Here is a 70,981-nt window from a genome sequence, read left to right as displayed (position 1 = left end):
ATAGCGATTATTAAAACAATAATTAATGGATGTAATAAAACATTTCCAACAACAGTCCCTGTAGAAGTTTTTGACCACATGTTTACAGATTTTGCCAATTTCCTCCACCAGGATTTACCCGACATGTCTGAATATTCATGTTCAATTTCCTTCAGTCTACCCTGTTCGTGTTGAAACATTACTTCTGCATCTTGTAATTGTTTTTGTAAACTATGTAATAAACCTTTATCTTCTTGGATTTGTCTTGCCCACTTTAACCAAGGAAATTCATTTGTTAAAGAAAGGTTAAATTTGATCGGATCTGCACTTACACTTGATTCTATAATTTGTGGAATATTAATTTGAGTCCCTTGGATATATATTCCTATTGGACCTTTATCTAGACAATATATCCCTCTGTCTAAATTACCAATCATTGTACAAGTTGGATACAATGCTTTAACCATTTCAGTTTTTCCCATAACTTGTAAACATACTTTCCTTTCTTCAAGTGGGGAAATCAATTCAAAAGGTGTCTTAATATTTCCAATTCTGACAGAGCATACTGAATATGGTATATCGGCTTAATTTGGTGTGGTAAACATAAAATTTTGGAATTAAAATGTAAGCATGTAGATAAATTGACTTGCTCAGGTTCTGTTGTTGTTGGATTAATAATAAAATCTTTATACTGTAAATTATAATACAATAATTGGGATTCACTAACAGGTACCCCTAGAACATTCATAGAGTACACTGGTAATTCCTTCCCACTAACAGGAATTAACGATGTTCCCAGACATTCTGATCCTTTGCATCCCATCCATTTGTTTACCCATAAGTCAGTATGATTCAATGCCACTGCATATTTTAAGGGTAAACTATTTTTTATTGCTAACGGAGTTATCCCACCTTGTAATGCTTGTGCAGTTACTTTGAAATCCGTTGAATACTCAGTTTGGATTTCAATACAAGCTCTAGACACTTGTGCATTATTTTCACTGTTTAGTAATCCTAGCGTAATATCTTGGAGGTGCAGGACAGACGGGCCTAATACTGAGGCTGTTTTTACAATCATATGATTTGATTCAATCCTCTTTGAACATGCATAGTTTTGCTATTCAACAGTCCAGCACTTTCTAAGTCTTTTTGTAAAGAACTTAGTCCCATACTGTTAGTTATAGTTCCTATAGTACCGACACCTCCAAGTATATTTCCCAAAATATCTCTTTTGGATCTTTTTAGGTCTAGATTTCTAAACCAATGTTCCATTCCTTGTTCCATGTTTAAAAGATATTTTTTGCATTGTGGGAATCTGGTTGATATTTTCCAATGTGAGATATTAAAATGCCACAATATTTTAACAAACTTACCATCTTTTAAAAGTGGTTTGGACTGGAAATGGTTGATTTGGAAAGGACTCGATGGGATAAAGGCATTGCCAACACAGCTAACATTGATGGGATGTGGATTGATGACAACATTTACTTGTTCACATAAGTTCTTATTTGTTGTAAATATGCAACATTGATAAATTCCTTGATCTTTTAGGGTTACATTATCTAGCCGGTAAGAAATATTTTGTTTGAACCAGTCTAAATTACCAATCATGCTTTTATGTATGATAATTTCAGAGCCATAGGTAATACTTCCTCTGGAATCTTTTCCCTTAAACCAGGATATTGTTGAGTTTAAAGGTAATTTTATCCTTGTTCCGCACGTTAAACAAATTGTTTGGCCTTCTTGAACATTTAAACTTTTAGGCCATACCGTAATTTCAGGAATTACCTTATCTACATCAACAAATATCATTTCAATGTTTACAGGAAGAGACTCTCTGCTTACTTGAATTTGCCATTCCTGGCTTACTTTGTGATCCTTTACAATATGCATGGATTGATCCTCTATCATCATATCTGGTTCAATATATTTCATCCAAGACCTCACATAATGTAACTTTAAAGGTACAAGGGTTCCCTGTTTGGTTAAGAATGTTTTCCCTAAATCAGGGTTACTAATCATTTTTATAGGTTTTTCTCCTACAATAAATAATGTCCAAAAAGCTTTTTCTTCTATATTGCATTCCCATGTTTCGGTGTAATTGTTATGTATGTATGAACCTTTCATCCATTTGTATGTATCTTTTGGTCCCAAGGAGGCATTGATATAAATATAATCTCCTTGCCCAAATAGGATTTTGATGCAACAATTAGTAACAGCATCTTTTTGGCTTCCGATACATAGTTCTCCTTCAATGTCGTTTGGCACTTCCACATCACTCGTTTTCTCTGGTGCATCCTGCATAATTGATAATTCTCTTTGTCTGTTGGCAATGTCTTCCTCCGCTGTCTTGTTATGTCCGAGTATTCCGTAGCATTGGATGACGAAAACCATTACTATTATGGATGAGATGTAAAGATTCATTCCTGTAAAACAAAATATGCAGAATCACTGGGTTGGTACATAAAGTTTGAATTGATCTGCATGAACCCAAAACACTTGCTGTCTGCGTTTGTTGTGTTTTGAATCTGGTGGTCTTTGTACTTGAACCATAACTTGACCCATTGTATTTAATATATTAAACGGTCCTTCCCAGTTCGATTGCCAGGACCCAATCTTCCTAAATGTTTTTATCATGACCATACCTCCCTTCTTGAATTTGGAAAAATCGGGAGGAGTCATCTTTTGCATTTTAGATGCAGCATGCGGTAATATGGTTTCAAGATTACTTTGTAATAATTGCAACCATTGAGACTTTGCAATGGCATCCTTCTGGGGTGTACTTAATTTTGGTTCTCCTGGAAATGTTAAACACATTTTCCTACCTGTCATTAACTCAAAAGGTGTATATTGGGTAGCTGACGAGGTTGTACCCCGAATACTCATTAAAACAGCTGGGAGCGCTTCTACCCAAGTATTTCCCTTATCCAGTAACATTTTTGAGATTCTGGACTTTAAGGTTCTGTTCATTCTTTCAACTATACCAGCTGATATTGGATGATACACAAAATGGAAGCGTTGTTTGATTCCCAGGATTGCACAGGTTGCTTGCATTACCTGTCCTGTGAAATGTGTACCCCTATCTGATTCTAAAATTTGAGGAAATCCCCATCTGGAAAAAATGTGTTCCCACAGAACTTTTGCAGTTGTTAATGCATCATCCCTCTTCACAGGAATAACTTCTACCCATTTAGAAAATATGTCCACTACTACCAGTGCATATTTTAAACCATACCTCCCAGATTGCAATGGTCCGATATAATCTATTTGTAGAGCGGACCAAGGACCATCTGCAGGAGCAAGATGTTGAAGAGGTACTTTTTGACCTTTAGGACATGGATTTACCTGAGCACAAATCAGACAAGAACTAACTACCTGTTCTACTGTATCTTTCATTTTTTTCCAATAAAATTTGTCTTGGAGGACTTCATAAAGCCTTTGCTGTCCTATGTGTCCTAAGCTTTCATGATTATATTTTGTAAATGGCACTTGTAAATGTTCTGGAACAACAGGACGCAACTTCCCATCTAGGTCATAACATAACACTCCGTTCTCATGAACAAATGGGAATGTTAGATTAACCCGAAGATCAACCAAATTTTGATCTTTAGCTTGCTCTTCAGAAAAAGATGGAAGCTGTGTGTCTGTCTTTCTCACAGGTAACATGATTTTGGCTTCTGATGGAATTACCATATCTCCAGTTAAGGCTGCTTCCTTAGCTAAAGCGTCCGCCATAGCATTTCCTGCACTAATTGGATCCTCACCTTTCCTGTGTGCAGGTACCTTAACTACAGCATGTAAAGCTGGAGTTTGTGTTGCCAAATCAAAAACTGCCTCTAATGTTTCTTTTTGTGTAAGAATCTTATTGGAGGCATCCACAAATCCTCGCCGTTGCCATACCACTAAATAATCTGTCAATGATCTTACTACATAAGAACTATCACTATAGATTACTAGTGGATGTTTTCTTTCGTTTCCCTCATTTGTCAGAACAGTTTTTACAGCTTCTATTTCTGCTCTTTGTGCTGAGTAATGTCCTGGAAGTTTATGTTTAACTGAAACATTCCTATTTGGGTACCAAATGGAGTATCCTGTATAGTACTTCCCTTCTGAAAAGAATCTGGATCCATCTACAAATACAGGTTCATCTAATTCATTTGCCTCTCTGCGAAAAAGAACAGGATAAGCATCTTCCACATTAACTTCACATTCATGAGAATGACCTTCATATTGCATTAGCTGTGGAAGTACATACTTTGCCTTTTGATCTATTTTAATAGGCTTTGTGGATAAGGTCACTAACCAATGTGAAAATCTTTGTGGGGAAACTCCTGAAATTCCTTTTTCTAGCAGCAACTTAAGTGGTGTGTGTGGTGTTTGCAAGCATATTTCGTTAAAACCCACTATGTGTTCTGAGGCAAGAACAGCGAAATGAACTCCTAACAGGTGTCTTGTACAAACATCAAATCCTTTCTCAACTGGTGACAAAACTTTTGAAAAATATCCCACTGGTCTCCATACACCACCTTGCAATTGCAGGAGCACTGCTGAAACAGCCGCTTCAGAAGTATGCACTTGAAGTGCAAAAGGTGCAGATTGGTCAATTGTTGCTAATGATGGAGCCATTTGAAGTTCCTTTTTTAGTGTTTCAAATGCCAATTGGTGATCTTGAGTCCAAGGACCGAATTCAGATTCACTTCCTTTGAGTAAATCATATAAAGGTCTGGCTTTCTCTGCAAAAGACTCTATAAAATCTCTAGAAAAATTTACAAATCCCAAAAATTTTCTTAAGGCCTTTTGGGTTGCTGGAACTGGAAGTACAGATATTGCTTTCATTCTCTCTTGTAGGGGTTTCCTATAACCTGGACCTATTTGAACCCCAAGATATTCTACCTCAGGCTTCAAAAATACAACTTTTCTTGTATTCATTTTAAACCCTGAGTTATATATCAGCTCAAATAGTTCAGCTAACAAAATCAAGTGTTCCTCCTCTGTGACTGTTTGAAGCAGTATGTCATCAACATATTGTAATAAACATTCTGGCCTTGAAAATGTTGCCAAAACGTCGGCCAAAGCTCTATGAAACCATGTTGGTGAGCTGTGCAGGCCTTGTGGTAGAACTAAAAATTTATATTGCTGATTTTGAAAGGTAAACGCAAATTTATATTGACATGATTCTGTTAAACCAATGCTAAAATATCCATTGGCAATGTCAATCTTTGAATAAAACTTTGCATTTGCCATTAACTTTGACATTATGTCTGGAATATCAGCAACTATTGGAGCTGAAGGAGGGGTATATTTGTTAAGCACCCTCAAATCAATTGTCAGTCTCCACGAGCCATCCTGCTTTTTCACTGGCCACAAAGGATTGTTACACTTGGAATTTGTTTTTCTTACAACGCCTGCTGCTTCCAAGTCAGAAATCACTTTAGCAATTGAATCCAATGATTCAGGGGGAAGTCTGTACTGCCTCTGTGGTGGAGGGTCTGGACCTTTTATGTCAACCAGAACATCTTTAAGTCTACCACATTCATTTTTCCCTTGTGCCCATAAACCCGGAAACCTCTGTACTAACTCTTTAAGTGCAAGATTGCTTCCAGTGTCTGGCCACATAAACTCATCTGCAGAAACATTCACTGGACAAATTGCTTTTACATGTTCAAAATCAGCGGGATCAATTAAAACAGGATTTTTACCTTTGGCATCTTTCCAAATGGCCCTATTTCCTAGATCCACTATCCATCCACGTTTTTCCATGACATCAGTCGCAAGTATACTATCCACTCCCTTACAATACCAGATATCAATTTTAGTTTTTAGAAACCCTGGTATTATTAATGGAATGTCAGATACCATTGTTGCAATGGACCTTCCTTCACCATTGAAACCTACAATGGTACAAGAAGGTGCTCCTGCTAGAATAGGAAGTTTTTTACTAGTAACACTTAATTGTGCTCCTGTATCAATTAAAAACTCAGTTTCAAAACCTCCAATTGTAGCATTAATAAAAGGTCAGCCAGAATCATCAAGATGTACATGTGATAAAAACTCTAATGTACGAGGTTTGGGTGTTTCTAGTCATTGGTCATTTGATACCTTTTTAGTTTCTGAGGTTGTACTGCCAGATGTGTAACCTGAATCAGTTACTAATTCCCTAATTTGTCTCAGAAGAGGTGCATAGGGTGATTCCTGTTTTGGAATTTGTGTCTCTGCAGGTGGCGCTGAAGCCTGCCTCACAAATCCATTTTCTCTACCTGATTCTTTGTGATCTACCTGTATGTCTTTCTCAGGTGTCCTGCAGTTCCTCTTTAGGTGACCCTTTTTATGGCACCTATAACATTTCAAATTCTGTATCCCTGGAAATGACCTATATTCTCCCTTTCCATTCCTATAATCTTGTGTTGTTCTATTATAGGTGGGTTTATTTCCTGGTCTAAAAATTTCTGATATTTTAGCTTTGGGAGCATTTGCCTTTAACTGTCTCCTGAATTTATCAATATAGGCAGCAGCTTCTTCAAGTGTATTTAGAGTGCAGGCAAATATCATTGCACCAGCATCTAAATATTTAAATTTCTTAACAAAAGCCTGTACCATCTGGGGAGGAACTTGATCATCTGCAATTCTCATAACCAGTCTATAAGCTGGTTCAAATATTACCAAGAAAGCAAATGGATCTTCATTTATTGAAGTTTTCAGATTATCAAGTACCTCATTAGTGGGTACACTTTCCCCAGTTGTAATTTGTATTAGCTGTTTAAGCCTATCTCTATTGTTGCCATGTGTTACGTCTCCATATCTGTCAAGTTTAGGGGCACTAACTGGAGGTGTTAGCCTTCTAGACATGTGAGTAGGCAGCCAAAATTTAAAAATCTTATTGATTTGATCCTCAGACAGATCATATCTGGATACATGTGCTTGAAACACGTCATTATTAAAAAATGCATCCTTAGAAATATTATATGGGGGCAGGGGGCTTTCACTATTTTCATCAGTTGATCATGTATCTTAATTTTAAGTCTGGCTGCTTTTGTCAGCAATTCTTTTTTCCATTTCTGTCTGCCTGACTCGTCCTCAACCCCCCTTACTGGTTCTTCTTCCTCCTCCTCCTCCTCTCCCTCAATGTGTGGGATTTCTGATGTATCTTTTTTCCCCGTGCAAATTTCCTTTGTGTGAAAGTTTTTCCTCAGTTGACATACCATTTCTGTCCTGACATCTATCTGATCCTCTAATTCTTGTATGTGTTGCATTAAAATGTCACAATTTGAGCAATCAGATTCATTAACTTCATTATCCCTTTCACTATCTCTGCTACTACCTTCTGTTTCATTGTTACTGACTTCTGTTTTTGTGGCCATGCAAACATTTTGTGTGGATTCTTTTCTGTAAATCATAGTATTAAAGACGTATACCATCTTTAAGATATTCATCAACTTCTTCTTATTTCTGTTTATACACAATACCTTTTTATCCAACAACTTGTTTGCATGTTCACATTGTTCATATAAACTATGCCATAAATCAGAGTCTGTTCTAGTACGTGTTAAATTCAAACATCACATTACTCTCATTTGCATACTTAGAAATTAACTCCATACTCACCTGATATGAAGTCTTCATAGTCCCTTTGCCTTTAAAATGTGCACTCTTTTAAGGAAGGATGCTACGCCTCCTGAATCTCTCCGTGGATCCAAGAAAAAATATGAAGATACAATGCGTCTTCCCGCTTTACCCAGTGGCCACTGATTTCTCTTCTTCCTTTCCTTGCCCAATGGACTGCTGACTCTAGGTTCTTTTACTTTGCCAAAAAATTCTTCGTCTCTTGAATATCCCTTTTGGATATTTCGATAACTCTCTGTGGTTATCTGAGCTTTCCCCCCTTTTTTAAGATTGAAACTGTAAGGTTTAATCTTAAAATACCTTCTTAACAGCAAAATTGGGGTTGGCTCCCAAGATTGAGAATTATGCAAAATCTGGCTGCTCGCCAAAACTGTTAGAAAAATAGTGTCTCTAACAAACTCCAGTCCAACCTTTTAGGCTTAATAAAGGAAGGATTTATTCAAGCTATGCAAGATATAACTGTAACAGACAGACACAGAGTTCTGAGATGCTGCAACAATGAGAGGTTTGAGAGAGAAATTCTTCCCTCCCCCAGTATTGGTAATTCAATACCTTTATCTTCCTGTGGTGGAATCTTCCTCTCCTAGTTTATATGTGAGCTCTGGATGTTCCAATCTTCTTGATGGTGGTAGAAGAAGAAGTCAAGATGAGTTGAGTCAAGTTGAGCTGAGCTACTATGAAACTTTTGGAGCAGTCTTTTATACAGTTTTAGTTCAGGAATTCCTTTGATGAACTTCTGAGCCAATAGAAAATTAGTCCTTTGTCTTTAAATGAGAAGATCCTTTGGTGTAACCACCACAAGGTGTCACTGTTGGATCACATATGACGTAGAACCAATATTCCCCTATCTTGCATATCTCTTTAAATATCCCAAACTTTACCATATTATTGAAACAATTTAAAGAAACATATACCCAATAATTAATTAACAATATAAAGTTAAATAGTCTTAAAACATATAATACAACGTATATAACAAACACATTATGGATTCAGTGGTAAAATGTATGTATAAAAACGTGATCTTTAACTCATGGAGGGTGCATAAATTCCTAAAATTTTACCCAACTTAACTTTGTTTTATCAGGTGTTGGGTCCCCTAACTCAGGTTCTGAGACCCCCTTTGTGTGTCATTATGTTATTTCATCTGGTTCTCCAAAATACCATATGGTCATCCCCATTCATACAAAGGCCTTATTACAACAGACCACAATTGTTAAGGACTCTTACCACCATTGGTTCCTTGGTCCCCTTCTATCCTTTCTTTGTGTTACAGACACTTCCCTACAATCTGTCCCTAGGTCTCCTTCTATTTCTTGTGGGATATATATATATATATATATGTAACTAAGTACAGGCCTGGTTTTATATGAAAGTTTCCATGATCTTGGACCAATATTCTTCATTCTCTCCCAACACTTCCTCTGCAGGCCTTCCTTCCTTTCACTTCCTCTCCCAGCACTTGCTCTGCAGGCCTTCCTTCTTGTCATATCCTCACCCAGCACTTGCTCTGCAGGCCTTCCTTCTTGTCATATCCTCACCCAGCACTTGCTCTGCAGGCCTTCCTTCTTGTCAAATCCTCTCCCAGTACTTCCTTTACAGGCCTTCCTACCTGTCATCTCCTCTCCCAGCACGTCCTCTGCAGGCCTTCCTTCCTTTCAGCTCTTCTCCCTGCACTTCCTCTGACGGCCTTCCTTCTGATCATCTCCTTTCCCAGCACTTCCTCTGCAGGCCTTCCTTCCTTTCAGCTCTTCTCCCAGCACTACCTCTGCAGGCATTTCTTCCTTTCAGCTCTTCTCCCAGCACTTCCTCTGCAGGCCTTCCTTTCTTTCAGTTCCTCTCCCAGCACTACCTCTGCAGGCCTTCCTTCCTTTCAGCTCCTCTCCATGCACTTGCTATGCAGGCCGTCCTTCCTTTCAGCTCCTCCCCCAGCACTTCCTCTGCAGGCCTTCTTTCCTGTCAGTTCCTTTCCCAGCACATCCTCTGCAGGCCTTTCTTCCTGTTAGCTCCTCTCCCAGTACTACCTCTGCAGGCCTTCCTTCCTTTCAGCTCCTTTCCCAGCACATCCTCTGCAGCCTTCCTTCCTGTCATCTTCTCTCCCAGCACATCCTCTGCAGGCCTTCCTTCCTGTTAGCTCCTCTCCCAGCACTTCCTCTGCAGGCCTTCCTTCCTTTCAGCTCCTCTCCCAGCACTTCCTTTGCAGGCCTTCCTTCCTTTCAGTTTCTCTCTCAGCACTTCCTCTGCAGCCCTTCCTTCCTTTCAGCTCCTCTCCCAGCACTTCCTTTGCAGGCCCTCCTTCCTTTCAGTTACTCTCACAGCACTACCTCTGCAGGCCTTCCTTCCTGTCAGCTTCTCTCCCAGCACTTACTCTTCTGGCCTTCCTTCCTGTCAGCTCCTTTCCCAGCACTTCCTCTGCAGGCCTTCCTTCCTTTAAGTTTCTCTCCCAGCACTTCCTCTGCAGGCCTTCCTTCCTGTCAGCTCCTTTCCCAGCACTTCCTCTGCAGACCTTCCTTTCTTTCAGTTCCTCTCCCAGCACATCCTCTTCTGGCCTTCCTTCCTGTCAGCTTCTCTCCAAGCACATCCTCTGAAAGCCTTCCTTCCTCTCAGTTCTTTTCCCAGCTATACCTCTGCAGGCCTTCCTTCCTGTCAGTTACTCTCCCAGCACTTCCTCTGCAGGCCTTCCTACTTGTCAGTTCCTCTACCACCACATCCTCTGCAGGCCTTCCTTTCTGTCAGTTCAACTCCCAGCAGTTCCTCTGTAGGGCTTCCTTCCTTTCAGCTCCTCTCCCAGCACATCCTCTGCAGGCCTTCCTTTCTGTCATCTTCTCTCCCAGCACATCCTCTGCAGGCCATCCTTCCAGTCAGCTCCACTCCCAGCACTTCCTCTGCAGGCCTTTTTTCTTGTCAGTTTCTCTCCCAGCACTTCATCTGCAGGCCTTATTTCCTTTCAGTTCCTTTCCCAGCACTTCCTCTGCAGGCCTTCCTTTGTTTCAGTTACTCTCCCAGCACTACCTCTTCAGGCCTTCCTTCCTGTCAGTTCCTCTCCCAGCACATCCTCTTCTGGCCTTCCTTCCTGTCAGCTTCTCTCCAAGCACATCCTCTGAAAGCCTTCCTTCCTCTCAGTTCTTTTCCCAGCTATACCTCTGCAGGCCTTCCTTCCTGTCAGTTACTCTCCCAGCAGTTCCTCTGCAGGGCTTCCTTCCTTTCAGCTCCTCTCCCAGCACTTCCTCTACAGGCTTTCCTTCTTGTCAGTTCCTCTCCCAGCACTTCCTCTTCAGTCCATCCTTCCTGCCAGCTTCTCTCCCTGCACTACCTCAGCAGGCCTTCCTTCCATTCAGTACCTCCCACAGCACTTCCTCTGCAGGCCTTCCTTTGTGTCATTTTTCCTACCTGCACTTCCCCTGCATGCCTTCCTTCCTGTCAGTTCCTCTCCCAGCACATCCTCTGCAGGCCTTTCTTCCTTTCAGCTTCTCTTCCTGTACTTCCTCTGCAGGCCTTCCTTCTTTTCAGCTCTCCTCCCAGCACTTCCTCTGCAGGCCATCTTTACTGTCAGTTCTTTTCCCAGCACTACTTCTTCAGGCCTTCCTTCCTGTCATCTCCTCTACCAGCACTACCTCTGAAAATCTTCCTTTCTGTCAGCTTCTCTCCCAACACTTCCTCTTCAGGCCTTCCTTCCTTTCACTTCCTCTCCCAGCACTTGCTCTGCAGGCCTTCCTTCTTGTCATATCCTCACCCAGCACTTGCTCTGCAGGCCTTCCTTCTTGTCATATCCTCTCCCAGTACTTCCTTTACAGGCCTTCCTTCCTGTCATCTCCACTCCCAGCACTTCCTCTGCAGGCCTTCCTTCCTTTCAGCTCTTCTCCCTGCACTTCCTCTGACGGCCTTCCTTCTGATCATCTCTTCTCCCAGCACTTCCTCTGCAGGCCTTCCTTCCTTTCAGCTCTTCTCCCAGCACTACCTCTGCAGGCATTTCTTCCTTTCAGCTCATCTCCCAGCACTTGCTATGCAGGCCATCCTTCCTTTCAGCTCCTCCCCCAGCACTTCCTCTGCAGGCCTTCTTTCCTGTCAGTTCCTTTCCCAGCACATCCTCTGCAGGTCTTTCTTCCTGTTAGCTCCTCTCCCAGTACTACCTCTGCAGGCCTTCCTTCCTTTCAGCTCCTTTCCCAGCACATCCTCTGCAGCCTTCCTTCCTGTCATCTTCTCTCCCAGCACATCCTCTGCAGGCCTTCCTTCCTGTTTGCTCCTCTCCCAGCACTTCCTCTGCAGGCCTTCCTTCCTTTCAGCTCCTCTCCCAGCACTTCCTTTGCAGGCCTTCTTTCCTTTCAGCTCCTCTCCCAGAACTTCCTTTGCAGGCCCTCCTTCCTTTGAGTTTCTCTCCCAGCACTTCCTCTGCAGGCCTTCCTTCCTTTCAGCTCCTCTCCCAGAACTTCCTTTGCAGGCCCTCCTTCCTTTCAGTTACTCTCACAGCACTACCTCTACAGGCCTTCCTTCCTGTCAGCTTCTCTCCCAGCACTTACTCTTCTGGCCTTCCTTCCTGTCAGCTCCTTTCCCAGCACTTCCTCTGCAGGCCTTCCTTCCTTTCAGTTTGTCTCCCAGCACTTCCTCTGCAGGCCTTCCTTTCTTTCAGTTCCTCTCCAAGCACATCCTCTTCTGGCCTTCCTTCCTGTCAGCTTCTCTCCAAGCACATCCTCTGAAAGCCTTCTTTCCTCTCAGTTCTTTTCCCAGCTATACTTCTGCAGGCCTTCCTTCCTGTCATCTCCTCTACCAGCACTACCTCTGAAAATCTTCCTTTCTGTCAGCTTCTCTCCCAACACTTCCTCTGCAGGCCTTCCTTCCTTTCACTTCCTCTCCCAGCACTTGCTCTGTAGGCCTTCCTTCTTGTCATATCCTCTCCCAGCACTTCCTCTGCAGGCCATCCTTCCTTTCAGCTCTTCTCCCTGCACTTCCTCTGCAGGCCTTCCTTCTGATCATCTGCTCTCCCAGCACTTCCTCTGCAGGCCTTCCTTCCTTTCAGCTCTTCTCCCAGCACTTCCTCTGCAGGCCTTCCTTCCTTTCAGCTCTTCTCCCTGTACTTCCTCTGCAGGCCTTCCTTCTGAGCATCTCCTCTCCCAGCACTTCCTCTGCAGGCCTTCCTTCCTTTCAGCTCTTCTCCCAGCACTACCTCTGCAGGCATTTCTTCCTTTCAGCTCTTCTCCCAGCACTTCCTCTGCAGGCCTTCCTTTCTGTCAGTTCCTCTCCCAGCACTACCTCTGCAGGCCTTCCTTCCTTTCAGCTCCTCTCCCAGCACTTGCTATGCAGGCCGTCCTTCCTTTCAGCTCCTCCCCCAGCACTTCCTCTGCAGGCCTTCTTTCCTGTCAGTTCCTTTCCCAGCACATCCTCTGCAGGCCTTTCTTCCTGTTAGCTCCTCTCCCAGTACTACCTCTGCAGGCCTTCCTTCCTTTCAGCTCCTTTCCCAGCACATCCTCTGCAGCCTTCCTTCCTGTCATCTTCTCTCCCAGCACATCCTCTGCAGGCCTTCCTTCCTGTTAGCTCCTCTCCCAGCACTTCCTCTGCAGGCCTTCCTTCCTTTCAGCTCCTCTCCCAGCACTTCCTTTGCAGGCCTTCCTTCCTTTCAGTTTCTCTCCCCGCACTTCCTCTGCAGGCCTTCCTTCCTTTCAGCTCCTCTCCCAGCACTTCCTTTGCAGGCCCTCCTTCCTTTCAGTTACTCTCACAGCACTACCTCTGCAGGCCTTCCTTCCTGTCAGCTTCTCTCCCAGCACTTACTCTTCTGGCCTTCCTTCCTGTCAGCTCCTTTCCCAGCACTTCCTCTGCAGGCCTTCCTTCCTTTCAGTTTCTCTCCCAGCACTTCCTCTGCAGGCCTTCCTTCCTGTCAGCTCCTTTCCCAGCACTTCCTCTGCAGACCTTCCTTTCTTTCAGTTCCTCTCCCAGCACATCCTCTTCTGGCCTTCCTTCCTGTCAGCTTCTCTCCAAGCACATCCTCTGAAAGCCTTCCTTCCTCTCAGTTCTATTCCCAGCTATACCTCTGCAGGCCTTCCTTCCTGCCAGCTTCTCTCCCTGCACTACCTCAGCAGGCCTTCCTTCCATTCAGTACCTCCCACAGCACTTCCTCTGCAGGCCTTCCTTTGTGTCATTTTTCCTACCTGCACTTCCCCTGCATGCCTTCCTTCCTGTCAGTTCCTCTCCCAGCACATCCTCTGCAGGCCTTCCTTCCTTTTACTTCCTCTCCTAGCACATCCTCTGCAGGCCTTTCTTCCTTTCAGCTTCTCTTCCTGTACTTCCTCTGCAGGCCTTCCTTCTTTTCAGCTGTCCTCCCAGCACTTCCTCTGCAGGCCATCTTTACTGTCAGTTCTTTTCCCAGCACTACTTCTTCAGGCCTTCCTTCCTGTCATCTCCTCTACCAGCACTACCTCTGAAAATCTTCCTTTCTGTCAGCTTCTCTCCCAACACTTCCTCTGCAGGCCTTCCTTCCTTTCACTTCCTCTCCCAGCACTTGCTCTGCAGGCCTTCCTTCTTGTCATATCCTCACCCAGCACTTGCTCTGCAGGCCTTCCTTCTTGTCATATCCTCTCCCAGTACTTCCTTTACAGGCCTTCCTTCCTGTCATCTCCTCTCCCAGCACTTCCTCTGCAGGCCTTCCTTCCTTTCAGCTCTTCTCCCTGCACTTCCTCTGCAGGCCTTCCTTCTGATCATCTCTTCTCCCAGCACTTCCTCTGCAGGCCTTCCTTCCTTTCAGCTCTTCTCCCAGCACTACCTCTGCAGGCATTTCTTCCTTTCAGCTCATCTCCCAGCACTTCCTCTGCAGGCCTTCCTTTCTTTCAGTTCCTCTCCCAGCACTACCTCTGCAGGCCTTCCTTCCTTTCAGCTCCTCTCCCAGCACTTGCTATGCAGGCCATCCTTCCTTTCAGCTCTTCCCCCAGCACTTCCTCTGCAGGCCTTCTTTCCTGTCAGTTCCTTTCCCAGCACATCCTCTGCAGGCCTTTCTTCCTGTTAGCTCCTCTCCCAGTACTACCTCTGCAGGCCTTCCTTCCTTTCAGCTCCTCTCCCAGAACTTCCTTTGCAGGCCCTCCTTCCTTTCAGTTACTCTCACAGCACTACCTCTGCAGGCCTTCCTTCCTGTCAGCTTCTCTCCCAGCACTTACTCTTCTGGCCTTCCTTCCTGTCAGCTCCTTTCCCAGCACTTCCTCTGCAGGCCTTCCTTCCTTTCAGTTTGTCTCCCAGCACTTCCTCTGCAGGCCTTCCTTTCTTTCAGTTCCTCTCCCAGCACATCCTCTTCTTGCCTTCCTTCCTGTCAGCTTCTCTCCAAGCACATCCTCTTAAAGCCTTCTTTCCTGCAGGCCTTCCTTCCTTTTACTTCCTCTCCCAGCACATCCTCTGCAGGCCTTTCTTCCTTTCAGCTTCTCTTCCTGTACTTCCTCTGCAGGCCTTCCTTCTTTTCAGCTCTCCTCCCAGCACTTCCTCTGCAGGCCATCTTTACTGTCAGTTCTTTTCCCAGCACTACTTCTTCAGGCCTTCCTTCCTGTCATCTCCTCTACCAGCACTACCTCTGAAAATCTTCCTTTCTGTCAGCTTCTCTCCCAACACTTCCTCTGCAGGCCTTCCTTCCTTTCACTTCCTCTCCCAGCACTTGCTCTGCAGGCCTTCCTTCTTGTCATATCCTCACCCAGCACTTGCTCTGCAGGCCTTCCTTCTTGTCATATCCTCTCCCAGAACTTCCTTTACAGGCCTTCCTTCCTGTCATCTCCTCTCCCAGCACTTCCTCTGCAGGCCTTCCTTCCTTTCAGCTCTTCTCCCTGCACTTCCTCTGCAGGCCTTCCTTCTGATCATCTCTTCTCCCAGCACTTCCTCTGCAGGTCTTCCTTCCTTTCAGCTCTTCTCCCAGCACTACCTCTGCAGGCATTTCTTCCTTTCAGCTCATCTCCCAGCACTTCCTCTGCAGGCCTTCCTTTCTTTCAGTTCCTCTCCCAGCACTACCTCTGCAGGCCTTCCTTCCTTTCAGCTCCTCTCCCAGCACTTGCTATGCAGGCCATCCTTCCTTTCAGCTCCTCCCCCAGCACTTCCTCTGCAGGCCTTCTTTCCTGTCAGTTCCTTTCCCAGCACATCCTCTGCAGGCCTTTCTTCCTGTTAGCTCCTCTCCCAGTACTACCTCTGCAGGCCTTCCTTCCTTTCAGCTCCTTTCCCAGCACATCCTCTGCAGCCTTCCTTCCTGTCATCTTCTCTCCCAGCACATCCTCTGCAGGCCTTCCTTCCTGTTTGCTCCTCTCCCAGCACTTCCTCTGCAGGCCTTCCTTCCTTTCAGCTCCTCTCCCAGCACTTCCTTTGCAGGCCTTCCTTCCTTTGAGTTTCTCTCCCAGCACTTCCTCTGCAGGCCTTCCTTCCTTTCAGCTCCTCTCCCAGAACTTCCTTTGCAGGCCCTCCTTCCTTTCAGTTACTCTCACAGCACTACCTCTGCAGGCCTTCCTTCCTGTCAGCTCCTTTCCCAGCACTTCCTCTGCAGGCCTTCCTTCCTTTCAGTTTGTCTCCCAGCACTTCCTCTGCAGGCCTTCCTTTCTTTCAGTTCCTCTCCCAGCACATCCTCTTCTGGCCTTGCTTCCTGTCAGCTTCTCTCCAAGCACATCCTCTGAAAGCCTTCTTTCCTCTCAGTTCTTTTCCCAGCTATACTTATGCAGGCCTTCCTTCCTGTCATCTCCTCTACCAGCACTACCTCTGAAAATCTTCCTTTCTGTCAGCTTCTCTCCCAACACTTCCTCTGCAGGCCTTCCTTCCTTTCACTTCCTCTCCCAGCACTTGCTCTGCAGGCCTTCCTTCTTGTCATATCCTCTCCCAGCACTTCCTCTGCAGGCCTTCCTTCCTTTCAGCTCTTCTCCCTGCACTTCCTCTGCAGGCCTTCCTTCCTTTCAGCTCTTCTCCCTGCACTTCCTCTGCAGGCCTTCCTTCTGATCATCTGCTCTCCCAGCACTTCCTCTGCAGGCCTTCCTTCCTTTCAGCTCTTCTCCCAGCACTTCCTCTGCAGGCCTTCCTTCCTTTCAGCTCTTCTCCCTGTACTTCCTCTGCAGGCCTTCCTTCTGATCATCTCCTCTCCCAGCACTTCCTCTGCAGGCCTTCCTTCCTTTCAGCTCTTCTCCCAGCACTACCTCTGCAGGCCTTCCTTCCTTTCAGCTCTTCTCCCAGCACTTCCTCTGCAGGCCTTCCTTCCTTTCAGCTCTTCTCCCTGTACTTCCTCTGCAGGCCTTCCTTCTGATCATCTCCTCTCCCAGCACTTCCTCTGCAGGCCTTCCTTCCTTTCAGCTCTTCTCCCAGCACTACCTCTGCAGGCATTTCTTCCTTTCAGCTCTTCTCCCAGCACTTCCTCTGCAGGCCTTCCTTTCTGTCAGTTCCTCTCCCAGCACTACCTCTGCAGGCCTTCCTTCCTTTCAGCTCCTCTCCCAGCACTTGCTATGCAGGCCATCCTTCCTTTCAGCTCCTCCCCCAGCACTTCCTCTGCAGGCCTTCTTTCCTGTCAGTTCCTTTCCCAGCACATCCTCTGCAGGCCTTCCTTCCTGTTAGCTCCTCTCCCAGCACTTGCTATGCAGGCCATCCTTCCTTTCAGCTCCTCCCCCAGCACTTCCTCTGCAGGCCTTCCTTCCTTTCAGCTCCTTTCCCAGCACATCCTCTGCAGCCTTTGTCACGGAGACGTCACTAACAGAGACGCGCCTGACAGCGGGACGGCGTACAAGGGGGTTACACCCAGTCACCTTTCACACAGGTTAGACTAACATCAAGCACCCCCAAACAAACCACCGCCCCAAATAGAACTATTCGCTGCCACCATCTATCATTAACAGGTGATAGAAACCCAATTACTGAAATATACCGCACACAAACTTTCTTACTGCTGTGAGGGATAGTTCTACTACTTCCACACACACACACCAACAGCCACGGTTAATTTACATACACACTGTCCTACTGACAGTCCACTAACTAATAGCATGCACACAACCAAACAATTAGTACACTTCTAGGCCTGAGCAGTCATACAAGGTACATGGGAATTGATATAGAGCCGAAGGACATAACTTATTAAATTTTTATATTTAATATTACAACAGTAAACAGTGCATTAAAAGAATATTACAAAAGAGACATGTACAAACAGTAAAAATAAAAGGGAATAAAAACACAGAGAAATCCTAAGTACGTTACCGAATATCCTGTGCTCTCTGAGTCAAGAGGTTGAAAGTCCTGAGCCCATCCCCCAACATTATATGCATAAGTTGCGGCCTCCAGAATGAGCTAAAGAATACCTGAGCATGCGTGCTTTTATTCCCCACTGGGCTCCTCCCTCATTACCGTATGCATGAGGAGGGAGTGCCCAGGAACTGGTCACATGGCCCCTTTGGGTGGTCCCCACCCACCCTCTTTAGAGAGCTGTACTTCTCATGCCAGTTTCTTTTCATATAATATTGGTACTTGCCAGTATTCAATATTATTATGAAAGTAGGGAATTGTTTTAACCTATATATGGGCGATCAAAATGATACCAAACATGAGGGGGGTCTCATGTCCCAGTCCCCCAGAACCCATTCCTGCTCAGAGAGGGGTATAGGCTGCCCTTTTTGGTATCATTGTGAAGCTTGCGGCTTCCTCATAAATCCTATGTGATTTATGAGGATGTGGACCCTAAAGCAGCAGAGATATGGATCCATTTCTATAATCCATATTTTCTGATAGCTGCACCCCCCCTGCTATTCTTGGGTCCACACTTTGCCTCTCTTTGATCAACAGATCAAATACCCCAGCTTCCTGCCCTAACGGGCTGGTCCCGCATTGTCTGATGAAGTTGTTTATGTTGTCACCTTCCACAGTCCTGTTTGTGTCTTTAGGGGATATTTGTGAATTACCCCCTACTGGGAAGGGTTTCCCTCAAATGTGGATTTCAACCAGACTGAAATTGAAAATTTAAAATCTATGGAGCCTTACTGCTCCAACATGACAGCCTTCCTTCCTGTCATCTTCTCTCCCAGCACATCCTCTGCAGGCCTTCCTTCCTGTCAGCTCCTCTCCCAGCACTTCCTCTGCAGGCCTTCCTTCCTTTTAGCTCCTCTCCCAGCACTTCCTTTGCAGGCCTTCCTTCCTGTCAGTTTCTCTACCAGCACTTCCTCTGCAGGCCTTCCTTCCTTTCAGCTCCTCTCCCAGCACTTCCTTTGCAGGCCCTCCTTCCTCTCAGCTTCTCTCCCAGCACTTACTCTTCTGGCCATCCTTCCTATCAGCTCCTTTCCCAGCACTTCCTCTGCAGGCCTTCCTTCCTTTCAGTTTCTCTCCCAGCACTTCCTCTGCAGGCCTTCCTTTCTTTCAGTTCCTCTCCCAGCACATCCTCTTCTGGCCTTCCTTCCTGTCAGCTTCTCTCCAAGCACATCCTCTGAAAGCCTTCCTTCCTCTCAGTTCTTTTCCCAGCTATACCTCTGCAGGCCTTCCTTCCTGTCAGTTACTCTCCCAGCACTTCCTCTGCAGGCCTTCCTTCTTGTCAGTTCCTCTACCACCACATCCTCTGCAGGCCTTCCTTTCTGTCAGTTCAAGTCCCAGCAGTTCCTCTGTAGGGCTTCCTTCCTTTCAGCTCCTCTCCCAGCACATCCTCTGCAGGCCTTCCTTTCTGTCATCTTCTCTCCCAGCACATCCTCTGCAGGCCATCCTTCCAGTCAGCTCCACTCCCAGCACTTCCTCTGAAGGCCTTTTTTCTTGTCAGTTTCTCTCCCAGCACTTCATCTGTAGGCCTTATTTCCTTTCAGTTCCTTTCCCAGCACTTCCTCTGCAGGCCTTCCTTTCTTTCAGTTACTCTCCCAGCACTACCTCTTCAGGCCTTCCTTCCTGTCAGTTCCTCTCCCAGCACATCCTCTTCTGGCCTTCCTTCCTGTCAGCTTCTCTCCAAGCACATCCTCTGAAACCCTTCCTTCCTCTCAGTTCTTTTCCCAGCTATACCTCTGCAGGCCTTCCTTCCTGTCAGTTACCCTCCCAGCAGTTCCTCTGCAGGGCTTCCTTCCTTTCAGCTCCTCTCCCAGCACTTCCTCTGCAGGCTTTCCTTCTTGTCAGTTCCTCTCCCAGCACTTCCTCTTCAGTCCTTCCTTCCTGCCAGCTTCGCTCCCTGCACTACCTCAGCAGGCCTTCCTTCCATTCAGTACCTCCCACAGCACTTCCTCTGCAGGCCTTCCTTCCTGTCAGTTCCACTCCCAGCACATCCTTTGCAGGCCTTCCTTCCTTTCAGCTCCTCTCCCAGCACTTCCTTTGCAGGCCCTCCTTCCTCTCAGCTTCTCTCCCAGCACTTACTCTTCTGGCCTTCCTTCCTATCAGCTCCTTTCCCAGCACTTCCTCTGCAGGCCTTCCTTCCTTTCAGTTTCTCTCCCAGCACTTCCTCTGCAGGCCTTCCTTTCTTTCAGTTCCTCTCCCAGCACATCCTCTTCTGGCCTTCCTTCCTGTCAGCTTCTCTCCAAGCACATCCTCTGAAAGCCTTCCTTCCTCTCAGTTCTTTTCCCAGCTATACCTCTGCAGGCCTTCCTTCCTGTCAGTTACTCTCCCAGCACTTCCTCTGCAGGCCTTCCTTCTTGTCAGTTCCTCTACCACCACATCCTCTGCAGGCCTTCCTTTCTGTCAGTTCAAGTCCCAGCAGTTCCTCTGTAGGGCTTCCTTCCTTTCAGCTCCTCTCCCAGCACATCCTCTGCAGGCCTTCCTTTCTGTCATCTTCTCTCCCAGCACATCCTCTGCAGGCCATCCTTCCAGTCAGCTCCACTCCCAGCACTTCCTCTGAAGGCCTTTTTTCTTGTCAGTTTCTCTCCCAGCACTTCATCTGTAGGCCTTATTTCCTTTCAGTACCTTTCCCAGCACTTCCTCTGCAGGCCTTCCTTTCTTTCAGTTACTCTCCCAGCACTACCTCTTCAGGCCTTCCTTCCTGTCAGTTCCTCTCCCAGCACATCCTCTTCTGGCCTTCCTTCCTGTCAGCTTCTCTCCAAGCACATCCTCTGAAACCCTTCCTTCCTCTCAGTTCTTTTCCCAGCTATACCTCTGCAGGCCTTCCTTCCTGTCAGTTACTCTCCCAGCAGTTCATCTGCAGGCCTTCCTTCCTGTCATCTCCTCTACCAGCACTACCTCTGAAGATCTTCCTTTCTGTCAGCTTTACTCCCAACACTTCCTCTGCCGGCCTTCCTTCCTTTCACTTCCTCTCCCAGCACTTGCTCTGCAGGCCTTCTTTCTTGTCATATAGTCACCCAGCACTTGCTCTGCAGGCCTTCCTTCTTGTCATATCCTCTCTCAGTACTTCCTTTACAGGCCTTCCTTCCTGTCATCTCCTCTCCCAGCACTTCCTCTGCAGGCCTTCCTTCCTTTCAGCTCTTCTCCCTGCACTTCCTCTGCAGGCCTTCCTTCTGATCATCGCCTCTCCCAGCACTTCCTCTGCAGGCCTTCCTTCCTTTCAGCTCTTCTCCAAGCACTACCTCTGCAGGCATTTCTTCCTTTCAGCTCTTCTCCCAGCACTTCCTCTGCAGGCCTTCCTTTCTGTCAGTTCCTCTCCCAGTACTACATCTGCAGGCCTTCCTTCCTTTCAGCTCCTCTCCCAGCACTTGCTATGCAGGCCGTCCTTCCTTTCAGCTTTTCCCCCAGCACTTCCTCTGCAGGCTTTCTTTCCTGTCAGTTCCTTTCCCAGCACATCCTCTGCAGGCCTTCCTTCCTGTTAGCTCCTCTCCCAGTACTACCTCTGCAGCCTTCCTTCCTGTCATCTTCTCTCCCAGCACATCCTCTGCAGGCCTTCCTTCCTGTCAGCTCCTCTCCCAGCACTTCCTCTGCAGGCCTTCCTTCCTTTCAGCTCCTCTCCCAGCACTTCCTTTGCAGGCCTTCCTTCCTTTCAGTTTCTCTCCCAGCACTTCCTCTGCAGGCTTTCCTTCCTTTCAGCTCCTCTCCCAGCACTTCCTTTGCAGGCCCTCCTTCCTTTCAGTTACTCTCACAGCACTACCTCTGCAGGCCTTCCTTCCTGTCAGCTTCTCTCCCAGCACTTACTCTGCAGACTTTCCTTCCTGTCAGTTCCTCTCCCAGCACTTCCTGTGCAGGCCTTTCTTTCTCTCAGCTCTTCTCCCAGCACAACCTCTGCAGGCCTTCCTTTGTGTCAGTTCCTCACCCAGCAGTACCTCTGCAGGCCTTTCTTCCTCTCAGGTCTTCTCCCAGCACTACCTCTGCAGGCCTTCTTTCCTGTCAGCTTCTTTCCCAGCACATCCTCTTCAGGCCTTCCTTCCTGTCAGTTCCTCTCCCAGCACATCCTCTGCAGGGCTTCCTTCCTGTCAGGTCCTCTCCCAGCACTTCCTCTGCACTTCCTCTGCAGGCCTTCCTTCTTGTCAGTTCCTCTCCCAGCAGTTCCTCTTCAGGCCTTCCTTCTTGTCAGCTTCTCTCCCAGCACTACCTCTGAAGGCCTTCCATCCTGTCAATTCTTTTCCCAGCACTACCTCTGAAGGCCTTCCTTCCTGTCAGTTCCTCTCCCAGCACTACCTCTGCAGGCCTTCCTTCCTGTCAGCTCCTCTCCCTGCACTACCTCTGCAGGCCTTCCTCCTTTTCAGCTCGCTTCCTAGCACTTCCTCTGCGGGCCTTCCTTCCTGTCAGTTCCTTTCCCAACACATCCTCTGTAGGCCATCCTTCCTTTCAGTTTCTCTCCCAGCACTACCTCTGCAGGCCTTCCTTCCTTTCAGCTCCTCTCCCAGCACTTGCTATGCAGGCCGTCCTTCCTTTCAGCTCCTCCCCCAGCACTTCCTCTGCAGGCCTTCTTTCCTGTCAGTTCCTTTCCTAGCACATCCTCTGCAGGCCTTCCTTCCTGTTAGCTCCTCTCCCAGTACTACCTCTGCAGGCCTTCCTTCCTTTCAGCTCCTTTCCCAGCACATCCTCTGCAGGCCTTCCTTCCTGTCAGTTCCTCTTCCAGCACTTCCTCTGCAGGCCTTCCTTGCTTTCAGCTCCTCTCCCAGCACTTCCTCTGCAGGCCTTCCTTCCTTTCAGTTTCTCTGCCAGCACTTCCTCTTCAGGCCTTCCTTCCTTTCAGCTCCTCTCCCAGCACTTCCTTTGCAGGCCCTCCTTCCTTTCAGTTACTCTCACAGCACTACCTCTGCAGGCCTTCCTTCCTGTCAGCTTCTCTCCCAGCACTTACTCTGCAGACTTTCCTTCCTGTCAGTTCCTCTCCCAGCACTTCCTGTGCAGGCCTTTCTTTCTCTCAGCTCTTCTCCCAGCACAACCTCTGCAGGCCTTCCTTTGTGTCAGTTCCTCACCCAGCACTACCTCTGTAGGCATTTTTTCCTCTCAGGTCTGCTCCCAGCACTACCTCTGCAGGCCTTCTTTCCTGTCAGCTTCTTTCCAAGCACATTCTCTTCAGGCCTTCCTTCCTGTCAGTTCCTCTCCCAGCACATCCTCTGTAGGGCTTCCTTTCCTTCAGCTCCTCTCCCAGCACTTCCTCTGCACTTCCTCTGCAGGCCTTCCTTCTTGTCAGTTCCTCTCCCAGCATTTCCTCTTCAGGCCTTCCTTCTTGTCAGCTTCTCTCCCAGCACATCCTCTGAAGGCCTTCCATCCTGTCAATTCTTTTCCCAGCACTACCTCTGAAGGCCTTCCTTCCTGTCAGTTCCTCTCCCAGCACTACCTCTGCAGGGCTTCCTCTTTTGCAGCTCGCTTCCCAGCACTTCCTCTGCGGGCCTTCCTTTCTTTCAGTTCCTCTCCCAGCACTTCCTCTTCAGGCCTTCTTTCCTGTCAGTTCCTCTCCCAACACATTCTCTGCAGGCCTTCCTTCCTTTTCAGTTTCTCTCCCAGCACTACCTCTGAAGGCCTTCCTTTCTGTCAGTTCCTCTCCCAGCACTACCTTTGCAGGTCTTCCTTCCTTTCAGCTCCTCTCCCAGCACTACCTCTGCAGGCCTTCCTCCTTTTCAGCTCGCTTCCCAGCACTTCCTCTGCAGGCCTTCCTTTCTGTCAATTCCTCTCCGAGCACTTCCTTTGCAGGCCTTCCTTCCTGTCATCTCCTCTCCCAGCACTACCTCTGAAGGTGTCCCTTCCTGTCAGCTCCTTTCCCAATACTTCCTCTGCAGGCCTTCCTTCCTGTCACTTCCTCTCCCAAAAATTGCTCTGCAGGCCTTCCTTCTTGTCATCTCCTCTCCCAGCACTACCTCGGCAGGCCTTCCTTCTTGTCATGTCCTCTTCCAGCACTTCCTCTGCAGGCCTTCCTTCCTTTCATCTCTTCTCCCAACACTTCCTCTGCAGGCCTTCCTTCCTTTCAGCTCTTCTCCCAACACTTCCTCTGCAGGCTTTCCTTCCTTTCAGCTCTTCTCCCAACACTTCCTCTGCAGGCTTTCCTTCCTGTCAGCTCCTCTCCCAGCACTTCCCCTGCAGGCATTTCTTCCTTTCAGCTTTTTTCCCAGCACTTCCTCTGCAGGCCTTCCTTCCTGTCAGCTCCTCTCCCAGCACTACCTCTGCAGGCCTTCCTTCCTTTTAGCTCTTTTCCAAGCAATTCCTCTGCAGGCCTTCCTTCCAGTCAGCTCCTCTCCCAGCACTTCCTCTGCAGGCCTTCCTTCCTGTCAGTTCCTCTTCCAGCACTACCTCTGCAGGCCTTCCTTCCTGTCAGCTCCTCTCCCAGCACTTCCTCTGCAGGCCTTCCTTCCTGTCAGTTCCTCTTCCAGCACTACCTCTGCAGGCCTTCCTTCCAGTCAGCTCCTCTCCCAGCACTTCCTCTGCAGGCCTTCCTTCCTGTCAGTTCCTCTTCCAGCACTACCTCTGCAGGTAGCTACTTTGTTAAAAATTAATGACCTGTATAGTAATTTATACTATGGAACTGGAACTATGGGAGGTGAGTGTAAGTGTGGTCTTTAAAGAGAGGACATATTCCTTTTCCTTTCTGGTGACCCAATAGCTGCTGGTCTGGGATCTTCTATTGCTGCTTTGCACTTTAAGCCACAAATAATGGGTAAGGGTAACTGGTGGAGATGTACCTGAGGGATGTCAGGAGCCACAAAGAAGATATTTGTTGGAAGTTTCATCGGACTGTTGTCAATTCTCTACTCGTTAGTCTCTTAGGTCCCACATGCAGCTATTGTTCTAAAGTTATTAGATACCCATTTCATTTGCTCCCATTAGGCGCAGGAACAAGGTTTCCCAGGTTTGCCTGATCACCAGCAGGTAGACACTATGGGCCTGATTCACTAAAGGGCGATAAAACGTGCGCTATTTTTATTGTGCGCTAAAATTTTTACCGCGTCTTAATTTTGGCGATTTTTCGCACGATTCACTATAAGCATACTCGCGCTTTTTTACGCGCGATATTGCATGCGTTATTTAACTCGCGAAAAGACTATTTCAATGCGGTATTTGCCGGTACATGCGCTAAATTACGCGAATAATCGCCGCATATGAATGGTAGCATAGAAATAGTGTATAAAAATTGTTGCCGCATATAAATGATGTATATAAATATTAGCCACATATAAATGGTAGCATATAAATGGCAGCATATAAATATTAGCCACATATAAATGGTATCATATAAATAGTAGATGCTTATAAATAGTAGCCACTAGTGATGAGCAAATGTGTTCTGGTTTCTTTAGTGAAAAATTAGCAAATCTTTAGAAAGATCCACGAAACGGCAAAAATGTTGTGCGGGCAAAAAAATTGTTGCTGTGACTATTATTTTTTGACACTTGTATCAATTTTTGCATGTGCGGTGAATTTTTGCGTAGCGAATTTTTTCATGCGTTTTGCCATTGGCGGATTGTTTTGCGAAACGCATGAAAAAATCCGCCGCGAAAAAATTCAACGCACGTCCAAAACTTCGCTGCGAATCCATGCCTGGCTAAACATTTCATCACTTGTAGCCAAATAGAAATAGTTGCGCAAATGAACGCACGCCATGTTAGCCATACACGCCATTACTTGCAGAAAATTACTGTATTAAGAATGAACATTTCGCTGCAAACTGGCGGCTGCGTCACTCTGGGGGAAACACAGACTGAATAAATAACACTGTAAGTCCATATTTTATTGCAAAAAATCATTTACTGTACTTTTGTATAATTTTTCGCCTGCCTGTAGTAGGTGTTAATTTTCGCATAGCCGAATGCGATATTTAGCGCGCAAAAGTTATAGTGAATCATGCGATCGTATTCTTTTCAGCGCGGAAATTAACGCAAAACGGTAAAACTAGTGCGAGAAATACCGCATGCGAAAATGGCGATTTTTCGCACGCGATAATACTATGGTGAATCGCGCGCAAATTATTTTGCGTTTTTTAACGCGAAAAAGCGTGCGATAATTTTTATCGCCCTTTAGTGAATCAGGCCCTATGTGTATTCTGTAGTGTTTTCAAGTTCTAGAAGAGCTCACCAGAAAAGTGTTACACTAGTATAGAATAATACCTGGCACAGTTAGTCTGGATAAGTATCCAGGGCATTTCTCTTGCATGTACTGAAATTGAGCAGGAGTATAGGGAGGGGAGTTTGGCTGATATTATGTCACACCTACTAATAACAGTTCTGCTCTCCGGATCATTGCCTGCTGCAACCTGCACCTCTCCTGTTGCACCGAATGGGAACCCAGGGATATACAGATACTTCCCATTGCTAATAGTGGCTACTGACTATATAAGATCAGCCAGTAAATACAGATATAAAATGGTGCCATGTTGTTTGTCGTTGTTCGAGGGCCGCTCCATTTGGGCTTTATTTCAATGTTTTCTGTATCTGAATTTGAAGAATCTCTTCTTGATAAAAAGGCCCTTTGGCTATACAAAGCAGACATTAGGATTTAAATTTGATCTCTACTGTAATCATTTTTTTGTCATTAGCATAGAAAATAGCAAACAATTATTAGTTGCAGAAAAAGCCAATGTTCCCCGGTGGCTGTGCCTATATTCATTCTACTGAGCAAATCCTCTCTCTGCTCTCTATAAAATGAGGGTTGGATGAGCTGGGCCCCTTACTCTGTTCTACACATGCAACCCTGTATCCCCTGTGTCTCTCTGTGCCACTGACTGCTGCTGGGAAACTTTCTGACCTTATGCTTAATATTGGGGTACATTGGGCTGTATGGGGGTACAATGCTGGGACCCACTGCTGTATGTTCTTCTGTGAAAGTGCTGATCTATCTGGCAATCCTGTGTGTAGGACCCTACAGATCTGGGGTTCATCCCCTGAATCCTGCCTGCCATCTGCAAATCATTAAAGCAGTGAAGGAATATGAATACATGAAGGAAGGAGACATCATGATCGGAGGGGTGATGACTTCACATTTCCATATGAAAAATGTTACATTTCCATGGAGCAAATCCACTAGATTACTCTGTGTTTCGTAAGTTTCAACTCTTAAAGGCACTAAAGAAAACAGGGGTAATAGTTACCAGTAACAGTGGCATAAGTGGAGAGTTTTTGGGGCCTCTCTGTAGAGGAACTTTTGGAAACCCCCTGCAGAGAAACTTTCGGTGCCTGACCCCCCAGTTATATTAGGCAATGACAAGGATGATATCGAACATTCTTTTTTTTCTCTTTAAAATAAGATTTACTCAAGTATGGAATTTTTGAAAAGAAAATTAGATAACGAAAAAACGTCCACCACTATAGAATATAAACTGGCACTTCCTTATGCCATCAGTCTTATGCCACCAGAACAATAGCCTTAACCTAGCGATCCTAGTTGGTGATAACCACAGTGCCCCAAACTGCCATGTCCATGTCTCAGACTATAAAAGTCAAAAGTTTAAGGTTACACTGTTACATTGAGAGTCAACATTTCAGTGAATTTTAATGGGACAATTGCCCCTTGTAGGTTTGTACAATTACAGTTGGCCAGCTGCAGCCTGTTGCCACCATCTTCTCTCACTGCTGCCTCTAAACTAACTGCCCAGACAAACGTGAATCACAAGGGCTCCCTCTTCACCTTCCTGTCCCCTTATCCCCATTTGTGGCGAGTCACTATGGCCACTTATTCCATGACTCTGGCCAGGCTGATGACATATCTTGATGGTGGTAGGTGGGAACCCTATGTACATACAGTAGATGACAAAGTTTTGCTTCTGTGCTAGAAACAACTGGTCTTCAAGGTTTGATGTACTTTAGGAACATTGCACATTAGGAATGTACTTTTAGTTCATTTACATCAGAAGTTGGTTTATCCAATCATATTTTGGTTTATTTATTTCACCATTATCCTTATTAGAAAGGTCTCCAGAGATCATTTTGGACCATGGCCTTATTCACAAATTAGTGTGCCTTTTGACATCAGCAATCTTCAAGGAAACTCACCACTCTAACTCACACTGGGTTTTGAGCTGAAAAAAAACTCTTCTATTTCTGCAATTTGCCACAAGCAAGTTTTTGAAAAACTTCAAAAAAGAAAAACTTCAGTATCATTAAAAAACAAGAAGTAGATGGTTTAAAAGTCTCATACATCTTACACATCTGCCAATGGACATTACCAGTGGTATCTTATCCTGCTTCACCCCACACAAAGCCATAGCATTCTCCATAAAGAAATGGGTTCCATGGTGACATTGACCCTCCTAAAAGGTTTGTTAAATGAAGCAAACCTTTTTCTGAATTCTGTTGAACAACAATGGAATCTTTTCATAGAACAGAACCAATCACATTTGATTAAGCTTTCAAGTAGATCATTTCTCATAGTTAATGATGTTTCATTTTACATTATTTGAGCTACATATAATGCCTGACAGCCTTCAGGCATATTAGATAATGGACTGTCTTCTTGTAAGCTTAGCACAAGCAGATGGATGCCATCTGGGACAATGCAGTAAAATACCAATAGAAAAGATTCTCAAACCAGAAAGCCCCTCTTTAGATTAGCAGTGGTCTCCAACCAGAAGCTTGTGAGCAACATATTGCTCCCCAACCCATTGGATGTTGCTCCCAGTGGCCTCAAAACAGGTTCTTATTTTTGTATTACCAGCTTGAAGGCAAGCTTTAGTTGCATCAAAACCAGATGTACTGCCAAGCAGAGCCTCCTATATTGTATTACCAGCTTGAAGGCAAGCTTTAGTTGCATCAAAACCAGATGTACTGCCAAACAGAGCCTCCTATAGGCTATGAGTTTGTATTGCTCTCCAACTCCTTTTATATTTTAATATTGCTCACAAGTAATAAAGGTTGGGTATCACTGAATTAGAGAAACAAAACTTTCATTTGAAGCAGCATAAGTGGTTCCTCATGGTGAGGGCAGTGAGGGGGTTGGGGAATGCCCTGCCAGGGGATGTTGGGTAGGGGGTTCCTCATGGTGAGGGCAGTGAGGTTGGAAAATGCCCTGCTGGGGGATGTTAGTTAGGGGGTTCCTCGCAGTGAGGGCAGTGAGGAGGTTAGGGAGCCCCGCCGGGGGATGTTGGGTAGGGGGTTCCTCATGGTGAAGGCAGTGAGGTTGCGGAATGCCCTGCCGGGGGGTGTTGGGTAGGGGGTTCCTCACGGTGAGGTCAGTGAGGGGGTTGGGGAATGCCCTGCCGGGGGATGTTGGGTAGGGGGTTCCTCACGGTGAGGGCAGTGAGGGGGTTGGGGAATGCCCTGCCGGGGGATGTTGGGTAGGGGGTTCCTCACGTTGAAGTCAGTGAGGGGGTTGGGGAATGCCCTGCCGGGGGATGTTGGGTAGGGGGTTACTCACGGTGAGGGCAGTGAGGGGGTTTGGGAATGCCCTGCCGGGGGATGTTGGGTAGGGGGTTCCTCACGGTGAGGGCAGTGAGGGGGTTGGGGAATGCCCTGCCGGGGGATGTTGGGTAGGGGGTTCCTCATGGTGAGGGCAGTGAGGTTGGGGAATGCCCTGCTGGGGGATGTTGGGTAGGGGGTTCCTCATGGTGAAGGCAGTGAGGGGGTTGGGGAATGCCCTGCCAGGGGATAATGGGTAGGGGGTTCCTCACGGTTAGGGCAGTGAGGTTGGGGAATGCCCTGCTGGGGGATGTTGGGTAGGGGGTTCCTCACGGTGAGGGCAGTGAGGTTGGGGAATGCCCTGCTGGGAGATGTTAGTTAGGGGGTTCCTCACGGTGAGGGCAGTGAGGAGGTTGGGGAGCCCTGCCGGGGGATGTTGGGTAGGGGGCTCCTCATAGTGAGGGAAGTGAGGTTGGGGAATGCCCTGCCGGGGGATATTGGGTAGGGGGTTCCTCACAGTGAGGGCAGTGAGGAGGTTGGGGAATGCCCTGCCGGGGGATGTTGGGTAGGGGGTTCCTCATGGTGAGGGCAGTGAGGGGGTTGGGGAATGCCCTGCTGGGAGATGTTAGTTAGGGGGTTCCTCATGGTGAGGGCAGTGAGGAGGTTGGGGAGCCCTGCCGGGGGATGTTGGGTAGGGGGTTCCTCATAGTGAGGGAAGTGAGGTTGGGGAATGCCCTGCCGGGGGATATTGGGTAGGGGGTTCCTCACAGTGAGGGCAGTGAGGAGGTTGGGGAATGCCCTGCCGGGGGATGTTGGGTAGGGGGTTCCTCATGGTGAGGGCAGTGAGGGGGTTGGGGAATGCCCTGCTGGGGGGTGTTGGGTAGGGGGTTCCTCATGGTGAGGGCAGTGAGGGGGTTGGGGAATGCCCTGCCGGGGGATGTTGGGTAGGGGGTTCCTCACGGTGAGGGGGTTGGGGAATGCCCTGCCGGGGGATGTTGGGTAGGGGGTTCCTCACGGTGAGGGCAGTGAGGGGGTTGGGGAATACCCTGCCGGGGGATGTTGTAATGGCAGATTTTGTTATTGCTTATAAGAGGGGTTTGGATGATTTCTTGAACAAGCATAATATAATCTCAATGTCAAAAAATCTCCAAATATTTGTATATATATTGGAGGGTTGAACTTGATGGAATTTGGTTTTTTTACAACCCATCATAACTATGTCATTATTTAATTGCACTTTAGACTTTATAAACCTATAATGATGATTATAAAATAATGATAATAATAATATAAGGTTATTATTTCAGTCCAAATCAACAGGGTTACCGCTACTTGGTGGATTTTCGCTATGCCGTTGAGCAAACTAACAAGGATCCGGCCCGGTTACCCAACCTGACCCTGGGGTACCATATATATGATTCCTGTGGGGACCCCCGGAAGGCAGTGAGGAGCATATTACAGATATTATCTGGTACCAGGGAGCCGGTTCCCAATTACTCCTGTGTGGGAAAGAGAAACATTGCTGGGTTTATTGGGGATCTCACCTCAGAGACAACTGTACCCATAGCCCAGATACTGACTCTCTATGGATATTCCCAGGTGAGAGATACATATGAGAAAATGGACTGAAATTAAAGATAAGTGTCTGATAACCATCGGTTGTCAGCCTACCTCTTTTCCCCATTATGGCACAGAAAATGACCCAAACAAGTTTATGTTTTGCTCTGTGGAGAACAAGTGGATAGAGGTGTTAGTGATACTGGCAGCACATGGGCTAAACTTACAGGCACATGTTACAACCAAATGCAGCATTTTTTTGCTTACTGATAATTAGTGATGATCGAAACTGCACCTTTTTACTTTGCCAAAAAATCTGCAAATTGTCACCAAAATACATTGAACTCAATGAGAAGGTGATATTACATTGCAGTTTAGCCTGTTTTGAACTCTGCAATAGCAAATCCATTGCCCTACCATGTTAGAGACGCTCCTTTCCACTATGCCACTTGTTTCCCATTGTACCAGGGTGAATGCTGGCCCACAGTGGGGGCTGTATAGTTGTCTTTATTAATTTAAACACGCTAATAGGCAATATACTTATGTATTATGAATGTATAGCTTTATTTATAAAGGGCTACTTGGATGCACAGTGCTGTACAATCTTACAACACACACAGGGAGGGTATGTAGTATAATAAATACAAGCTAGATACTAGTAGGAGCATTAAAAGCTACAAGTTGATGATCTGATGAAGATGTCCACTTCAATTAAAGGGTTTGCTCACCTTTGAGTTAACGTTTAGTACGATGAAAAGAGTACTATTCTGAGACAATTTGCATTTTGGTCTTTCTATAACATTCTAGAAGTTAACTTAAGTGAACCACCCCTTTAATCCCTCTGTTATGTTACAAATGGACATGTGGCACATCTTTAATTAAAACATCTTTATGTGCCCTTTAATCCAAAATACCCTTTAGTTTTATTAACTTCCCTCCATATCTTGGAGGGTACCAATTTATTTTTGAGGGTTTTGGTCTTTTATCAAGAAAAAAATTCAAATTTATAGTATTTGCTTAGTATTTCATAATTGTTTAATTTGTTCCATTCTACTTAAAAGTTTAGTTACATATCTGTGCACTCTCACCAGCTCAATAACTTCCCACCTAAGGATCTTTATTAGTGTGAATACACACTGGCTGACACTGCCTAAAGTTGCACAGTCTGTTATCCACAATAACCCCCAAAGACATAACAACTAAGAAAGTTACCAATACAGTTGTAATATTGCATAACAAGCATTAATATTATTTTTGTACTAATTGCCATCCACTCTGTTTTCCCCTGCTATGCCCAGGTTTCTCATTGATCATGATTAGTTACAATTTTTTCAACTGTCAAGTCATCCTCTTCTCAAAAACAGATGCACCATCATCACTGATGTGTACACTTTCCCTGCTAGAGAGCATTTAGCCATATAAAACCAACCCCATTTCTCTATAAACCTAAACCCATTATACTGCACAAATCCTTAAATGATGCATTAATCTCAAAAAGCTTATAGAGCGCTAATTAACTTTATATAACCATTAACCATGCTTAACCATATAACCTCTAGCTACTAACAGCTAAGGACAAGTTAAATATAACCCTGAATGAATGTGGAGTGACAGGTGGCATTTGGGGAAGACTGATGATTTTGGTATCCTTGCAAGATAGAGGTTGAAATCATCCTTTCATACGTTTATATATGAATATTTATATGTATGTCCAGTTAGTATTAGGTTTCATATGTGAAATTCTATGTTAGAGATATTGTTTATGTTTTTTTATATAAACCACAGGATTGGGTCTTCGAGTTCAGTACATTTGCCTAGGAATTTGCCTTCCGTAACAGAAATAGACAAGGAGAATCAGCATCCCTGTAGGCTATTGTTAGACTTTGCTACATGGCAGATAGTGAGTCTATGGTGCAGTAACACCTCTTACATACAAGGTTGTGCTGATACATAGCCATGTCCATAGTAGGCAATCCCTGACAATATAATATCTCTTACTGGCAAATGGGTGGGTTTCAAGTGGAATATGATTTATGTTAAACCTGTAAAAAGTTAAGCCTTACTTGTATTAGTGAGGAGAGAGGGTGGGAGAGAAGACACTCCCAAAAGGAACATCAAGACCTCAGAAGCCTCCAACATCGGGTCATGTAAGATAATAGGCCGGGCACCTTAGAATAACTTATTTTATGTGCCAATTAAGAACTGTACTTCATTTGTTATATTCCATTCATGCCTAAAGGATTAAAAGACTCTTCCTGTATTAATACTCATGTTCACTTGTAGATTTTGAGAGTACTCTCCCTTCATCAATCTTCCAGTAAATTATTATATGATATCATTATGGATTATTAATGATTTTTTTTTATAATAATCCATATTTTACATATAACACATGGAATGAAAAACTTCTCCCATTACCTATGAAATCCTCCCTTCAGCAGTTCACACTGTCCTTTAACTTTATCATTGGTACCATGTTTGCAATGTCTTTCCTCTCCCACCCCATTAATCTGTGTCTGTTTACTTGTTCCACCATATAATGAACCCTAGCACCCAGCAAATACCCAGATTCTCTTCATTTTCTAATACTCCACTTCCTATTTAACAGTATATTACACCTACAATTCAAAGATATTCTAAATGTACTGTCTTATTGGTTTCTTTACACAAATTGGAAAACCTGTTGGAATCTGAGGAGCAGTCATTGTCTCCCTTTCTTCTAACTGTTGAAAGGTGTGAAAGGTATAATGGGCCAGATTAAATTTATTAGTCTAATTTATTTTTAAAAATTCCCCAAATACTTCAATGGTTTGTTCAATGGCTGAACGTAACTACCCCGGGTAACCCTGAAATCTATGTTATAATGAGCAGAACTTGGGATGAAGGGAAGATTGTCCCTACAGGGGTAGTCATTGGTTCATTTATGTTGATATAAGAGAAACATTTACAAGCCACATTGGATTACAATAAAGGCAAAATGAATATTTTCAGTTTATTCAGGAAAATATTTGTCTAAGTAAATAAGTTTATATTGACAAATGTTACCTGTTATGTTTAGTTTTTTCAGAGCTTTATCATCTCTCCATATCTACAGATCAGTTACGGAGCAACAGACCCATTGCTCAGTGATAGAGTCACCTTCCCATACTTTTTCCGCACAGTACAAAGTGATGAAGCCAATTATTTTGCTTTGGGCAAATTACTGAGCCATTTTGGCTGGACCTGGGTTGGAATAATTACATCTGATGATATCAGTGGGGAGAGAGAACATCACAGTTTGGCCAAATATCTCTCCAGGGAAGGCGTCTGCATTGAGTTTACAATAAAGATTAATACCAATAAAGAACATACAATGAAACCAAATCAATATGGAATCATAATTCAGGGATCCTCTACCGGTGTCATTATAATTAGTGGAACAGCTTCTACAACGTTTGTGATACAGTTGCCAATTTTAAACAATGTGCTACAAGAAAAAACTTTGATCCTTTCATCTAATTGGGGGAATAACAACATTGTTGTTGGATACGCCGTGGACATATTTAATTACAGTTTGGTGTTTGTGCCACGTTACCATTACGATCTCGGGACTCCTGAAATGAGCAGATTTTTAGAGGATTTACATCCATCAAAATTCCCAGAGGATGAGTTAATTGAAGATATCTTCCTAATGTTTCATTCGTGTTTATCAAAAGACAAAAATAAGAATGAATTGTATAAATATATTTATGGAAACACTCTCTGTAACTGCACTGGGCAGGAGCGTATTACAGAACTTTACTATTTCATTGGAACCAATTCCCCCCGAGTGCATCTGGCAGTTGATATAATGTCTCAGGCACTTCATGAGATGTTGTTTATCAAGGATTTCATACAGTATCCCTATAAGTACCAGGTAATTATCAAGAATTGAGAAAACTGCCCTGTGATTTAAGAACCTATAACACGGCCCCATGAACACCTTCTGTATCATCAAAATGACTGTAGGGGCGGCACAGATGCTGCAGAATAAAGTGTAATGGGTGGAAACTATTGTTCATGCACAGCAAACAGAGGCTGCTCCAATGTGTAAAGCAATGACTATTCAGAATACAAAAATTGCCCAACTCTCGAAATTAGCAATAGATCAAAGAGGGATTATCTGACTCCCCTAATATTATAATATGTGCTGGAAGCATAATATCATTTAATTTGTGAGAATTAATGTATTAACTTATTCATATATCTAACAGGTCAGCAGTGTTCAAATGAATTGTGATTTAAATAAGTATATTCTTTATATAGGAGTTGCACCGTTATTTAAAGAAACACCAATACAGCACCCAAACTGGACCAACCTTCCTGTTTGATGAACATGGGGAGTACATCTCTGGGTTACGGATCTATAACTACATTATATCAGCTGAGGGTTACCTAAACCAAGAGCCCATTGGTGAATTCTTACCATGGGAATCACCAGATCAGCAGCTGAACATCATATCATTTATAGAATGGAAGACAAATACCAATGAAGTGAGAATATTTTATTTAACACTTTATTTTTTCTATAATAATATAAAAGATATGAGGGCTCATTTATGAATACAAGCACAGTTGCCAAGAGCAAGAATAGATACAAAGGTGAGACTGAATTGCCCCTTGCAGGCAGATACCAGATACCTGAATGCATTTATACAAATGGGCACCAGAGAATCCTCTCATTACTGGAAGCTGGAACCTGCCATTAATTCCAGGGTTCCCCTAGCAGGGTGCATCTGCACTAACAATAATGCTAATGCCTTTAATGATGCTGCATACACTGGAAATGTTATTATCCAGTCTGTGAAATCCTGCAACTTGCTCAAAATTAATAAAAAAAACCAGAATATCACTCATGTATTATAAGGGATAATGTACCCCCTACTGTAAATGATAAGGATATTAGCAGTCACTGAGGGGTTCTGTGCCCCCCATATAAAGGCACAAGGCTGCAGGCTGAGTTATACAGGGAACTCTGAGTATCACTCATGTATTATAAGGGATAATGTACCCCCTACTGTAAATGATAAGGATATTAGCAGTCACTGAGGGGTTCTGTGCCCATATAAAGGCACAAGGCTGCAGGCTGAGTTATACAGGGAACTCTGAGTATCACTCATGTATTATAAGGGATAATGTACCCCCTACTGTAAATGATAAGGATATTAGCATTCACTGAGGGGTTCTGTGCCCCCCATATAAAGGCACAAGGCTGCAGGCTGAGTTATACAGGGAACTCTGAGTATCACTCATGTATTATAATGGATAATATACCCCCTACTGTAAATGATAAGGATATTAGCAGCCACTGAGGGGTTCTGTGCCCCCCATATAAAGGCACAAGGCTGCAGGCTGAGTTATACAGGGAACTCTGAGTATCACTCATGTATTATAAGGGATAATGTACCCCCTACTGTAAATGATAAGGATATTAGCAGTCACTGAGGGGCTCTGTGCCCATATAAAGGCACAAGGCTGCAGGCTGAGTTATACAGGGAACTCTGAGTATCACTCATGTATTATAAGGGATAATGTACCCCCTACTGTAAATGATAAGGATATTAGCAGTCACTGAGGGGTTCTGTGCCCATATAAAGGCACAAGGCTGCAGGCTGAGCTATATAGGGAACAATATCCACCATGGCAGCTCAACAGCAATCTACATGTGCCCAGCTACTTGCTTTGCAAAAGCCAGGATACAGTACAAGCAACTGCCTTGCAAGAGACTACTAAAACCCAAGCAAAGTTGTTGGCTGTGGCAGTACAGCAGTTTGCTCCTTGGCTGGATGTATGTCAAGGGGAGTCTTTGGCACTGCTCACTCTAATTAGACACCAAAAACCATGCTTAAGCAAGCGGTTCAAAAACATGGTTAAGACTGGGATTGTTTATTGCCTGCACTATTATTTGCCACTTTGGAGGTGCCTCAGGCATCCACAGGTCTCCTCATTTGGGGATCTATACAAGCACAGGTCCTGGGTAACGTATGATATCATAAAGAAGGCTTGGGAGAGTGAAGTTACTCCCCACAAAAGTGTTTTGGAGAATGTCTACCAAATAATGGAAATTATTTCAGGGGTGATGCTACTGGTTAAGGAACATTTGCTGAGTGCCCAAGAAGCTCAATGCTGGTTATACAACTGGTCATCTAAGATGAGGCACTTCCTTGTGGGGGACATAGTGGCAGGACTTATCTCCACCATAGAGAGTTTTTGGCCAGGTGGCAGGTACCATTTGTAGACAAAGTTGGGGAGGTGCTCTATAAGGCTCACCAACCTCGTAAGAGAAAGTTTTACCAAATCTACCATATAAATTTGTGGAAGGATAGTTACCCAATGTCTACTCTGGCTAGTGTGAAACCTGGGCCTCAGGTTGGTGCTGACAGTGTTCTGGTAGCAACAACATTAAATAACCAGACCCGGCGAGTGGAGGAGTGATTTTTTTTCTGATTTGCCTGGGGACACAAATGTTGTAGAGCATGATATTATTTCAGAGGGTGTGTATGTTTAAGGCCTATAGGCTTGCAGGAAAGTCAATAGTTGAGTCCCTTCATGCTGGTTCCTAAGCCCAACTGTACTTTGCCCATTCTGCAATGACTTCCAGAAACTCAATAAAGTATCCAAATTTGATGCCTACCTTATTCCCAGGGTTGGGAAAGGTTAGATCCCACTCATTTTATCACCACCTTGGACCTCACAAAATGGTACTGGCTAATACCCCTGACCAAGGTAGCAATGGAACAAACTGCAAACTCCACTCAGAATGTCCTTTTTCAATCAATACAGGAGTATTCCATTTGGTTTGCAGACTGCATTGATTATGTTCCAGAGGGCAAAACTTTTTGTGGCCCCACATATATGTATAAATATATATACTGTATATATTCTTGCATGTCCTCCTACTAGACAACATGCAGTTTCTAATGTAGGTTATAGAACAAAAATCACATTCAACAGTTTGTCCATCAAAAATACAAGATATGAAGAAAATAGAATGCTTACAGAGAAACAAAATACAACAAACAAATTAACTATGCCCAGTGGATAAACTAACGAAAGAAAAGTTTAATCGAGGTTAATTTTGCTTAGAAATGATATGCTCATAGATTATTGAAATAAATCTTTATACAGTATACAACATTTTATAAATCTGATCCTTATTTCTTGTATCAATAACATTAAAGCAAAATGACCATGTATTTTTAAAAGGGTTTCCAGATTTAGCTTTGCTTGTTTTTGCTTTGATGGCCCCTTGCCGGCTCAGCTGATAAAGATAAGAAATAATTTCTGTTATAGGAGGGGTTTCCTCTTTTAGCCAATAATAAAATAATGCTATTTTAGAGGCAGCCATAAATAAAATTATAATTGATTCATTTTTTTGTGTTAAGGAGACTGGTAACATGCTTGGTAACTCCTCCTCTTTTTTTATGTGTAATAGAGTGAAACTAGGAGATAACTTTATATTTAAATTCAACCTGTGGTTCATGAATCTTTCCACCATGTTCCAGAAGTTCCCAATCTTTGAACAGTCTCTCTTTTTTAGATCCCAAGAGCTCAATGTTCAGACAACTGTCTCCCTGGCTTCAGGAAGGCACCAAAGCCCGGAGCCCAGTCCTGCTGTTATGACTGTGTCCCGTGTTCTGAGGGAGAGATCTCCAATACAACTGGTACAAATGCATGGTTTTTGAAAATGCATCAAGTATTATAGCTTGAAAATCTATGAAATGATTAAAATCCAGAACACAGAGAGAGTGGTAGAGAGAAATGGCAAGAAGTTTCTTTCCCTTCAAAACCTTAATGTGGCCCAAACTTTTATCAGTAAATAGGCGATTACTGAATTCTTTAGTCAATGTTAGATAACTACTACCCATCAGTGCCATATTTATGATTAGTTTGTTTGTAAATGTAGGGACCCCAAGGAATTGGGCCCCTTTAGTTGGTTTCCCTTTAGACAGGCACCAGAGGGTGGCCTTATGAATTTGGACACCTAAAGGTGGTCCTAGATGTTTATGTGTGAAAAGGGAGTTTTCCTGTTATTCAGCAGCAACCACTAGGTGGCAGTGTACTGCAATATAAAAAGGGATGTGACGGTCTTAGTCCTGGGACCCCCCTCGTAAGAGGTTATCTACAGGCTTGAGAGATCAGAGAGATTCTGTAATAGGTCACTCTAGGAGTGACAGGCAGGCTAGAGAGAACGGGCAGAGATAGCCACAACAGGGAAGAGAGGTTAAGACCCCCCAGCATTCATGGCTGGAGTTCAGGACCTGTAGTGTGTAGTAAGGGGAGCCAAGTCAGCACCTGGGAGTGTTCCCAGTGAAGGGACCCTACGCGTGGACCGGGGTGAGTTCCTAGGTGGGATCATCAGGCGGGAGTACCGGGGGCGGCCCAAAGAGAGAGTGTGAGCCGTCTGTGTGACATCCTCTGAAGTGTTCTGCCTGCATCAATAAACAAGTTCATCTGGTTCACCATTTTAACCGGTGTCTTGGCTGTTCATATACTGAGGATCCTCAACTGCCTGGTAAGCAGCTACCCCAAGGGAGGGGCAAGGTACTGGGAGTCCTGTAGCGCCACATGCAGGAAATTGCGTGTTAAAAGTACAGTAGCCAAAATAGGGTTACATAATTTATTTTAAAAATGAAGAATATATATATATATTTTTTAAAATGTAGATGATTCCCCCAAAATATTTACCATTTAACCTGTCTGTTAAGGTGATTTTCATGGGAAACAACTTCCCTACCATGCATGTACTGACCAGAAACCTTCAACTACTGAACCGCTCTGTACCAGGGATCAGCACCTACCCAGACTTTGCCACGAAAATGGAAAACAATGATTTAATATGGTTTTTTGCCAGTTAATACTGATAGTCACTGATTGGTATCAAAAACTGGACATTCCTTATTCCTTAGTAGTTATTGGGTACCTGCAGTCACTCTGGGTTTGATTGGGACTGTCCCCTTAATAGATGTGCAAAATTATGTATCAGGTGATCCTTTATCTTATATTTGCTGCCAGTACCAACCTATTGGCCCTAATGCCCCAACCATTGAGTTACAGGCAATCTGTGTGATTTGTAATTTATTAAAAATCTGGAAAAGTGCGTCTGCAAAACTGCTTGTGTCTTAAACTCAAATGTAATTCTAATGGATTAATCTAAGGGGCATTTACTTAATGTTTGTATTTAATTTTTTTTCACAATTTGTGTTTTTGTTGTGCTTAAACTCAAATTTTTCATGTAAAAAGAATTATGAATTTTTCACGATTTATTAAGAGTATAAAACACAAAAAACACTAATACAAAACTTTGCCAACTAAAATCTGTAGCGGTCGTGTAGAAGTCAATGGGAGCTGTCATATTGTAACAATCTTTATTTCATTTGTGGTTTTAGAGGTTTTTGGGTTCTTTTCTATTTTCCATGAAGATTCAACATAAAACCATGAAAATTTTCTGATTTTCATTCAACATTTTAATTTGTTTGTTTTCAGTTCAGATCTCTTAATAAATGACTAGAAATTCATGGTTTTAGTGAAAATAAGTTTAGTTTCAAAAACTTTTAGAATTAGAATGTTAATAAACCTGCCCCTCAGTGGCTGCATCTGCTGCACACAGGCTTATAAAATAATCAGGCTTTTACCTCCTGTATTATTCTTGTCTCTGCTTTCTTGTACTCTCACCAATATAGGCAGAGTAATGCACACAGGATGATTTTTCTTCCACCTACCAGTATGAGGTTTCCTCATCTAGAGGCAATATCCTTTCCTTTAGGGGCAGATTTATGAAAATGTGAGTTTAGATCTTAATACATAAAAACTCACCTACGTTCTATTCATTCCTACGGGATTTTTAGAAGCATATTTAACAAATGGTGAGTTCCAACTTCCATCCATTGAAAAATACGCTTCTCAAAAACCCATAGGAATGAATAGAACATAGGGGAGTTTTTATGTATTAAGATCTAGGGGCTGATTTACTAACCCACGAATCCGACCCGAATTGAAAAAGTTCCGACTTGAAAACGAACATTTTGCGACTTTTTCGTATGTTTTGCGATTTTTTCGGCGTCTTTACGAATTTTTCGTTACCAATACGATTTTTGCGTAAAAACGCGAGTTTTTCGTAGCCTTTACGAAAGTTACGTAAAATCTTGCGCTTTTTCCGTAGCGTTAAAACTTACGCGAAAAGTTGCGCCTTTTTCGTAGCGTTAAAACTTAAAAGGTGCGAAGTTTCGCGTAAGTTTTAACGCTACGAAAAAAGCGCAACTTTTTGCGCAAGTTTTAACGCTACGAAAAATCGCAAGATTTTACGCAACTTTCGTAATGGCTACGATATACTCGCGTTTTTACGCAAAAATCGTATTGGTAACGAAAAATTCGTAAAGACGCCGAAAAAATCGCAAAAATACGAAAAAATCGCAAAATACCGATCTTTACGAAAAAAACGCTATCGGACTCATTTCGACCCGTTCGTGGGTTAGTAAATGTGCCCCCTAAACTCACATTTTCATAAATCTGCCCCATAGCATTTATGCATGTTGTTATTGTACAAAGTACATTAGTAATGAGCAATTCTTTCACCAGGCAAGGATTCACAGCCAAATTCCAAATTTTGCCATTGCCAAATTTTTTTGCAAAACTGCAGCAAACATTTGGAGCAAAAAATTTGCAGTTGCACCGAAAAAAAGCATATAAAAAAAGGGTGACTATGGGGGAGGCATTTATCAAAGCTTTGGTGTACATCTTCCCTATTAAATCAAAATAATAAAAGTGAGGGTTTAGATTCAGAGCATGGTGATCTGGGTTTGTTATCTGGAATATTTTGTCTGAAATTTGAATTACGATACCCAAAGGCTACTACAAAACATTCCAATATTAAATAAACCCAACGAGATTGTTTTACAGTAGTTCCCATTAAGTACAAGGTAATATGTTCCTGCTACAGAGCGTACCTTAAAAAAGAAATTAGCATATGTTAATCAAAGTAATTTTCCTTTAATATCGGAATTTTAGAGACACTTTCTAAAGTAAAACTATAGGGAGGGGGACTAGGTAAGCAACCCAGAAAGAAATTAAATGGTGAAAGGGCCAGGGTCCACATATACATCAATCAACCTTTATTGAGTTAAGGACAACAATATTCCTCAGAACTGGCACCTGGCATATAGGGGTATATATGTAGGCAGCCCATGGGTGTCCTCATACAGTATATGTATCATGTACACCCAACTTGCACAGGGAGCACCTGTATCTGTGAGGCACATCCAGAGACCCGTATTTATTGCTTTGATAGGCACCAGTGTTTTGTGTTTGTGCAAGGCAAGCATTTTGCACAATTTCAGCTATTGGCCTACCCATAAATAAATTAGCCCTATAGTTTAATTGAATGTTTAATAATGTTTTTGAAGTTTAGAAGTCCTCTATATTATCTGACATTTCACCATGATTTCTTTCCGCCTTTACAGACAGTGAGAGCTGTATCCGATGTCCAGATGTGGAATGGCCTAATGAGGAGAAAAGTCAATGTATTGCAAAGATGGAAGAATTTCTTTCATACAGTGATGATGTAATTTCTGTCATTTGTTTATTCATCTCAGTTCTATTTTTCCTTATAACTGAGGTTATATTGGGAGTGTTCATTAAATACCAGGATACCCCCATAGTGAGAGCCAACAACCGGAGCCTGAGCTTCCTCCTCCTTGTCTCCATCAAGCTGAGCTTCCTCAGTGTGTTTCTGTTCCTCGGTCGCCCTGTGGATATAACCTGCATGCTGCGCATCATCACTTTTGGAATCACCTTCTCCATAGCTGTCTCTTCTCTCCTGGCCAAGACTATCATGGTTTGTGTTGCTTTCAAAGCCACCAAGCCAGGGAGCTCATGGAGAAAATGGCTGGGAGTCAAACTGTCCAATTCTGTAGTCTTGTTCTGCTCATCCATTCAAATAATCATCTGCATGACTTGGTTGGCCATTTCTCCTCCCTTTCAGGAACTGGACATTCACACTTCCCCTGGAACCATCATCATTCAGTGCAATGAGGGCTCAGCTATTGGCTTTTACTCAGTTATTGGGTATATGGGGCTTCTGGCAGCTGTTAGTTTTGTTTTAGCATTTTTAGCTCGGAGCTTACCGGACAGTTTTAATGAGGCCAAGTACATCACTTTCAGCATGCTGCTCTTCTGCAGTGTTTGGATCACAATGATCCCGGCCTATCTGAGCACCAAAGGCAAAAACACTGTGTGTGTGGAGATATTTGCCATACTCACCTCAAGCGCGGGCCTTTTAGCCTCTATATTTCTGCCCAAATGTTACACAATACTACTCAGGCCAGAACTCAATATAAAAACTAGTTTGCTTAGAAACTAATAGAAATAATATTACAAACACCATTACAAGTTTTGCATCTTTTGGAGTACGCACTATGTAGTTAATATGCATATACATTTTAAATGCCATGAAAAAGCTGTAAAATATATTGAATATTACAAAACATGTAAGGTGGCATTTTGTACGGTCTGTATGCTATTAATATTGATATTTTAATAAAAATGTGATTTTTTTTTTAACTGAAATTTTGAGTTGAGTTTGGGATATTTTTTTAATGTGGTTTTTAAGTTTTACTGCTTCTCTCCCAGCACTCCCTCTGCAGGCCTTCCTTCCTGTCAGCTCCTCTCCCAGCACTTCCTCTGCAGGCCTTCCTTCCTGTCAGCTCCTCTCCCAGCACTTTCTCTGCAGGCCTTCCTTCCTGTCAGCTCCTCTCCCAGCACTTCCTCTGCAGGCCTTCCTTCCTGTGAGCTCTTCTCCCAGTACTTCCTCTGCAGGCCTTCCTTCCTGTCAGCTCCTCTCCCAGCACTTTCTCTGCAGGCCTTCCTTCCTGTCAGCTCCTCTCCCAGCACTACCTATGCAGGCCTTCCTTCCTGTCAGTTCCTCTCTCAGCACTACCTATGCAGGCCTTCCTTCCTGTCAGCTCCTCTCCCAGCACTACCTATGCAGGCCTTCCTTCCTGTCAGTTCCTCTCCCAGCACTTCCTCTGCAGGCCTTCCTTCCTGTCAGTTCCTCTCCCAGCACATCCTCTACAGGCCTTCCTTCCTGTCAGTTCCTCTCCCAGCACATCCTCTACAGGCCTTCCTTCCTGACACCTTCTCTCCCAGCTCTACCTCTGCAGGCCTTCCTTCCTGTCAGCTCCTCTCCCAGCAATACCTCTGCAGGCCTTCCTTCCTGTCAGTTCCTCTCCCAGTACTACCTCTGCAGGCCTTCCTTCCTGTCAGATCCTCTCCCAGTACTACCTCTGCAGGCCTTCCTTCCTGTCAGTTCCTCTCCCAGCACTACCTATGCAGGCCTTCCTTCCTGTCAGCTCCTCTCCCAGCACTACCTATACAGGCCTTCCTTCCTGTCAGTTCCTCTCCCAGCACTACCTATGCAGGACTTCCTTCCTGTCAGCTCCTCTCCAGCACGACCTCTGCAGGCCTTCCTTCATGTCAGTTTCTCTCCCAGCACTACCTATGCAGGCCTTCCTTCCTGTCAGCTCCTCTCCCAGCACTACCTATACAGGCCTTCCTTCCTGTCAGTTCCTCACCCAGCACTACCTATGCAGGACTTCCTTCCTGTCAGCTCCTCTCCCAGCACTACCTCTGCAGGCCTTCCTTCCTCTCAGTTCCTCTCCCAGTACTTCCTCTGTAGGCTTTCCTTCCTGTCAGTTCCTCTCCCAGTACTTCCTCTGCAGGCCTTCCTCCCTGTCAGTTCCTTTCCCAGCATTTCCTCTTAAGGCCTTCCTTCCTGCCAGATCCTCTCCCAGCACTTCCTCTGCAGGCCTTCCTTCCTGTCAGTTCCTCTCTCAGCACTTCCTCTGCAGGCCTTCCTTCCTGTCAGCTACTCTCCCAGCACTTCCTCTGCAGGCCTTTCTTCCTGTCAGTTCATCTCCCAGCACTTCATCTGCATGCCTTCCTTCCTGTCAGCTCCTCTCCCAGCACTTCCTCTGCAGGCTTTCCTTCCTATCAGATCCTCTCTCAGCACTCCCTCTGCAGGCCTTCCTTCCTATCAACTCCTCTCCCAGCACTTCCTCTGCAGGCTTTCCTCCATGTCAGCTCCTTTCCCAGCATTCCCTCTGCAAGCCTTTCTTCTTTTCAACTCCTCTCCCAGCTCTTCCTCTGCAGGCCTTCCTTCCTGACAACTCCTCTCCCAGCACTTCCTCTGCATGCTTTCCTCCATGTCAGCTCCTTTCTCAGCACTCCCTCTGCAGGCCTTCCTTCCTGTCAGCTCCTTTCTCAGCACTCCCTCTGCAGGCCTTCCTTCCTGTCAGATCCTCTCCCAGCACTTCCTTTGCAGGCCTTCCTTCCTGCCTGTCAGCTCCTCTCCCAGCACTATCTCTGCAGGCCTTCCTTCCTGCCTGTCAGCTCCTCTCCCAGTACTACCTCTGCAGGCCTTTCTTCTTGCCTGTCAGCTCATCTCCCAGCACTATCTCTGCAGGCCTTCCTTCCTGTCAGTTCCTCTCCCAGCACTTCCTCTGCAGGCCTTTCTTCATGTCAGCTCCTTTCCTATCACTTCCTCTGCAGGCTTTCCTCCATGTCAGCTCCTTTCTCAGCACTCCCTCTGCAGGCCTTCCTTCCTGTTAGCTCCTTTCTCAGCACTCCCTCTGCAGGCCTTCCTTCCTGTCAGATCCTCTACCAGTACTTTCTCTGCAGGCCTTCCTTCATGTCAGCTCCTCTCCCAGCACTTCCTCTGCAGGCCTTCTTCCCTATCAGCTCCTCTCCCAGCACTTCCTCTGCAGGCCTTCCTTCCTGTCAGATACTTTCCCAGCACTTCCTCTGCAGGCCTTCCTTCTTGTCAGTTCCTTTCCCAGCATTTCCTCTTCAGGCCTTCCTTCCTATCAGATCCTCTACCAGTACTTTCTCTGCAGGCCTTCCTTCATGTCAGCTTTTCTCCCAGCACTTCCTCTGCAGGCCTTCCTCCCTATCAACTCCTCTCCCAGCACTTCCTCTGCAGGCCTTCCTTCCTGTCAGTTCCTCTCTCAGCACTTCCTCTGCAGGCCTTCCTTCCTGTCAGCTACTCTCCCAGCACTTCCTTTGCAGGCCTTTCTTCCTGTCAGTTCATCTCCCAGCACTTCATCTGCAGGCTTTCCTTCCTATCAACTCCTCTCCCAGCACTTCCTCTGCAGGCTTTCCTTCCTATCAGATCCTCTCTCAGCACTCCCTCTGCAGGCCTTCCTTCCTATCAACTCCTCTCCCAGCACTTCCTCTGCAGGCTTTCCTCCATGTCAGCTCCTTTCCCAGAACTCCCTCTGCAAGCCTTCCTTCTTTTCAACTCCTCTCCCAGCTCTTCCTCTGCAGGCCTTCCTTCCTGTGAACTCCTCTCCCAGCACTCCCTCTGCAGGCCTTCCTTCCTGACAACTCCTCTCCCAGCACTTCCTCTGCATGCTGTCCTCCATGTCAGCTCCTTTCTCAGCACTCCCTCTGCAGGCCTTCCTTCCTGTCAGCTCCTTTCTCAGCACTCCCTCTGCAGGCCTTCCTTCCTGTCAGATCCTCTCCCAGCACTTCCTTTGCAGGCCTTCCTTCCTGCCAGCTCCTCTCCCAGTACTACCTCTGCAGGCCTTCCTTCCTGCCTGTCAGCTCCTCTCCCAGCACTATCTCTGCAGGCCTTCCTTCCTGTCAGTTCCTCTCCCAGCACTTCCTCTGCAGGCCTTTCTTCATGTCAGCTCCTTTCCTATCACTTCCTCTGCAGGCTTTCCTCCATGTCAGCTCCTTTCTCAGCACTCCCTCTGCAGGCCTTCCTTCCTGTTAGCTCCTTTCTCAGCACTCCCTCTGCAGGCCTTCCTTCCTGTCAGATCCTCTACCAGTACTTTCTCTGCAGGCCTTCCTTCATGTCAGCTCCTCTCCCAGCACTTCCTCTGCAGGCCTTCTTCCCTATCAGCTCCTCTCCCAGCACTTCCTCTGCAGGCCTTCCTTCCTGTCAGATACTTTCCCAGCACTTCCTCTGCAGGCCTTCCTTCTTGTCAGTTCCTTTCCCAGCATTTCCTCTTCAGGCCTTCCTTCCTGTCAGATCCTCTACCAGTACTTTCTCTGCAGGCCTTCCTTCATGTCAGCTCTTCTCCCAGCACTTCCTCTGCAGGCCTTCCTCACTATCAGCTCCTCTCCCAGCACTTCCTCTGCAGGCCTTCCTTCCTGTCAGATACTTTCCCAGCACTTCCTCTGCAGGCCTTCCTTCTTTTCAGTTCCTTTCCCAGCATTTCCTCTTCAGGCCTTCCTTCCTGTCAGATCCTCTACCAGTACTTTCTCTGCAGGCCTTCCTTCATGTCAGCTTCTCTCCCAGCACTTCCTCTGCAGGCCTTCCTTTCTTTCAGCTCTTCTCCCAGCACTTCCTCTGTAGGTCTTCCTTCCTGTCAGATCTTCTCCCAGCACTTCCTCTGCAGGCCTTCTTTCCTGTCAGCTCCTCTCCAAGCACTTCAGCTGCAGGTCTTCCTTCCTGTCAGCTCCTCTCCAAGCTCTTCCTCTGCAGGCCTTCCTTCCTGTCAGCTCCTCTCCCAGCTCTTCCACTGCAGGCCTACCTTCCTGTCATCAGACTGTTGCCAGTGATCTACTCGTTAGCCACTTAGGTCCCACATGCAGCTATTGTTCTGAAGTTATTAGATACCCATTGCACTAAATACCATTAGGTGGAGGCACCAGGTTTCCCAGTGTCTCCCACCAACCAGAGAGGTTTCCCAGGTTCATTTGATCACCAGCAGGTAGGCACCATCATTATTCTATAGTGTCACCCAGTTCTAGAAGGCCTCACCAAGAAAGTATTACACTAGTATAGAAGATAACTTGGCACAGTTAGTCTGGATAAGTATCTCATAAGTGGCTGATATTATGTCACACCTACTAATAACAGTTCTGCTCTCCGGATCATTGCCTGCTGCAACCTGCACCTCTCCTGTTGCACCGAATGGGAACCCAGGGATATACAGAAACTTCCCATTGCTAATAGTGGCTACTGACTATATAAGATCAGCCAGTAAATACAGATACAAAATGGTGACATTTTCAGTAGTTGTTTGAGGGCCGCTCAATGTGTGCTTCATGGCAATGTTTGCTTTATCTGAACTTGGTACTATTTTATTTTTCTCTTCTTGCTAAAGAAAGGCCCTCTGGCTATACAAAGGAGACATTAGAATTTTGAACTCTACAGCAATCATTTTTTTTCATTAGGATAGAAAATAACAAATAATTATTAGTTGCAGAAAAAGCCAATGATCCCCCGGTGGCTGTATCTATATTCATTCTACTGAGCAAATCCTCTCTCTGCTCTCTATAAAATGAAGGTTGGATTAGCCACTCCCTTTGTTCTACACATGCAGCCTAACACTGACTGCTGTTGGGAAACTTTCTAATCTTATGCTTAATATTGGGGTACATTGGGCTGTATTGGGGTACAATGCTTAGACCCACTGATGTATGTTATTCTGTAAAAGTACTGATCTATCTGGCAATCCTGTGTGTAGGACCCTACAGATCTGGGGTTCACCCCCAAAATCCTGCCTGTCGCCTGCAGATCATTAAAGCAGTGAGGGAATATGAATATATGAAGGAAGGAGACATCATGATTGGAGGAGTGATGTCTTCACATTTCCATATGAAAAATATTCCATTTCCAAAGTCCACTAGATTACTCTGTGTTTCGTAAGTTTCAACTCTTAAAGGCACTGAGGACCAGCTGGGATACCTCTTTTCCCTCCTCTTCCAACTGCCTCCCTTCCCTTCCAATCCCCTTGTCCCCATTTGTGGCGAGTCACTAATGGCCACATACTCCCTGATTCTGGTCTGGCTGATGACATCTTGATGGTAGTAGGTGGGAACCCTATGTACATACAGTAGATGACAAAGTTTTGCTTCTGTGCTAGAAACAACTGGTCTTCAAGGTTTGATGTACTTTAGGAACATTGCACATTAGGAATGTACTTTTAGATCATTTACATCAGAAGTTATAATAATTACAGATAAACAAGCACCTTTCAAAATATAACCATAACAACTTTATCCAACTATATTTTGGTTTATGTATTTCACCGTTACCCTTATTAGAAAGGTCTCCAGAGATCATTTTGGACCATGGCCTTATTCACAAATGCCATTTTACATTTAATAACATTTAAGTTATTAACCATCTAATTTTTTTTCTTGAATCAGATTTTTAAAGCTAAAAGCCGCCAACAAAATGTTGTGATTTTTTTTTCCAAAATTCACTATGCGTCAAAATAGCAGAAAATCTGAATCCGACGATTCACACAAGTTAATGTAGAAGCCAATGGCAGAGGTCTCTTCCCTTTCCTGGAAGCCTTCTTTTCTCTCCAAACTTTTGAGGTTTGGGGTTTTTGATGCTGGATGTGTGCGGCAATTTAAAGAAGTTGCGTTTTCAGAGCGACAAAGCAAAATATTTTCCGAGACTTTTTCTTGCACGGACTTTTCATATCAAATTTAAGATTGTGCCTTTCGGCATGAGCAATCTATAAAGAAATGTACAATTCACACTGGGTTTTGAGCTTAAAAAAACTCTGCAAATGTCTGCAATTTGACCCAAACAAGTTTTTGGAAAACTTCAAAAGAAAAATCTCAGTATCATTAAAAAACAAAAAGTAAATGGTGTTAAAAACCTGTCATTGAAAACCAAGGTTTTGTTCACACATAATGCCAAAACACATACATCTTACATATCTGCAACTAGACATTACCAGTGGTATCTCATCCTGCTTCACCCCACACAAAGCCGTAGCATAAAGAAATGGGTTATGTGGTGACATTGCCCCTCCTAAAATGTTTGTTGAATGAAACAAACCTATTTCTGAATTCTGTTGAACAGCAATGGAATCTTTTTTGGTTAACAGAACCAACTACATTTCTCACATTTGATTAAGCTTGCAAGTAGATGATTTCTCATTTTCAATGTTGTCTCATTTTACATTATTGGTGCTACATATGTTGCCTCACAGCCTTCAGACATATTATATAATGGACTGTCTACTAATAAACTTAGCACAAGCAGATGGGTGCCATCTGGGACAATGCAGTAAAATACATCAGGGGACATTAGAGGATATTATAGACAGTTTGCAGGGGTTCCTTATTCCAGTAGAAAAGATTCTCAAACCAGAAAGCCCCCCTTTAGATTAGCAGTGATCCCCAACCAGTAGCTCACGAACAACATATTGCTCACCAACCCATTGGATGTTGCTCCCATTGGCTCAAAGTAGGGTCTAATTTTTGTATTACCGGCTTGAAGGCAAGCTTTAGTTGCATCAAAACCAGATGTACTGCCAAGCAGAGCCTCCTATAGGCTATGGAACTACCCAGGGGCTACCAGTAGCCAATTGAAGCCTATATTTTGCACTCCCATGAACATTTTGCATGTTTGTGTTGCTCTCCAACTCCTTTTATATTTAAATGTTGCTCACAAGTAAAAAAAGGTTGGGTATCATTGGATTAGCAGGGTAAGTTGGGTAGGGGGTTCCTCACACTGAGGGCAGTGAGGTTGGGGATTGCCCTGCCGGGGGATGTTGGGTAGGGGGTTCCTCACACTGAGGGCAGTGAGGTTGGGGAATGCCATTCCTAGTGATTTTGTGATGGCAGATTCTGTTAATGTCTATAAGAGGGGCCTGGATGAGTTCTTGAACAAGCATAATATAATCTCAATGTCAAAATCTACAGGTAGTTAGTTAGAGTATTTGTATATATATTGGAGGGTTACACTTGATGGAATTTGGTCTTTTTACAACCCATCATAACTATGCAATTATTTAACTGCTCTTAAGACTTTATAAATCTATAATAATGATTATAAAATAATGATAATAATAATATGAGGTTATTTATTATTGCAGTCCAAATGAACAGGGTTACCGCTACTTGGTGGATTTTCGTTATGCTGTTGAGCAAACTAACATGAATCCGGCCCGGTTACCCAACCTGACCCTGGGGTACCATATATCCGATTCCTGTGGGGACCCCCGGAAGGCTGTAAGGAGCGTATTACAGATATTATCTGGTACCAGGGAGCCGGTTCCCAATTACTCCTGTGTGGGAAAGAGAAACATTGCTGGGTTTATTGGGGATCTCACCTCAGAGACAACTGTACCCATAGCCCAGATACTGACTCTCTATGGATATTCCCAGGTCAGGGATAAACATGAGAAGATGGACTGAAATTAAAGATAAGTGTCTGATAGCCATTGGTTGTCAGCCTACCTCCTTTCCCCATTATGGCACAGAAAATGACCCAAACAAGTTTATGTTTTGCTCTGTGGAGAACAAGTCGATAGAGGTGTTAGTGATACTGGCAGCATATGGGCTAAATTTACAGGAAAATAACATGTTACAACCAAATGCAGCATTTTTTTGCTTACTGATAATTAGTGATGATGGCTCCTTTTTACTTTGCCAAAAAATGTGTGAATTGTCACCAAAATACATTGAAGTCAATGAGAAGGTGATATTACATTGCAGTTAAGGCTGTTTTAAACTCAGCAATAGCAAATACATTGCCCTACAATGTTAGAGATGCTCATTTCCAAATCAATACATAAGTATTTGAACACCTGAGAAAATCAGTGTTAATATTTGGTACAGAAGCCTTTGTTTGCAAGTATAGAAGTCAAACATTTCCTGTAGTTCCTGACCAGGTTTGCACTCACTGCAACAGGGATTTTGGCCCACTCCTCCACACACATCTCCTCTAGATCTGTCAGGTTTCGGGGCTGTCACTGAGCAACATGGAGTTTCAGCTCCCTCCAAAGATTTTCTATTGGATTTAGGTCTGGAGACTGGCTAGGCCACTCCAGAACCTTGATATGCCTCTTACAGAGCCACTCCTTGGTTATCCTGGCTGTGTGCTTTGGGTCATTGTCATGTTGGAAGACCCAGCCACGACCCATCTTCAATGCTCACAATACATGGCCCCATTCATCCTCTCCTTAATACAGTGCATTCATCCTGTCCCCTTCACAGAAAAGCACCCCCAAAGCATGATGTTACCCCCCATGCCTCACAGTAGGGATGGTGTTCTTGGGATGCAACTCATCCTTATTTTTCCTCCAAACACGGCGAGTGAAGTTTAGACCAAAAAGTTCTACTTTGGTTTCATCTGACCACATGACTTTCTCCCATGCCTCCTCTGGATCATCCAGATGGTCATTGGCAAACTTTAGAGGGGCCTGGACACGTGATGACTTGAGCAGGGGAACCTTCCGTGCAATGCATGATTTGAAACCATGACGGCGTAGTGTTCTACCGACAGTGACCTTTGAAACTGTGGTCCCAGCTCTCTTTGTGTCATCGACCAGCTCCTCCCTTGTAGTTCTGGGCTGATTCCTCACCTTTCTTATCATTAGTGATACCCCACAAGGTGAGATCTTGCATGGAGCCCCAGTCCTAGGGAGACTGACAGTCATCTTAAGCCTCTTCCATTCTCTAACAATTGCTCCAACAGTTGATCTATTTTCACCAAGCTACTTGGCAATTGTCCTGTAGCCATTTCCAGCCTTGTGGAGGTCCACAATTTTGTCTCTGGTGTCTTTTGACAGCTCTTTGGTCTTGCCCATGGTAGTAGTTGGAGTCTGACTGACTGTGGGGGGGGGCAGGTGTCTTTAAAGAGCTCAGACAGGTGCTACTAATTTAGATTAATGAGTGGAAACCTTATTTATATAAACCTTGTTTATAAAGTGCTACAAGAATACACAGTGCTCTACAATCTTACAATGTACAAAAGTACACACACACACATGATTTGTATTATAATAAATACAAGCTAGATACCAGTGGGAGCAGGGTCAGTCATTAAAGGCTACAAGCTGATGATCTGATGAAGATGTCTACTGCAGGAATGGAGTTGTTTACATTTGAGTTAACTTTCAGCAGTTATCTGGTTGCTAGGGTTCAAATTACCTTAGCAACTAGCCAGTGGTTTGAATGAGAGAGTGATATATTTATAGGAGAGGACCTGAATAGAAAAATAAGTAATAAAAAGTGACAACAAAATTGAAATAGTGTTTTGGCTGCTGGGGTCACTGACCCCATTTGAAAGTTGGGAAAAGTCAGTAAAAGAAGGCACATATTTCAAAAACTGTAAAAAATAAATAGTGACAGCCATTTGAAAAGTTGTTTAGGATTGGCCATTCTATAACATTCTAAAAGTTAACTTAAAGGTGAACCACCCCTTTAATCCCTCTGCTATGTTAGAAATGGACATCTCTTATTAGAACATCTTTATGTACCTTTTAATCCAACATACCCTCCAGTTTTATTAACTTCCCTCTGTATCTTGGAGGGTACCAAATTATTTTTGAGGGTTTGGGCTTTTTAAGTGCCTTTTATCAAGAAAAAAATTCAAATTTATAGTATTTGCTTAGTATTTCATAATTGTTTAATTCTTTCCATTCCACTTAAAAGTTTAGTTACATATCTGTGCACTCTCTCCAGCTCAATAAAGTTGCAAAAAAGTCAATAAAGGATCTTTATTAGTGTGAATACACACTGGCACTGCCTTAAGTTGCAAAGTCTGTTATCCACAATAACCCCCAAAGCCATAACAATTAAGAAAGTTACCAATACAGTTGTATTATTGCATAATTAGCATTAATGTTATTTTTGTGCCATGTACTAATGGCATCCACCTTTTCACTCAGGTTTTCCCCATATGCCCAGGCTCTAGCCTATCATTTCTCATAGATCACCATGATCAGTTTTATTTTTTTCCACTGTCTCCTCAAAAACAGATGCACCATCATCACTGATGTGTACACTTTCCCTGCTTTGGCGCATGTAGCCATACAAAACCAACCCGATTTCTCTAGAAACCTAAATCCATTATACTTAACAATTCCATTAATGATGCATTAATCTCAAAAAGCTCCCAGTGCCTTCCTGATATAACACATGGAATGAAAAACTTTTCCCATTACCTATGAAATCCTCCCTTCAGTATTTCACACTGTCCTCTAAGTTTATCAGTGGTACTAATGTTACCTTGATAGCAGTGTCTTTCCTATCCCACCCCATTAATTGGTGTTTACTTGTTCCACCACATAAAGAACCCAGCAAATACCCAGATTCTATTCATTTCCCAATACTCCACTTCCTTCCTATTTAACAGTATATTACATCTACAATTCAAAGATATTCTAAATGCATGTACTTTAGAGTTGCCCCATTGGTATCTTCACTCAAATTGGAAAACCTGATGGAAACTGAGGAGCAGTCATTTTCTCCCCTTATTTTCCTAAAATAAAAAAGATGGCAGAACCAGGAATGCAGTACGGGTATGGTAACCCTTATCCGGAAACCCATTATGCAAAACATTTTCAATTACAGAAAGGCCATAATAAGTGTGTTATTTAGTAAAGTTGCCTGTTAGGTTTAGTTTTGTTCTGAGCTTTATCATCTCTCCATATCTACAGATCAGTTACGGAGCAACAGACCCATCGCTCAGAGACAGAGCCGCCTTTCCGGACTTTTTCCGCACAGTACAAAGTGATGAAGCCAATTATTTTGCTATAAGTAAATTACTGAGCCATTTTGGTTGGACCTGGGTTGGAATAATTACATCTGATGATATGAGTGGGGAGGAAGAGCATCACAGTTTGGCCAAATATCTCTCCAGGGAAGGCGTCTGCATTGAGTTTACAATAAAGATTAATATCAATGAAGAATTCACTGTGAAACCTAATGAATATGGAATCACAATTGAGGGATACTCTACCAGTGTCATTATATTAAGTGGAACAGCTTCTACATCGCTTGCCATAATATTATCTCGTTTAAACAATGTGCTGCAAGAAAAGACTTTGATCCTTTCATCTAATTGGGGGAATAACGATATTATTGTTGGATACGCCGTTAAAATATTTAATTACAGTTTGGTGTTAGTGCCACGTTACCATTATGATCTCGGGACTCCTGAAATGAGAAGATTTTTAGAGGATTTACATCCATCAAAATTCCCAGAGGATGAGTTAATTGAAGATATCTTCCTATTGTTTCATTCATGTTTATCAAAAGACAAAAATAAGAATGATTTGTATAAATATATTTATGGAAACTTTCTCCGTAACTGCACTGGGCAGAGACGTATTACAGACCTTTATTATTTCAGGGGTGAAACCAATTCTCCCCGAGTGCATCTGGCAGTTGATATAATGTCTCAGGCACTTCATGAGATGCTGTTTATCAAGGATGCCATACAGTATCCCTATAAGTACCAGGTAATTATCTAAATATTAGAAAACTGCCCTGTGATTTAAGAACCTATAACACAGCCCCATGAACAAACACCTTCTGTATCATCAAAATGACTGTAGGGGCGGCACAGATGCTGCAGAATAAAGTGTAAGAGAAAGGACTGTTCATGCACAGCAAACAGAGGCTGCTCCAATGGGTAAAGCAATGACTATTCACAATACAAAAATTGCCCAACTTTCGAAATCAGCAATAGATCAAAGAGGGATTTATCTGACTCCCCTAATATTATAATATGTACTGGAGGCAAAACATAATTTAATTTGTGAGAAATGAATGCATCACCTTATTGATATGTCTGACAGGTCAGCAGTGTGCAAATGAAGTGTGATTTAAATAAGTATATTCTTTATATAGGAGTTGCACCATTTTTTAAAGAAACATCAATACAGCACCCAAACTGGACCAACCTTCCTGTTTGATGAACATGGGGAGTACATCTCTGGGTTACGGATCTATAACTACATTATATCAGCCAAGGGTTACCTAAACAAACAGCTCTTTGGTGAATTCTTACCATGGGAATCACCAGATCAGCAGCTGAACATCACGTCATCACTTATAGAATGGAAGACAAATAACAATGAAGTGAGAATATTTTGTTTTACCTTTAAAAGCTTTTATCACTTTATTTTGTATATAATAATATAAAAACTATCTTCTGCAGAGAGTTTTTAGCGAAGACAGCCCCCTGGACAAAGAGCCAGGGGGGCTGTCATGTCGGTTGCAGGGCCAACCCCCAAGCAGCAGACGTGATCGCATTGCGTCTGCTGCTTCGTATTCACTTCCTCCTTCCTGTCCCCCCCAAGCACCAGCACCAGATGAAGACTGAAGTAGGAGGACCAGGACTGCGATCCCTGCTTCAGGACAGGTAAAATAAGGGGTTTTTTTTACTTACACACACTCACACTTACACACTGTCACACAACTTTTACACATGTACTCACAAGTATACACAAACAATTTAAAAAAAAATGTTTTACCACTATGTTTTTAGTTTCTTTTCCGTAAAAACTGTATATTTTGACAGCATGACTATTGGATCAGATATCCAATGTAGTCGTTTGACTTATTTTGTCGTTTCACTAATTTGCACAATTTTTGTGGTTTTATTGCATTTTTATCCCTGTATTAGTGTTCCTGATCTGTTTTTCATCAGAATGTGTTCTTTCCAAAAATATATTGTTTTCTGGGAGTCTTTGTATAGTTAGGGGGGTTACGGCACATAATATGCTATCAGGGGACTCTGTGCAAAAGCTGAGTTGGCAGGCGAGAAATTCATATGCGCTATTTTCATTTTGGGGTCAGTACATACCACAGACTTTGGTATATCTATGCATATTGGGCATCAAACTGTTCAGTAGACCTTAGGTGTTCCTATTTGGGGTGACTTGCCTTTGTACGCAAGAAATTGTGTGAGATAAATGCAGCAAATTGCAAAATGTTTAGGCAATTTTCTGAAATATCATAAAAAGCACTAAATTTAGGAAAGCTTTGCAGATTGGTACTTTGGTGTAGACAGGATTCTTTACCCATGTTGGATTTGTCAGAATGTGTACTTTTCAAAACTATATGGTTTTCTCATTTTTTCTGTATAGTTAGGGGGTGTTACGGCACATAATACGCTGTCAGGGGCCTCTGTATGCAAAAGCTGAGTTGGCCGGGGAGAAATCCTTATGCGCTATTTTCATTTTGGGGTCAGTACATACCACAGACTTTGGTATATCTATGCATATTGGGCATCAAACTGCAACATTTTTAAACGATTTTCTGAAATGTCATAAAAATCGGCAAATAGGAAAGCTTTTCGGCTTGTTACTTTGGAGTACAAAGAAATGTGTACCCATTATAGATTCAGGGGAATGTGTACTTTCCAAAAATATATGGCTTTCTGGGATAAGTGTACTTTTTTGTTCCATTATCCCAGATAAAGGATGTAAATGTGTTGATTTTTCAGGAGCTGAAATGACAGGTCATATGGGGGTATGTTACCATTGGGGCCCCTACATGCCACATATTTCGGTAAGCCTATACATATTGGGTATCAAACTGTTCAGTGGGCCCCTGGCGTTCAAATTTAGGGTGTTTTATCTTGGTACCTAATGCTATGTGGGAGATAAGATGCTTTCAGGGGATTTTTGGAAATGTCATCAAAATTGCTACATTTAGAAAAGCTTTGCGGCTTGGTACTTTGGAGTAAAAAGACATGGGTACCCATTTTAGATTCAGGAGAATGTGTACTTTCCAAAAATATATGGATTTCTGGGGTGAGCGTACTTTATACTAGCTTTATTCCACATATAATGATGTAAATATGTTGATTTTGCAGGAGCTGAAATGACAGATCATATGGGGGTATGTTCACTTTGGGGCCCCTACATGCCACATACTTAGGTAAACTTATACATATTGGGCATCAAACTGTTCAGTGGACCCCTGGCGTTCATATTTAGGGGGTTTTATTTGGTTACTTTATGACCTGTAGGAGATAAGATACTATAAGCTTTGAAGTGATTTTTTTTTTTAAATTTTGATAAAAAAACAATAAATTTAGGAAAGCATTGCAACTTGATAGTTTGGAGTAGACAGACAGTTGTGCCTATTCTGGATTCCCCAGAATCTGTTCTTTCCAGAAATGTGAATAATAAATTTCTGGGATAAACCTTCTGTTAGTGGAATTTTTTGGGCTTGAAGTATGCAGCTTTCCGAAGCAGTGCTTTGGAAATTTGTTAGTGTACTGCTAGGAGTTTGTGACCTATACAAGTGAGAAATCTTCATAAAAGTATATATATTTGGTATTGGCACGTTCAGGAGACATGGGACTTTCCAAATCAGTTGTATTATTGTGCATAAAATAATTTTTGTTTCTGGTATGTGTGTTTATATTATGGAAAATGTGATTTTTAAATTTTTTTTTAGACATTTAGAAGCCTATATCTTGTTACAGGATTGGAATTACACCAAAATTCTACCATACTGTGAAAGCTTAGGTTGTTCTGAAAAAAACAATATATTGTTTTCCTGGGTAAACTAAAAGTCCCCCCGATGAAAGGGCCCTAAAATAAAACAGTGCAAAATGTTCAAAAACTGGCAGTAGAAGTTCCGCTTTGCCAAAAATGGCTGGCAGTGAAAGGGTTAAAGCCTTTCCAGTGAAACATTTGCACCTGGCATCTCTTGGCTAATTGGAGTGGCCGCATTTCAAATTTTATTTCTCTCCTTAGTTGATAAATCAAATTAGAAAGGATTCTTAAAAAAGGAACTGAAATGTTCGGGTAGCTTGCTGTGATTATCATCTTAGTTAGCCAATAAAGGGACTGTATCCCCACTTTTGTTATGTTTCATATCAAAGGTTTTACTCTGTGGCCATAAGGGCTGAATCTGTTTTATCTCCAACAGATTATAGGCCATTGCATTGTTTTATAGAGCATGTACATTCTCTCTTTTCTAGATCCCAAGAGCTCAATGTTCAGACAATTGTCTCCCCGGATTCAGGAAGGCACCAAAGCCCGGAGCCCAGTCCTGCTGTTATGACTGTGTCCCATGTTCTGAGGGAGAGATCTCCATCAGAACTGGTACAAATGCATGGTTTTTGAAAAGTATTATAGCTTGAAAATCTATGAAATTATTAAAATATAGAACACAGAGAGAGTGGTAGAGTTAAATGGCAAGAAGTCGTGAGAGAGATAAGTATTGAATCCCATATCATTCCCTACTTTCTTTCTCTTTCCTTCTTTTCTTTCACTTCTAATCCTTAATGTGGCCCAAACCTTTGTCAGTAAATAGGTGATTACGGAATTCATTAGTTGGTGCTAGATAACTACTACCCATCAGTGCCATATTTGTGATTAGTTTGTCATTTATTTGAAAAATGAAGAATAGACTTTTTTTTAAAAAAGTAGACATTTCCCCCCAAAATATTTACCATTTAACCCCTCTGTAAAGGTGATTTTCATGGGAAACAGCTTCCCTACCATGCATGTACTGACCAGAAACCTTCAACTACTGAACTGCTCTGTACCAGGGATCACCACCTACCCAGGCTTTACCACAAAAATGGAAAACAATGATTTAATATTGTTTTTTGCCAGTTAATACTGATAGTCACTGACTGGTATTAAAAACTAGACATTCCTTATTCCTTAGTAGTTATTAGGTACCTGCAATCACTCTGGTTTTGATTGGGACTGTCTCCTAAACAGATGCACAAAATGATGTATCAAGTGATCCTCTATAATTGGCCCTAATGCCCCAACCATTGAGTTACAGGCAACCCATGTGACCGGTAATTCATTATCAAACTGCAAGTGTGTCTGCAAAACTGCTTGTCTTAAACTCAAATGTAATCCTTACAGATTCATCTAAGGGGCATTTACTTAACGTTTGTATTTAATTTATTTTCACAATTCATGTTTTTGTTGTGCTAAAACTCACATTTTTCATGTAAAAAAAATCATGAATTTTTCATGATTTATTAAGCTTATGTAGGGAACTGGTAAACTATGCCTTTTCTAACTCTGGGTCCCCTAGTTATTTGGACAGCTATGAAGAGTCCTAAATGTAATGGGAAGTAAGTCCCATTTCCTGGGTCATAGCATGACCTTTTTCAGTTCCACAGTTTGGCCATAAGGTGGCACTGTGGTATAAAAGTCTGAGCAGCCATGAGGCTGGAGGCCATTTTGGAAACTCTCTGTCTCAACAAGCAGGTATAGATAGATATTGTGGAATCTGGAAATAGGTAGGCCCAGTCACACTAGGGGGCAGATAAATTAGACTTTATCACAGTTTCTATTAATTCCTATGGAATTTTTTAGAAGTGTATTTATTAAGGGGTGAAAGTTATTCACTATTAAATAAATGCACTTTATAGAATAGAAAGTGGGTGAGTTTTTCTGTGGTAAACTCTAACCACACATTTTGATAAATCTGCCCGTAGGTGAGATAGACAGGCAGGGCTAGCTAGTGAGCCGCTTCTGGCTCCGACAAGGAGTTGTAGAAGGATTATTATCCCGGGTATAATACTGCCCAGAATAGGGGTAACAGTGTACAGACCTAGGGTTAGATAGTGATCACCCAAATTCCACTGAAAGCATATGATGCTACTACCTACCTATATTGTACTTGTACTTACTCCTAAGTGGCTGTGTAAATAAACAGTTCATTGCTTAACGTCAGAACCACTGGCGCCCATTTCTTAAGAGATATAACACATAATTACCTGGCCTCCATATAAAGCGAGGGTTCACACCTGGGAAATTGAGTCTCAGCCCGGGTGATATATGGTGATGAGAAATTTTTTTCACTACCAAATTCTGAATTTCGCCATTGCCAATTTTTTTTGCAAACATTTAAAGCAAAAAATTTGCAGTTGCACCAAAAAAAAGCATGCCATAAAAAGGTGTCTATGGGAGAGGCTTTTGTCAAAGCTTTGATGTACAGCTTCCCTATTAAATACATTCTAAGGTAGAATGAAGGTTTATATTCAGAGGGTGGGGAAACAAATGGCAATAAACTCAGTTTCATGTATTCAGGTGTAACGTTACAAAGGGTTCCTTATTGATGTTCAGAGATTTTAGACTATAGGGATCTGGGTTTGCTATCTGGAATGTGTGGAACCTGGTTGGGTTTTCCCAAAAAATATTTTGAATTGAATTACGATACCCAAAGGCTACTACAAAACATTCCAATTTTAAATAAACCCAACAAGATTGTTTTACAGTAGTTTACAAAGGGAAGAAGCACAGCAATTTATTGGCCATGCCTTTTAACACATTTATTGCAGAAAGTAAGTGGCACAAGCTTTTGGGGGTTATTCCCTTCTTCAGGTACAATCTGATTGCATCTGAAGAAGGGGGTAACCCCCGAAAGCTTGTGCCACTTACTTTCTGCAATAAATGTGTTAAAAGGCATGGCCAATAAATCGCTGTGCTTCTTCCCATTGTAAATTATATGGAATGGCTTGGGAGCAGCTGAGGAATTGGAGCACCCTATGGAAATATGTAAGTGGTGTGCCGATTAATTTTTCTATTGTTTTACAGTAGTTCCCATTAAGTACAAGGTAATGTTGTTCCTGCTACAGAGCATACCTTAAAAAAGAAATTAGCATATGTCAATTAAAGTAATTTTCCTTCAATGACTGAATTTTAGAAATACTTTCAAATGTAAAACTATAGGGAGGGGGACTAGGTAAGCAACCCAGAAAGAAATTAAATGGTGAAAGGGCCAGGGTCCACATATACATCAATCAACCTTTAAAGAGTTAAGGACAAGAATATTCCTCAGAATTGGAGCCTGGTATATTTTATACACTGTTGCCATATAGGGGTATATATGTAGGCAGCCCATGGGTGTCCTCATACAGTATATGTATCATGTACACCCAACTTGCACAGGGAGCACCTGTATCTGTGAGGCACATCCAGAGACCCGTATTTATTGTTTTGTGTTTGTGCAAGGTGGCAATTTTGAACAATTTCAGCTCTTGACCTACCCAGAAATAAATGAGCCCTATAGTTTAATTGAATGTTTAACAATTCTTTGAAGCCCAGCATGCCTCTATATTATCTGACATTTCACCATGATTTCTTTCCACCTTTACAGACAGTGAGAGCTGTATCCAATGTTCAGATATGGAATGGCCCAATGAGAAGAAAAGTCAATGTATTGCCAAGATGGAAGAATTTCTTTCCTACAGTGGCAATGTAATTTCTGTTATTTGTTTATTCATCTCAGTTCTACTTTTCCTTATAACTGAGGTTATATTGGGAGTGTTCATTAAATACCGGGACTCCCCCATAGTGAGAGCCAACAACCGGAGCCTGAGCTTCCTCCTCCTTGTCTCCATCAAGCTGAGCTTCCTCAGTGTGTTTCTGTTCCTCGGTCGCCCTGTGGATATAACCTGCATGCTGCGCATCATCACTTTTGGAATCACCTTCTCCATAGCTGTCTCTTCTCTCCTGGCCAAGACTATCATGGTTTGTGTTGCTTTCAAAGCCACCAAGCCAGGGAGCTCATGGAGAAAATGGCTGGGAGTCAAACTGTCCAATTCTGTAGTCTTGTTCTGCTCATCCATTCAAATAATCATCTGCATGACTTGGTTGGCCATTTCTCCTCCCTTTCAGGAACTGGACATTCACACTTCCCCTGGAACCATCATCATTCAGTGCAATGAGGGCTCAGCTATTGGCTTTTACTCAGTTATTGGGTATATGGGGCTTCTGGCAGCTGTTAGTTTTGTTTTAGCATTTTTAGCTCGGAGCTTACCGGACAGTTTTAATGAGGCCAAGTACATCACTTTCAGCATGCTGCTCTTCTGCAGTGTTTGGATCACAATGATCCCGGCCTATCTGAGCACCAAAGGCAAAAACACTGTGTGTGTGGAGATATTTGCCATACTCACCTCAAGCGCGGGCCTTTTAGCCTGTATATTTCTGCCCAAATGTTACACAATACTACTCAGGCCAGAACTCAATATAAAAACTAGTTTGCTTAGAAACTAATAGAAATAATATTACAAACACCATTACAAGTTGTGCATCTTTTGGAGTACGCACTATGTAGTTAATATGCATATATATTTTAAATGCCATGAAAAAGCTGTAAAACATATTGAATATTACAAAACATGTAAGGTGGCATTTTCTACGGTCTGTATGCTATTAATATTGATATTTTAATAAAAATATTTTTTTTTTTTTTTTAACTGAAATTTTAATTTGAGTTGGGGATTTTTTTTGATATGGTTGTTTAAGTTTTACTGCTTCTCTCCCAGCACTTCCTCTGCAGGCCTTCCTTCCTGTAACCTCCTCTCCCAGCACTTCCTCTGCAGGCCTTCCTTCCTGTCAGCTCCTCTCCCAGCACTTCCTCTACAGGCCTTCCTTCCAGTAACCTCCTCTCCCAGCACTACTTCTGCAGGCCTTCCTTCCTGTAAACTCTTCTCCCAGCACTTCCTCTGCAGAACTTCCTTCCTGTAACCTCCTCTCCCAGCACTTCCTCTGCAGGCCTTCCTTCCTGTCAGCTCCTCTCCCAGGACTTCCTCTGCATGCCTTCCTTCCTGTAACCTCCTCTCCCTGCACTACCTCTGCAGGCCTTCCTTCCTGTAACCTCCTCTCCCAGCACTTCCTCTGCCGGCCTTCCTTCCTGTAACCTCTTCTCCCAGCACTTCCTCTGCAGAACTTCCTTCCTGTAACCTCCTCTCCCAGCACTTCCTCTGCAGGCCTTCCTTTCGGTCAGCTCCTCTCCCAGCACTTCCTCTGCAGGCCTTCCTTCCCATAACCTCTTCTCCCAGCACTTCCTCTTTGGGCCTTTCTTCCTGCCAGCTCCTCTCCCAGCACTTCCTCTTTGGGCCTTCCTTCCTGTCAGATCCTCTCCCAGCACTTACTCTGCAAGCCTTCTTTCCTGTCAGATCCTCTCCCAGCACTTCCTCTGAAGGCCTTCCTTCCTGTAACCTCCTCTCCCAGCACTTCCTCTGCAGGCCGTTTTTCCAGTCAGCTCCTCTCTCAGCACTTCCTCTGCAGGCCTTCCTTTCATTCAGCTCCTCTCCCAGCACTTCCTCTGCAAGCTTTCCTTCCTGTAAGCTCCTCTCCCAGCACTTTCTCTTTGGGCCTTTCTTCCTGCCAGCTCCTCTCCCAGCACTTCCTCTGCAGGCCTTCCATCCTGTAACCTTCTCTCCCAGCACTTCCTCTTTGGGCCCTTCTTCCTGCCAGCTCCTCTCCAAGCACTTCCTCTTTGGGCCTTCCTTCCTGTCAGATCCTCTCCCAGCACTTCCTCTGCAGGCCTTCCTTCCTGTCATCTCCTCTCCCAGCACTTCCTCTGAAGGTCTTCCTTCCTGTAACCTCCTCTCCCAGCACTTCTTCTGCAGACCGTCCTTCTTGCCAGCTCCTCTCCCAGCACTTCCTCTTTGGGCCTTTCTTCCTGCCAGCTCCTCTCCCAGCACTTCCTCTGCAGGCCTTCCTTCCTATCAGATCCTCCACCAGCACTTCCTCTGCAAGCTTTCCTTCCTGTCAGCTCCTCTCCCAGCACTTCCTCTTTGGGCCATTCCTCCTGCCAGCTCCTCTCCCAGCACTTCCTCTGCAGGCCTTCCTTCCTATCAGATCCTCCACCAGCACTTCCTCTGCAAGCTTTCCTTCCTGTCAGCTCCTCTCCCAGCACTTCCTCTTTGGGCCATTCCTCCTGCCAGCTCCTCTCCCAGCACTTCCTCTGCAGGCCTTACTTCCTGTCAACTCCTCTCCCAGCACTTCCTCTTTGGGGCTTTCTTCCTGCCAGCTCCTCTCCCAGCACTTCCTCTGCAGGGCTTCCTTCCAGTAACCTCCTCTCCCAGCACTTCCTCTGCAAGCTTTCTTTCCTGTGAGCTCCTCTCCCAGCACTTTCTCTGCAGGGCTTCCTTCCAGTAACATCCTCTACCAGCACTTCCTCTGCAGGCCTTCCTTTCTGTCAGCTCCTCTTCCAGCACTTCCTCTGCAGGCCTTTCTTTCTGTCAGCTCCTCACCCAGCACTTCCTCTGCAGACCTTCCTTCCTGTCAGCTCCTCTCTCAGCACTTCCTCTGCAGGCCTTTCTTCCTGTCAGTTCCTCTCCCAGCACTTCTTCTGCAGGCCTTCCTTCCTGTCAGCTCCTCTCCCAGCACTTCCTTTGCAGGCCTTCCTTCCTGTCAGCTCTTCCCCCAGCACTACTTCTGCAGGCCTTCCTCTCTGTCAGCTCCTCTCCCAGTGCTTCCTCTGCAAGCCTTCCTTCCTGTCAGCTGCTCTTTCAGCACTTCCTCTGCAGGCATTCCTTCCAGTCAGCTCCTCTCCCAGCACTACCTTTGCAGGCCTTCCTTTCTGTCAGCTCCTCTCCCAGCACTTCCTTTGCAGGCCTTCCTTCCTGTCAGCTCCTCCCCCAGCACTACCTCTGCAGGCCTTCCTTCCTGTAACCTCCTCTCCCAGTAGTTCTTCTGCAGGCCTTCCTTCCTGTAACCTCCTCTCCCAGCACTTCCTCTGCAGGCCTGCCTTCCTGTCAGCTCCTCTCCCAGCACTTCCTCTGCAGGCTTTCCTTTCTGTCAGCTCCTCTCCCAGCACTTCCTCTGCAGGTCTTCCTTCCTGTAACCTCCTCTCCCAGCACTTCCTCTGCAGGCCTTCCTTCCTGTAACCTCTTCTCCCAGCACTTCCTCTGCAGGCCTTCCTTCTTGTAACCTCCTCTCCAGTACTTCCTGTGCAGGCTTTCCTTCCAGTCAGATCCTCTCCCAGCACTTCCACTGCAGGCCTTCCTTCCTGTAACCTCCTCTCCCAGCACTTCCTTTGCAGGCCTTCCTTCCTGTTAGCTCCTCCCCCAGCACTACCTCTGCAGGCCTTCCTTTCTGTCAGCTCCTCTCCCAGTGCTACCTCTGCAGGCCTTCCTTCCTTTCAGCTGCTCTCCCAGCACTTCCTCTTCAGGCCTTCCTTCCTGTAACCTCCTCTCCCAGCACTTCCTCTGCAGGCCTTCCTTCCTGTAACCTCCTCTCCCAGTAGTTCTTCTGCAGGCCTTCCTTCCAGTAACCTCCTCTCCCAGCACTTCCTCTGCAGGCCTTCCTTCCTGTAACCTCCTCTCCCAGTAGTTCTTCTGCAGGCCTTCCTTCCTGTCAGCTCCTCTCCCAGCACTTCCTCTTCAGGCCTGCCTTCCTGTCAGCTCCTCTCCCAGCACTTCCTCTGCAGGCTTTCCTTTCTGTCAGCTCCTCTCCAAGCACTTCCTCTACAGGTCTTCCTTCCTGTAACCTCCTCTCCCAGCACTTCCTCTGCAGGCCTTCCTTCCTGTAACCTCTTCTCCCAGCACTTCCTCTGCAGGCCTTCCTTCCTGTAACCTCCTCTACCAGCACTTCCTGTGCATGTCTTACTTCCAGTCAGCTCCTCTCCGAGCACTTCCTCTGCAGGTCTTCCTTCCTGTAACCTCCTCTCCCAGCACTTCCTCTGCAGGCCTTCCTTCCTGTAACCTCTTCTCCCAGTACTTCCTCTGCAGGCCTTCCTTCTTGTAACCTCCTCTCCCAGCACTTCCTGTGCAGGCCTTCCTTCCAGTCAGATCCTCTCCCAGCACTTCCACTGCAGGCCTTCCTTCCTGTAACCTCCTCTCCCAGCACTTCCTCTGCAGGCCTTCCTTCCAGTAACCTCCTCTCCCAGCACTTCCTCTGCAGGCCTTCCTTCCTGTCAGCTCCTCTCCCAGCACTTCCTCTGCAGGCCTTCCTTCCTGTAACCTCCTCTCCCAGCACTTCCTCTGCAGGCCTTCCTTCCAGTAACCTCCTCTCCCAGCACTTCCTCTGCAGGCCTTCCTTCCTGTCAGCTCCTCTCCCAGCACTTCCTCTGCAGGCCTTCCTTCCTGTCTGCTCCTCTCCCAGCACTTCCTCTGCAGGCCTTCCTTCCTGTAACCTCCTCTCCCAGCACTTCCTCTGCAGGCCTTCCTTCCTGTAACCTCCTCTCCCAGTAGTTCTTCTTCAGGCCTTCCTTCCTGTAACCTCTTCTCCAAGCACTTCCTCTGCAGGCCTTCCTTCGAGTCAGCTCCTCTCCCAGCACTTCCACTGCAGGCTTTCCTTCCTGTAACCTCCTCTCCCAGCACTTCCTCTGCAGGCCTTCCTTCCAGTAACCTCCTCTCCCAGCAATTTCTCTGCAGGCCTTCCTTCCGGTCAGCTCCTCTCCCAGCACTTCCTCTGCAAGCTTTCCTTCCTGTTAGCTCCTCCCCCAGCACTACCTCTGCAGGCCTTCCTTTCTGTCAGCTCCTCTCCCAGTGCTACCTCTGCAGGCCTTCCTTTCTTTCAGCTGCTCTCCCAGCACTTCCTCTTCAGGCCTTCCTTCCTGTAACCTCCTCTCCCAGCACTTCCTCTGCAGGCCTTCCATCCTGTAACCTCCTCTCCCATTAGTTCTTCTGCAGGCCTTCCTTCCAGTAACCTCCTCTCCCAGCACTTCCTCTGCAGGCCTTCCTTCCTGTAACCTCCTCTCCCAGTAGTTCTTCTGCAGGCCTTCCTTCCTGTCAGATCCTCTCCCAGCACTTCCTCTTCAGGCCTGCCTTCCTGTCAGCTCCTCTCCCAGCACTTCCTCTGCAGGCTTTCCTTTCTGTCAGCTCCTCTCCAAGCACTTCCTCTACAGGTCTTCCTTCCTGTAACCTCCTCTCCCAGCACTTCCTCTGCAGGCCTTCCTTCCTGTAACCTCTTCTCCCAGCACTTCCTCTGCAGGCCTTCCTTCCTGTAACCTCCTCTACCAGCACTTCCTGTGCATGTCTTACTTCCAGTCAGCTCCTCTCCCAGCACTTCCTCTGCAGGTCTTCCTTCCTGTAACCTCCTCTCCCAGCACTTCTTCTGCAGGCCTTCCTTCGAGTCAGCTCCTCTCCCAGCACTTCCACTGCAGGCTTTCCTTCCTGTAACCTCCTCTCCCAGCACTTCCTCTGCAGGCCTTCCTTCCAGTAACCTCCTCTCCCAGCAATTTCTCTGCAGGCCTTTCTTCCGGTCAGCTCCTCTCCCAGCACTTCCTCTGCAAGCTTTCCTTCCTGTGAGCTCCTCTCCCAGCACTTCCTCTGCAGGCCTTCCTTCCTGTGAGCTCCTCTCCCAGCACTTCCTCTGCAGGGCTTCCTTCCAGTAATGTCCTCTCCCAGCACTTCCTCTGCAGGCCTTCCTTTCTGTCAGCTCCTCTTCCAGCACTTCCTCTGCAGGCCTTTCTTTCTGTCAGCTCCTCTCCCAGCACTTCCTCTGCAGACCTTCCTTCCTGTCAGCTCCTCTCTCAGTGCTTCCTCTGCAGGCCTTCCTTCCTGTCAGTTCCTCTCCCAGCACTTCCTCTGCAGGCCTTCCTTCCTGTCAGCTCCTCTCCCAGCACTACCTTTGCAGGCCTTCCTTACTGTCAGCTCCTCTCCCAGCACTTCCTTTGCAAGCCTTCCTTCCTGTCAGTTCCTCCCCCAGAACTACCTCTGCAGGCCTTCCTTTCTGTCAGCTCCTCTCCCAGCAATTCCTCTGCAGGCGTTCCTTCCTGTCAGCTGCTCTCCCAGCACTTCCTCTGCATGCCTTCCTTCCTTTCAGCTGCTCTTCCAGCACTTCCTCTTCAGGCGTTCCTTCCTGTCAGCTGCTCTCCCAGCACTTCCTCTGCAGGCCTTCCTTCCTGTCAGCTGCTCTTCCAGCACTTCATCTGCAGGCCTTCCTTCATGTCAGCTGCTCTCCCAGCACTTCCTCTGCAGGCCTTCCTTCCTGTCAGCTGCTCTTCCAGCACTTCCTCTGCAGCCCTTCCTTCCTGTCAGCTGCTCTCCCAGCACTTCCTCTGCAGCCCTTCCTTCCTGTCAGCTGCTCTTCCAGCACTTCCTCTGCAGGCCTTCCTTCCTGTCAGCTGCTCTCCCAGAACTTCCTCTGCAGGCCTTCCTTCCTGTAACCTCTTCTCCCAGCAATTCCTCTGCAGGCCTTCCTTCCTGTAAGCTCCTCTCCCAGCACTTACTCCACAGGCCTTCCTTCCAGTAACCTCCTCTCCAAGCACTTCCTCTGTAGGCCTTCCTTCCTATCAGCTTCTCTCCCAGCACTTCCTCTGCAGGGCTTCCTTCCAGTAACCTCCTCTCCCAGCACTTCCTCTGCAAGCTTTCTTTCCTGTGAGCTCCTCTCCCAGCACTTCCTCTGCAGGGCTTCCTTCCAGTAACGTCCTCTACCAGCACTTCCTCTGAAGGCCTTCCTTTCTGTCAGCTCCTCTTCCAGCACTTCCTCTGCAGGCCTTTCTTTCTGTCAGCTCCTCTCCCAGCACTTCCTCTGCAGACCTTCCTTCCTGTCAGCTCCTCTCTCAGCACTTCCTCTGCAGGCCTTCCTTCCTGTCAGTTCCTCTCCCAGCACTTCTTCTCCAGGCCTTCCTTTCTGTCAGCTCCTCTCCCAGCACTTCCTTTGCAGGCCTTCCTTCCTGTCAGCTCTTCCCCCAGCACTACTTCTGCAGGCCTTCCTTTCTGTCAGCTCCTCTCCCAGTGCTTCCTCTGCAGGCCTTCCTTCCTGTCAGCTGCTCTTCCAGCACTTCCTCTGCAGGCGTTCCTTTCTGTCAGCTCCTCTCCCAGCACTACCTTTGCAGGCCTTCCTTACTGTCAGCTCCTCACTCAGCACTTCCTTTGCAGGCCTTCCTTCCTGTCAGCTCCTCCACCAGCACTACCTCTGCAGGCCTTCCTTTCTGTCAGCTCCTCTCCCAGTGCTTCCTCTGCAGGCCTTCCTTCCTTTCAGCTGCTCTCCCAGCACTTCCTCTGCAGGTCTTCCTTCCTTTCAGCTGCTCTTCCAGTACTTCCTCTGCAGGCGTTCCTTCCTGTCAGCTGCTCTCCCAGCACTTCCTCTGCAGGCCTTCCTTCCTGTCAGCTGCTCTTCTAGCACTTCATCTGCAGGCCTTTTTTCCTGTCAGCTGCTCTCCCAGCACTTCCTCTGCAGGCCTTCCTCCCTGTCAGCTGCTCTTCCAGCACTTCCTCTGCAGGCCTTCCTCCCGGTCAGCTGCTCTTCCAGCACTTCCTCTGCAGGCCTTACACAGAAACAACACAGAGGAAGGGACAGGCTCTTACAGCTTCCATAGATATGTTTGTATGTTTTGTGCCTTTTGTTTATTTAATATTATAACATACAATTGTTGCCAGGTATGGGCAGAGTGACAATATTCATCTGTATTTTCTAGCCTTTTCCTCTCTGCTCTGCACGTACTGTATGTAAAATTAAAGACCTGTTAATTCTTTATACTCTGCCTCTCTGGAACTAAGGGAGATATGGTCTTTAAAAAGGCAGCCTATATCCCTTCCTTTCTGGTGACCCAATAGCTGCTTCTCTGGGATATGCTATTCCTGCTTTTCACTTTCAGCCCCAAATAATGGGTAAGGGTAACTGGTGGAGATGTACCTGAGGGATGTTGTGAGCTACAAAGAAGATATTTGTTGGAAGTGTCATCAGACTATTGCCAGTTTACTCTTTAGCCACTTAGGTCCCACATGCAGCTATTGTTCTGAAGTTATTAGATACCTATTGCATTGGATACTATTAGGTGGCGGCACCAAGTGTCCCAGTGTCTCCCACCAACCAGAGAGGTTTCCCAGGTTAGCGTGATCACCAGCAGGTAGGCACCCTGTGTTTTCTGCAAAGGGCCAGTTCTAGAAGGCCTCACCAGAAAAGTGTTACACTAGTATAGAAGAATACTTGGCACAGTTAGTCTGGATCAGTATCCAGGGCATTTCTCTCACTTGTACTCAAATAGAGCAGGAGTATAGGGAGGGGAGTTTGGCTGATATTATGTCACACCTACTAATAACAGTTCTGCTCTCCGGATCATTGCCTGCTGCAACCTGCACCTCTCCTGTTGCACCAAATGCACCACTCAGATTGTAAGCTCTACGGGGCAGGGACCTCCTTCCTACTGTGTCTCGTACCACATGGCACTTATATATATATATACATATATGTATTTATTGTATTAATTTTTTATATCACTTGTCCTCCCTGTGTGTAATTTTGTATTCTGTAAGACTGTACAACGCTGCGTACCCTTGTGGCGCTTTATAAATAAAGTTATACATACATACATACATACATACCCAGGGATATACAGATACTTCCCATTGCTAATAGTGGCTTCTGACTATATAAGATCAGCCAGTAAATACAGATAAAATATGGTGACATGTTCGACCTCCAAAGGGGTCCCGACCACCAGGTTGAGAACCGCTGTTCTAAATGACCTTGATATTTTTTATTTTTCTCTTCTTGATCATTTGGATATACACAGTATACATTAGGATTTTAATTGTGATGTATACTGGAAATATTTCTTTTTTTTCATGAGCATAGAAAATAACTAAAAAGTATTAGTTGCAGAAAAAGCCAATGGTCCCCCCAGTGGCTGTGCCTATATTCATTCTACTGAGCAAATCCTCTCTCTGTTCTCTATAAAATGAGGGTTGGATGAGCCGGGCCCCTTACTCTGTTCTACACACACAGCCCAACCCTGGGGCCCCTGTGTCTCTCTGTGCCACT

At 44.7% G+C, this 70,981-nt stretch overlaps 2 protein-coding genes across 2 annotated transcripts; both read left to right on the top strand.

Moving 5' to 3' along the window:
• Positions 1-26,668: 26,668 nt before the first annotated feature.
• On the top strand, positions 26,669-43,143 carry xv2r1 (pheromone receptor-like). The gene is made up of 6 exons (XM_018089656.1): positions 26,669-26,919; positions 30,518-30,809; positions 33,862-34,662; positions 35,055-35,279; positions 38,326-38,449; positions 42,245-43,143. Exons 1-6 carry the CDS (start codon positions 26,669-26,671, stop codon positions 43,141-43,143), a joined length of 2,592 nt encoding a protein of 863 aa, XP_017945145.1.
• Positions 43,144-48,189: 5,046 nt separating this feature from the next.
• On the top strand, positions 48,190-62,533 carry LOC105946390 (vomeronasal type-2 receptor 26-like). The gene is made up of 6 exons (XM_012956070.1): positions 48,190-48,434; positions 50,630-50,921; positions 54,200-55,003; positions 55,398-55,625; positions 58,486-58,609; positions 61,635-62,533. The coding sequence occupies exons 1-6, from the start codon at positions 48,190-48,192 to the stop codon at positions 62,531-62,533; spliced, it is 2,592 nt and encodes an 863-aa protein (XP_012811524.1).
• The last annotated feature ends 8,448 nt before the right edge of the window (positions 62,534-70,981 follow it).

The sequence above is a fragment of the Xenopus tropicalis genome, chromosome 1 (genome assembly GCF_000004195.4).
Source record: "Xenopus tropicalis strain Nigerian chromosome 1, UCB_Xtro_10.0, whole genome shotgun sequence".
NCBI lineage: Eukaryota > Metazoa > Chordata > Amphibia > Anura > Pipidae > Xenopus > Xenopus tropicalis.
The sequence above is the reverse complement of the archived record's forward strand: the minus strand, read 5'-3'. Positions and strand labels throughout refer to the sequence as shown.

What these genes read in the sequence shown, in the direction of transcription:
- xv2r1 (XM_018089656.1), top strand. Translation starts at nt 26,669, where the DNA reads ATGCTGGGACCCACTGCTGTATGTTCTTCTGTGAAAGTGCTGATCTAT. An exon ending in AGTATCCCTATAAGTACCAG is followed by an intron (nt 34,663 to 35,054) that starts GTAATTATCAAG and finishes TTTATATAGGAG; the next exon opens with TTGCACCGTTATTTAAAGAA. An exon ending in GGAAGACAAATACCAATGAA is followed by an intron (nt 35,280 to 38,325) that starts GTGAGAATATTT and finishes TCTCTTTTTTAG; the next exon opens with ATCCCAAGAGCTCAATGTTC.
- LOC105946390 (XM_012956070.1), top strand. Translation starts at nt 48,190, where the DNA reads ATGCTTAGACCCACTGATGTATGTTATTCTGTAAAAGTACTGATCTAT. An exon ending in CTCTCTATGGATATTCCCAG is followed by an intron (nt 50,922 to 54,199) that starts GTCAGGGATAAA and finishes CCATATCTACAG; the next exon opens with ATCAGTTACGGAGCAACAGA. An exon ending in AGTATCCCTATAAGTACCAG is followed by an intron (nt 55,004 to 55,397) that starts GTAATTATCTAA and finishes TTTATATAGGAG; the next exon opens with TTGCACCATTTTTTAAAGAA.